The sequence below is a fragment of the Benincasa hispida genome, chromosome 9 (genome assembly GCF_009727055.1).
Source record: "Benincasa hispida cultivar B227 chromosome 9, ASM972705v1, whole genome shotgun sequence".
Classification (NCBI taxonomy): Eukaryota; Viridiplantae; Streptophyta; class Magnoliopsida; order Cucurbitales; family Cucurbitaceae; genus Benincasa; species Benincasa hispida.
Genome location: NC_052357.1, coordinates 1143569 through 1215657, shown reverse-complemented (window position 1 = coordinate 1215657; position 72089 = coordinate 1143569). Strand labels below are relative to the sequence as shown.

The 72089-nt window shown below is 33.8% G+C and overlaps 2 protein-coding genes across 2 annotated transcripts; both read right to left on the bottom strand.

Annotated features, from left to right (window-relative positions):
- Positions 1–17391: 17391 nt before the first annotated feature.
- LOC120086364 (pentatricopeptide repeat-containing protein At1g15510, chloroplastic) lies at positions 17392–20692 on the bottom strand. The gene has a single exon (XM_039042980.1). The coding sequence runs from the start codon at positions 20472–20474 to the stop codon at positions 17838–17840; it is 2637 nt and encodes an 878-aa protein (XP_038898908.1). The 5' UTR covers positions 20475–20692; the 3' UTR covers positions 17392–17837.
- Positions 20693–44120: 23428 nt separating this feature from the next.
- On the bottom strand, positions 44121–48232 carry LOC120085409 (root phototropism protein 3-like). Its single transcript, XM_039041370.1, has 2 exons — positions 47358–48232; positions 44121–44749 (listed from the first exon to the last, which is right to left on the bottom strand). The coding sequence occupies exons 1-2, from the start codon at positions 48117–48119 to the stop codon at positions 44195–44197; spliced, it is 1317 nt and encodes a 438-aa protein (XP_038897298.1). The 5' UTR covers positions 48120–48232; the 3' UTR covers positions 44121–44194.
- Positions 48233–72089: the final 23857 nt, after the last annotated feature.

Genomic DNA, 72089 nt, shown 5'->3' with positions numbered 1-72089 from the left:
ATATTTAATTTTGAGGCATTTCATTTTCAAATATTCAATGTGATTCCATGGTATTGTTCCTTGATGTGAAGTCTACTTCCAATAATATCTAATATTGAACCAAAAAAATATCTAAGATGCCAAATTGAACCTATGACTCTATATCATGTACATTGGGTCCAATTAGATTTTTTTTTTTTTTTTTAATTTATAAACAAGCTTTGGGTTATGAAAATTGTGGTTGTTCTAAGTCATTTAAATTTCTAGCCCAATTTTAAGAATAGAAAAAAAATTCTAAAAAATTACCACATACTTTTATATTTAATGGCCTTTTATACACAAATTTAAAGTTGAGGGATTAAAATTTAAACTCAATTTTATACCCAAAAAAAAAAAAAAGATTTAGACTTTAATTGTTCATAAACAAGTTTATATCATTTGGAGAAAGTTTGACCAGCCTTTGATCTATTTCTAAGTTGGAAAGTTTATGAGATTGACAAGATTTATTTTTCGGTTCACACATATTATCAGAAATGTCATTGTATTAGTGGTCTCTAGTAAAGGAACGTTCTTCGAAAATGCAGATTCTGCAAAAGACTTTCCTTATCGGGGGTTTTCCTTCTGCAACATTATTTGCCAATTCTTATCTTTTTTCAATGTGCGACTACTATGGAAGTTAGGGTTGCTCGTGAAGGAATGTATCAGCAACAGCGGAAGTAATAAGGATCATTAAACACTCTAATTTATTAATTTTGGCAAAATATAAAGCATGCTCTTGCAGAAACAAGTGAGTTTCATGACATACCTTTGTAGAACTTCTTCACAACTCGATCTCCAACTGCAATCTTCTCCGAATCCCGTTGCAAACCACCTCAAGATCTTCCTCACTATTCTCTTAGTGCTCTAGATTGAGTTGTGGGGCTCAAAATAAGCTTGAATAAAGGGATTATTGAGAAGTACTCATAACAACAATTTGGTTGAAGAACACCTTCTTCACCCCGAATTTTCAACTACAATTCTCTTGATTGCATGCCTCAAATTCACTCAAATCTCTTCAATATATTGCAGACCATCATGCAAGGAAGAGAGTTGCATGAGTTGCAACTTATGCTTAGAGTAATTAAAGGCAATGGTGATGGATCTTGTGTGAATAAGTAGAAGATGGATAATGGAAAAACTTGTTTTTCCATTTGTGCATTATACCAATTTTTTAATTTCCATCAAAATCAATTTCAAAATCAATTTTGATTTTAAAACTGAAAATTTTATTAATTTTATAAAATTAATTTCATAAATTAATTTTTAAATAGTACTAATTAATTTAATATCAAATATTAAATAAATTTTTACACATATCCATCTTTATATATTTAAATCATATTTAAATATAAATTCTCTTATTCCATTTAATTCTCAAATTAAACAATTAATTATATCTCATATAATTACTAATTCCCTTGATTCTAATTTGAACGTCTCAAATTAACTTATCACGCTACTCTAGAGCTAATCCAATTACGAGATGGTAGGGGACCTCATGGACCTACAGATCATGGGCTCCAACGATCCGTTAATTAACCCCTACAGATCATGGACCTACAGACCAAATTAACCCCTATTTGTTAATTAATGTGTCATTCCACTAAGGCCCATAGTTGCACTCCTCTCACTATAGATATATTGTGTAACCATAATCAGCAAGTCAACCCTTCACAGGTTGTTCGTAATAACGATTGAGTCAAATATCTGTTTTACCCCTAAGATTATGTCTTGTACCTCAAGTTCCTACTGATTCTCTAATGAACAACTGGTTTGTGATCCAATCACTAAACCAAATTTTCTCAGCCCAGTAAGAGGATGGGGCCCCTTGTTCAAGACCTGATTCAGTACTTGAGAGAACAACCTTTCTCCTATCCCTAAATGGGATAGGCGTAAACTCCGTCTTACACCCTATGTTCCCAGCTATCTATTAGGTCTTACCCCTGAAATTGGAGGCTTATTGAGCTAGTGTTGTTGAGCCAACCCTCATCTATGCAAATCTAAGGATAATCCCGAATAAACAGAAGTTCATAGTTAGCTCAGGATTAAACTCGAGTTACCTAGGTCATCTAAGTGAAATAGTTAGTCTTATATAGTAAACAACGTTATAAAGTAAGAGTGACTTATTTCTTGGTCCGATCTTATGCAAACTCATTGCATAGGACGCCTTCACTCCTCATGTCATAACATGTACGAATTAGGATCACATCGTATATAGCACTTTACAACTCTTTGTAACAGCTATAGAGTAGACTGCATCCAATAGTGTTACCAGAATAAGATACCCAACCATATTCATGTACTATAAATCATTTTGACTATTTACTTGAACCTGATCCACTCTTATGTCTCCACATAAAGTTCAAGTACTCATGTAATAGTCATAGGTCTTAGTTTATTGGATTTAGACTTTCATATATACAATTTATAAAATCAATAATAAGTTTATTGATTATAGAAAATATTTACTATTTTACAAACTGCGAGTTTTAGGACATAAAACCCAACAGCTCGTATGTTTTTCGCTATGTATTTTTATAAGATAATTAGTCCTCTGGTTCTGGTTGGTCATTTTGTCTTTACTAGCGCAACATTGTAAGTGAAAGAGTCAAATAACATGCAACGAAAGTATCAAGGATACATAAGCATTCAAATTCACTAATTTTGGCAAAAACTAAAGCATGCTCTTCTAAAAAATGGGTTTTCAGATCATATCTTTGATGAACTCTCCAAGAAAACATATGTATAGTAGTAGTCTTCACTTGATATCACCGTGAACACCTCAAAGCCTTCTCTACTATCCTCTTGGAGCCTTAGGTAGAGTTATGGGACTTAAGAACAACTTGAAGATGTGAAGAATCAAGAAAAACTCACAGCAGCCGATAAGAGGAACCGTTTCTTCTAAAAGAAGTTTTTTTTCTCTCAAAATTCTGCATTCCATCATCCTCAAATGACTCCAATCTTCTTTATATATAGTAGATGAACATGCAAATAAATGGAGTGCATGGCTTGCAGCTCATGATTGGAGAATCAATGTAGAGAGGATAATGGTCTTTGTGTGAGCATAAAGATGAAGGTAATGAAGAAAATTGAATCTCCATTTTGTGCAACCATGCAAAACCGATTTTCCACTTTCTTTTTAAAAAAAAATGATTTTAAAACCATTTTAATCCAAAAATTATTTTCTTAAATTAATTTAAAATATTAATTAATTTAATATCAAATATTAAATTAATTTTTGCACAATAATGATCTTCATATATTTAAATCATATTTAAATATATATTCTCTTGTTCCGTTTAATTTGAACGTTTTAAATTAATTTCTCAAGCTACACTAAAGTTTATCCATTTACAAGTTAGTAGGGGGACCTCGCGAACGTACAGATCATGGGCTCCAACAATTCGAGATTAATCGGCTAAACTCATTAGTCTGATCTAACCCTCATTCGTTAACTAATGGGACACTCTACTATAGCCCATAGTTGAACTCCCCTTACTATAGATATATTGTGTTCACTTAATAACCATAATCAGTAAGTCAATCCTTCACAGTTGTTCGTAATCACAGGTAGGTCAAAAATACCATTTTACCCCTGTAACTACATCTTGTTCCTTAAGTTTCTACTGATCCTCTAATAAATAATTCTGATTCCTAATCTTTATGAATCAAATCCTTTATCTATCATGAGAAGGTAGGGCCCTGTTTGTTTAAGACCTAGAGTCAGTACTTAAGAGAACAACCTATCTGCTAACCTTAAATAGGGCAGAAGTGAATTCCATCTTACAAAGCTATGTCCCCAACTATTCATCTGTTCTTATCCCCAAAATGGTAAGCTTATTGAGCAGTGTTGTTGGATTACTCTCACCATTTGCAAATCAAAGCATAATCCCGAACAAACAGGAGTTCAAGCTAGCTTAGGATTAAGATCGATTAACCTAGGTTATATAATAAATGAAATAGTCAGTTTTAACAGTAAATAGTCGTTATAAAGAAAAGTGACTATTTTCGTGGTCCGGTCTATATGCAAACTCATTGCATAGGATGCCCCCACTCTCATATCTCAACATGAACGATTTGTGGATCATATCGTTTGTAGCACCTTACAACTTCTTGTGACAACTACCGAGTGGGCCGCATTTAATAATGTTACTAGGATGAGATACCCAATTTCATCCATATACTTATTAGACCATTTAGGCTATATACTATCAACTTGATCCTGTTTATGTCACTACATAAAGTTACAACATTCAGACTATAGCCAAGAATGCTTTTATTAGATTTTCATAATAAGATGCAAAATCAACAAGTCATTATTATTGATAAAATAGAATGTTTAATACAAACTGCGAGTTCTAGGACATTACCAACAGTAAGTGTATCGGTCGTGTAAGAATGAGAGAATTGCATCAATTGGAGACATGCTCCGATCTGTTTACTTCCTGTGTATCATGATTTATCTAAAAAAGGGATTCTCAGAGCTTAGGAGGAGCCTAAGTCATTCGAACAAAGGAAACTTTGCTCTTAGAAGGAAAGATACAATTCAAGTGAGAAGAAGTATCACGACTTGAGGGGAGCTCGAATCTTACAGATGAGAGTCTTGGTCTTAAGGGGAGCTTAAGACATTCTTCACTGATACTACTACTTATGATGAGCCTTAATTTTCGTGATAGAGAGTTTCAAACCTAAGGGGAGCCTAGGTGTACAGTTGAGTGATAAAACTGTTAGAAAGTCACTGTAATTGTGTTATCATCACAAATATGTACTATGTTGTAATTGTTTGTCATTGATATTAGTGAAGTTATCTTTTCTGGACACACTGTCCTCCAGACATAGGTAGTTTACACCGAACTGGGTTACCAATCTCTTCTGTTCATTTCTCTATTGATTATTTCTTAAAATTGTTGTGTGGAATATTGTAGGATTGTAGGTAACATAGTAATCATGCAGTAGTCAACTTCTTTCTTATTTTCAATTGGTATCAGAGCGGGTCATCATTATCTCTAGTGCTACGATCCGGCCTCACTCAAATGGAAGGAGTAAAGGAAGGAGGATTTATTACACTTCCCCTTATACTAGACAAAATGAACTATGCATACTAGAAAGCGAGGATGTCAACCTTTCTAAAATACTTAGACAACAAGTCTTGGAAGTTCATTATTGCTGGCTAGACACATCCTCAAGTGGCTAATAAGAAAGGTGAATTGAAACTCAAGGCTAAATTAGAGTGAACTAAAAAGGAGGATGAAACCTCTCTTGGAAACTCACGAGCCCTAAATGCCATATTCAATGGTGTTGATGAAATATCTTTCGATTGATCAATATGTTTGTTTTTGCTAAAGAAGCCTAGGATATTTTTACTATTGCTCAAGAAAGAACATCCAAATTTAAGATGTCTAGATTGCAACCGTTGACCTCAAAATTTGAACCTCTAAAAATGAAAGAAGAAGAAACTATTGTTGAATTCTACGTCAGATTACTTGACATTGCAGACGAATCTTTTGCCTTGGAAGAAAAGATTTCTGAATAGAAACTTGTCAAGAAAGTTCTAAGATCATTACCTAAGATGTTTGATATGAAAGTCACTACAATAGAAGAAGCCTAGGATATCATCGCAATGAAGGTTGACGATTTATTTGGATTTCTACTTACTTTTCAAATGTCCCTTGGTGACAAACCTAAGAAGAGGAATAAGGGAGTGACTCTGCAATCTTCAATTGAAAAGAACTAATATGGACCAATAAAGAAGACCAAAGAAAAACTTATTCATGCAATCTTCTTACCGTCAAAACCGTTTTCTCGAGTGCTAAAGAAGTTCGAGAGGAAATCTGGTTTTCACTCCCCAATGATGGCCCAACAACTCTGGATTAAATGTTCAACGAACTCAGAGATCAAAGAAGGATTCTGGCAAACTACATGGTAATGACATGAACAAAGATAAATAATTTAGATGTCGTAAATGTGAAGGCTTTGGTCACTAGCAGAAAAAATGTCCAACATTTCTGAAGAGACAAAACAAGAGTTATGTTCTGACTTTGTCTGACGAGGAGTCTGATGGCTGTAGTGATCTGGAAGAAGATATCAAGGTCTTTGTCAGTTGCATTTCATCATATAGTTTAAAAGAGAAGATGCCTATCGATGAATTTGTTGCAATTAGTGGAGATGAGAAATCACATCACTCATCTATTGCAACGTTCTATCATGATCTTTGCAAGCAAAGGTGTGAGGATGCTAAGACCCTTGATGTTCAGAAGGCAAGAATTGAGTCCTTTATTGTTGACAATGCTCGCCTTATGGAAGTTGTTTCAAATTTGAAACTTGAACTAAAAAAAGTCAGATAAGAGAAAGAGTCCATGAGCAAGTCTGTTAGAATGCTAAATTCGTGGAACTGATTGTTTAAAACAAATCTTGCCTAAAGGCAAGCCTTCTAGAGGTATTCATGATATTCGCTTTACTAGTTCCAGTTTTGACAATAGACATCAAAGTTTAGATAAAGAGAAACAAAAAATTGTGTTTGTTAGAGAACAAAAACTATGGAAAAATGTTCAACTAGAATGTCCTACTTCTAGTCAATTTCAAAGAAAGAATCATTTAAGCAGAATGCAATGGATCTGTCACTTCTATGAAGAAATCGGCCACATTAAAAACCCTAATACTGCAATTTGTATGGCTACTGATGCTTTGAACATAACTCACGGTCATCTGATTATCAGTAGCAGAAGATCTCTTCTCCTGTAATAAAGCAAATTCAGAGAGCTAAAAACAATCCAAAACTCTATAATGTTGTAATCATGTCCCTTAGATCTTCAACCAAAGAGGATTGGTTCTTGGATAGTTGTTGTTCTCAACATATGACAGAAGAAAGAAGCTATGTTTCTGATATTAAGAAAGTTGACCAGGACAAGTTACATTTGGTGATGGAGCATTAGGGAAAATCATTGAAAAAGGAACACTCAACTATCTTGGCTTGTCTTTGCTTGAGGATGTAATGCTAGTAGAAGGCCTGACTGCAAACTTGATTAGTAATAACCAGTTATATGATTAAGAGCTGAATGCAAATTTTACAAAAGAAGGGTGTGTTGTTAAGGATACTGCTAAATCTCTTATCATGATTAATAAAAGATCTTCTGATAACTACTATTTATGGACACCTACTAAATTTTCTAAATTTTTCTCTTTTGAAGGCATTCATCATGAGTTCTTTACTCTCATCACCCCTCAGCAGAATGGTGTTGTTGAACAAAAAATTGCACTCTATAGGAGATGGCTCAATCTATGCTTCATGCATATGCTCTACCTTTTAAGTTCTTGACTGAAGCTTTGAGTACTGCGTGTCATATTTACAATAGAATTGCTCTTCGTCCTGGCACTGACTGCACAAATTATAAAATTTGAAGGGGAAGAAAAAATAGGATTCAAAGAGTACTACGTTCATATTTTTCACAGCCCGTGTTACATATTAGCTGATCGTGATCCAAAGAAAAAATAGGATTTGAAGAGTGACGAGGGGATTGTTCTGGGGTATTCAACTCGTGCATACAGGTTTATAATAAACGCACAAAAATATGTCATGGAGTCAATCAATTGTAATGATGTTTTGAAAGATAAATGCTATGTAAATACGATGCAAGAAGAATTAAATCAGTCCAAAAGAAATCAGGTATGGACTCTGGTTCCTCGCCCTGAGTCTGCCAATGTTATTAGATTTTCAAGAACAAGGCTGATGCAAATGGTGTGGTTACAAGAAATAAAGCTAGATTGGTTGCTCAAGGATACTCTCAAGTAGAGGGTATTTACTTTGATGGCACTTTTGCACCAGTGGCTCAACTGGAAGCTATTAGACTTCTTTTGAGTGTTGCATGTCTTCTGAAATTCAATCTCTATTAGATGGATGTTAAAAGTACCTTCTTAAATGGGTACTTAACTGAAGAGGTCTATGTCAAGTAGCCCAAGGGGTTTGTGGATCCTATGTGTCCAAATCATGTTTATAAACTCCAAAAAGTTTTGTATGGATTGAAATAAGCACTTCATGCTTGATATGATCACTTATATAAGTTCCTTCTTAAGCATGGATATTGAGAAGAGGAGTTGACAAAACATTGTTCATGAAGAAAGAAAAAAGGAACCTTGTAGTTGCTCAAGTATATGTGGATGATATTGTGTTCAGAGGAATGTCTTAACATCTAGTAGATTTTTTTGTCAAACAAATGAAAACATAACTTAAAATGAGTTTGGTGTGTGGGATGACATATTTCTTATATTTTCAGATCAAGCAGCTTCAAGATGGAATATTCATTTTTCAAAGCAAATATGCAAAAGACCTAGTCAAAAAATTTGGGTTTGAAAAAGGTCGTGCAAGGCGAACTACTGCTCCTACACATGTTAAAATGTCTAAAGATCCTGATGGGCCTTATGTTGATGAAAGTTTGTACCGGAGCATTATAGGAAGTGTACTCTATCTCATTGCAAATAGGCCTGACATTGTTTTTTCAGTGGGAGTTTATGCCAGATACCAAGCTAAACTTAAATCAAGTCATCTGTTGTGTGCCAAACGAATCATAAAATATATTAATGGTACATATGAGTGCGGTCTTCTAGACTCTTTTGACACTAACAACTTTCTTGTAGGTTATTATGATGCAGATTGGGCTAGAAGTTCAGAAGATCGAAAAAGCACTTCTGGTGGGGGTGATTATTTTTAGGGAACAATCTGGTGTCCTGATTTAACAAGAAGCAGATTTGCATCTCCCTTTCCATAGCTAAAGTTGAAATATTGTTGCGGGAAGCAGTTGTACTCAATTACTCTGGTTGAAGCAATGCTTAAAAAATACGATGTCACGCAGAATGCTATAACAATGTATTGTAACAATTTAAATGTCATCTCTAAGAATCCAATCCAGCATAATAGTACAAAACATATTGACATCAGGCACCACTTCATCTAAGAATTGATTGAGAGTAAACGGATTGTCTGCAAACATGTTCGAACAGACAATTAGATGTTTAACATCTTCAAAAAGACTTTGATGTTAAACAATTTGAAGCATTTTGAGCTACATTTGGTCTTTTTACCATTGAACTATAGCAATTAATCAAGATTTGTTTGTGGACTTCTGTGAGATTAATGCCCATTCTATGTGATCCGTGACGTGGCTCAATTGATGGCTAGGCTTTGTGCATGTTGGTGTCAAATGAAAATTTATTATTTGAATTGACCCTTTTTAACTCATGTCAATCATGTTTTCGTAGGATTATTTTTTTTAATTTTCAATTTGTCATGATCTTTTCAACTTCCACTGTGATCGTGTCTTGGTTGCATACCTGTTTCTCAAAATGGCCAGAACTTGCTGAGGAACTAATACTAATGAACCAAGGATGCTAAGATACAAACAAAACAAATCGACAGAAGTTTGTGGAAATTCATGATGTGAAAGTAATACGATAAACAAGCATAAAGCGAAAACAAACAGAATCATTAAACACTCTAATTATTCTTAATTTGAGTTTTAAAACGTGTGTAAAACATATTTTCATAGAAAGAAGGTTGCTAGATGTATACCTTTGTAGAATTCTTGTTGATTCCTTGCTGAATTCCATGATTTGGATCTCCAAATCCTTAGTAGACCACCAAAAGGAGTTTCTCTACTATTTTCAGCCTTGGAATGGGTGGTGGAAACTCAAAATTGAGATGGATTAGACAAGGGATTGGAGAGGGTTTGAGAGTTACATTGGAAAGTTTTTTTTTTAGAAATTTCTTAAATTTCGGAATGCATCTCTTCAATTCACAAAAATTTGAGGTTTTTATTTAGTTAAGCCATGCAAGCACTATGTATCAGCACATTGACACTTCAAACTCCATTTGAGTTTAATGCGATAGGTGTGAAGAAGTGGAAAAATCCACTAAACAATTCAAAAAATGGATATTTCCACTAACAAAATAAATTTCAAATTTTATTTAAATTAATTAAATTAATTAATTTAAACAAAAAATTCAATTTCTAAAAATAAAATTTTAATTTGAAATTAATTTCATTTAAATAATTAATTAAATAAATTTAATTAATTAATTAAATAATAATAATTTAATATCAAATATTAAATTAATAAAACACCTAATCCTAAACATGAATCCCTATTCATGTAATCCATATTTAAATCAATATTTGAATACATTAAACTCTCCAAACATATTTAATTTCAATAAAATTAAACGTTCATTATATTAATTATCCAAACCTTAAATTGAATTTGAACCTCTCAAATTTAAAACGCTAATTTCGAATTTGAACGCTTCAAATTTGCTCAATATTCTAATCCAAGGTTTAATCTTTTATGAGTTAGTAGAGGAACCTTATGGACCTACAGATCATGAACTCCGATAATTTGAGATTAATTAGCTAAACTCTTTAAACTGGAATAATCAATATTCGTTAACCATCGAGACATACTACTATAGCTCGATGGTTGCACTCTCTTCACTGTAGATATATTTCTATCCATTTGATTTAACCATAATCAATAAGTTGATCCTTCATACGTTGTTCATATTTACAGCTAGGTCAAAGATTACCGTTTTACTCCTATAAATACATCTTGCTTCTTAAGCTCCCACTGATCCTCTATTGAACAATTGGTTTATAGTTCAACTAATAAACCATGTCCCTCTCGGTCATGAGAAGGCGAGACCCCTTTATTCAAGATCAAGAATCAGTTCTTAAGGGACCAACCTATCTACTAACATTAAAATGGGTAGGAGTGAATTCCATCTTGCAGGATTGTCTCCAGCTATCTATTCGGTCTTATCCCCAAAATGGGAGACTTATTAAGCAGTGTTGTTGAATTACTCTTACCTATGTAGATCAAAGGATAATCTCGAATAAACAGAAATTCATAGTCAGCTTAGAATTAAGATCGAGTTACCCTAGGTCATCGAATTGAAATAGTAAATTTTAACATTAAACGGTCATTATAAAGAAAAAATGACTATTTCATGGTCCGATCTTATGTAAAACTCTTTTGCATAGGATGCGCTCACTCGCATGTCTCCACATGAACGATTTTGGGATCACATCATTTGTATCAGTATACAAAGTAAATCACATCCATAGTATCCCTAGGACGAGGTACCCAATCTCATCCATATACTTATAGACCTTTTTGGCTATATACTATAACTTAATTATCTTTTATGTCTCTATATAGTCACAGTATTCATACCATAACCATGGATTCGTTTTATTGGATTTTATAACATAATGCAATTTCGATTTCAATAACACTTTTATTGAATAAATTTTTCAATAATACTTTTATTGGTAAATAAAATATGTTTCCATGATTACGAATTGTGAGTTTTAGGACATTCCCAACAGAAAGTTCCTATTATGGCTGATGAAACGATCTCCAGTAAAGATCTCAAGAGTGCTAAGACTTCTCATGAGAATGTTGTTGCAGAAACCTTGCATGAAAATGTTGCTTCCTCCCTCGTTATCATAAGAAAAAGGGCATTTAGGATTCAAAGAAGAAAAGGGAGAACAAATGTGGTGAATTCGCTCTTGCCCTTACAATGAAAGACCTTATTGATCTAAGAGTCATTATTACATCTTGTTCAAAAAAAGGTGAGTCATCGAATCCATATTCATCTGAACCTATTGTTTCAGAGAATGTTACAGAAAATGTTGAATCTTTGCATGATCAATCTGTCGATGTCTATTAATCTTAGAGAGAGTTTGTGCCGAGAAAGAAATTAGGGTTTCTGTTTTGCCTAAGTCCATGAGTTCTGTTGGTGAAAGTACTGATTTTGTCAATAGTATACTCAACCTTGAAAGGGATCCTTCTATCCCTAGTATTCAAGATTAAGAGAATCGTAATGTTGTAAATTCTAAAAGAAATGATTATTCACTTGATGTTTTATCAAATGTTATTACATCTGAGGTTTTGAATAAGGATGATATTGTTGATAACGGGCTGAAATGCACATTATTACAGCGCAAATTAATAAAACAATGCAGGATTGCAATGATAAAAATATACAATATTGCGTCCAAAAGTATTAAGTTCACAATATTGCGATCGCATGCGTTCATCGAATTAAAACAGCTAACTTATGTATTTTAGTGCAGAAAATGCGTTGACGTAAGGCAGAAATGCGATCCACAGAAATTAACGTCCGAGCGCATTAAGAGATTGCATTGACAAAAGGCTATGTGATCATTTGCGCTTGCTAATATCTGCTCAAGAAGGTTGCCGCATAGAGCCGGTGCATCATGGTGGGCGCATCTGGGTGAAAAGCGTAATAAATCATGATGGGATAGAAAGCTGATGACGGTCGATTCTGAATTAAAGTGACAAGTCGTTAACGATCTACTTTAGCAAGTACACTCAACTTTTCGGTGACAAATATTAGGCGCATCAGACAAAGAATTAATGTCATCCCAGTAGTGCAATCATAAGAGAGAAGAAGCCTTTCACCCCGAAGCTTTATAAATACCAAAGGCCACCTTCAGTAAAGGAGTTCATTAAGTTCGATAATTTTCCCCATAGATAGAAGTAGCCTTGTTCATAGTTTTCATATACTTAGAAGGCGGAGCGAGAAAAGGGGTGAGACGTCGGAAGATCACCGTGGTCAGCTCGAGAGAGAACCCAAGAGGCGTGGAAAAACAGAGAGAGGGTCGACTCTTGCGAGAGTAAGATTATCTTTTGAGCAGAGTAGAGAAGAACAGTGTAAAAGCCTTGGGAAGCAAGAAATTGCTACCAGGCTCTTTATTCTTAGTCCGCATTGTCATTCTTATTTCAATTATATATCTATAAAATGGAACTTGCTTATCTACATCTATTCACTCTCTTTAAAACACGCATGAGTAGCTAAATCTATCGATGGGTTGAGAAGAACTTAGCTAACATGACCTAGGATTTTCATTGCATGCGATCATCTTGTCTTATGTTGCGTCCATCACCCCTTTAGAGCTACTCGAGAGAGGGTCTAAAGAAAGAACCTAAGACTTAAGAGAGCTAGGTTAGAATCTAGACTCAAGAGAGCAAGATTAGATCTGCATAAGCAAGAGATAGAGACTTAGAGTTAAGCTTTGTTTGTCAACATGCATCGCATGCACCCTAGAGATAGGTTATGGTATTATGCGGTCGCCTTGTATGTGTGTGTGTCAATCGTCATCGCATAGACAAGAATAGAGGCTTATGTGTAAGTCCTATAGACATTATCGCATATATCGCATGCGTTCTAAACTAGAAGCCATAGAATTTGCGTTGAGAGATGATTTGCTATTGTATGTGTGTAGCATGATCGCATAACATGAACGCAATCCTAGGAAGTGTTAGCTGAACCCCTTCTCAACTCATTCTCCTGCATATTCATCGTACCTTCCGTAATATTAACTCTTTTCTTAACTCCGCTGCATACATTTTATACTATAAACAACAACCCAACCAACTCTTTGATTTATTGTTACCGCAAAGTGATATAAAAATTACTACCGCATATTGTTTTCCTTAGTCCCTGAGTTCGACCCTGGGCTTACCAGGCAACTCAGTAGGGTTTATACTTGGATCTTACTGAGAAAAATTGCATGCTCAAAGCATTTTCCATCAATGCAACCCCTACCATTATTTCATCGCATAAAATAATGCATCAATTGATCACAGCAAGTCTACCCCTAGTGAGATGGTGTTGCCCTCTGAGCGTGTTCAATATGAAAATTAGACAGAGAATACTCATCCTATCAAGTCTACTGAGGTGACTATTGATGCGATTGAAAAGAAAACCTCTAATTATTCTGATGAAGCACATGAAAGTGAAGAAGTGTCAGATTCTGCTGAGACATATCAGAAGACAACATCCTAATTAACCAATTACGTCAGAAAGGAAAGAAGAAAATGAGTGATGCTGGTCCAAGCTCCTCTAAACCAAGGGATGATGACAAGTGTTCTGATTCTAAGTGAAGTGATGAGCAAAATGAACATCCCGAGTCTGAAAGGCCTTTTGATAGTCTTCCTAAAACTCAAAAGAAGCAACCATCTAACCAGACCAAGAAAAAGTTATCTTCAAAGTCTATTCTTGTTGTTCCCCTTGATGGAATCTTGTTTCACTCTGAGGACAGTGTCAAAATGTGGAAGTTTGTAGTAAACATAAGGATAACTGTTGAACAAGATCTCTCGGAAAAAGCATAAGGATGTCTTGAGATTATGGAGCTCCTAGTGAAAGCAGATATTATTCGTTCAATATTGAATTTGGGACTTTATTATCCTCAGTTAGTTTATGAATTTTATATGAATCTCTCTCGTCAGTTTGATGATTAAGGTATTCTTGATTTCAGAAGGGTTCATGTGAGAAAGCACTGTTTTGTTTTTTCAGCTTATCTCATCAACAAGTTTTTGGATAGAGAAGTTCCAGAAAATGTCATAGAACAAAGATCGTCCATGTCAGCTTTGGTCTTTGAACTTGCAGGGGCCTGGCCTAAAAAGGGACAATTGCCTTATTCTTATCTTAGTGTGAAATATGTGTTACTTCGCAAGAAAGGAATTGAGAACTGGTGTCCATCCTCCCACAAATTCCGGCTCTCTACTACATTGGCAAATCTTTTGTTCCAAATTGGCACAAGGGCTCAGTTCAATTATGAGGTCTTTATCCTCAATCAAATTAAACGTCATATTGGTTCTCAAGCCACTCAAGATCCTTTGTAATTTTCGAGGCTTATCTGTGGTATTCTTTTAGCTTAGAAACATGACCTCCTGATTAACTGAAATACTCCTGAACGTCTTTTCCTGACCTTGTCTTTCAATTATCGCTTGTATCAAAGGAAACATGTCCCTGATTTGGTTCATATTGCAGTGTCTTCTTCTGAAAGTGGTTCAACTAGGGAGTTTCTTTTGACTCCGTGCAGGAAAAAGGTGATGCACGTGTTGAAGAATGAATCAAGAGATTTGGGAGTTTTGCTTCAAAGAATATTTTATCGCAAAGCTAAGGTAGATGACATGTTGAACCTTCTTTGTGGCTCTTTGGATGGTCCTGATCAAGGTGGAAACTTTGGTGCACAGGATGAGGATGTGGATGTTTGATGATTGTTTTTCTGCTTTTTTTATCATTTCATTTCATTTCTTTTTTTTTTTAAAGTGTCACTAAAGGGGGAGAAAGATTATGTTTGGTATGGTGGCTAATGGTTTGGTTTGATGTGGTGGTTTCTATTGTATGGTGGCTACTGGTTTGGTTTGGTGTATTTTGTTTCTGCTGATCTTTGTCAATTTTCGTGTTGGTTTCTGTTTTTCTTGATGTTGTTTTGAAATTGTTTCTCAGACTGTTATGTACTACTTCTATGGCGTTTTGTGACTGGTTGCATTATGTTTTTTTTTCTGTGTTTTTCTCTACTTAAGAAAAGTACTGCCAGGAGGGAAGTTTGTTAGATATTATAAGATTGGTAATATTTGTTTTTAAGTTCACATATATAATCAGAAATGTCATTGCATTGGTGGTCTATGGCAAAAGAATGTTCTTCAGAAATGCAGATTCTACAAAATACTTTTCTTATCGGGTGTTTTTTCATTTGCAACATTATTTGCTAATTCTTTTCCTTTTTCAATGTATGACTGTTATGAAAACTAAGGTTGCTTGTATATGTTTCCACTATGCACTTTTATAGGGCAATTAGTCCTCTGGTTCTGTTTGGTCGTTCTGTCTTTACTAAAGCAACATTGTAAATGTATTGGTCGTATAAAACGGAGGGGGTTGCATCACTTGGAGACATACTCCAATCTGTTTACTTCTTGTGTATCGTGATTCATTTGAGAAGGGATTTTCAAAACTTAGGATGAGCCTAAGCCATTCGAGCGAAGGAGATTTTGTTCTTAGAAAGAAAGATACAATTCAAGTGAGAAGGAGTTTCACAACTTAAAGGGGGCTCAAGTCTTTACAGAGAGGGAGTCTTGGTCTTAGGAGAAGACTAAGACATTCTTCACTAACACTACTACTTAGAGGAAACCTAAGTTTCCGTGAGAGGGAATCTCAAACCTAGGGAACCCTAGGTGTACAGTTGAGATGTTCGGGAGCCACTATAACTGTGTTATCATTACAGATAAGTATTTCGTTGTAATTGCTTATCATTGATATTCGTGAAGGTATCTTTCCTGAGCATACTACCCCCCAAACGTAGTTAGTTTACACTGGACTGAGTTACCAATCTCTTTTGTTCATTTGTCTCTTAATTATTTCTTGTAATTGTTGTGTGGAATGTTGTAATGTTGTAGGTAACATAGTTATAACGCAATAGTCAACTCCTCTCCTATTTTCAGTTTACAAAATTTGACTTGATTTTTTAAACCATTGGTGAAAAATAGATGATAAAAGAAGAATTTTGAAAATAGTAGTGTCTATAAGTTTAATTTAAAACTAAAAACCAAAAGAGAAACTATTACCAAACGGAACCTTAAATTTTTATTATAAACCAAAAAGTACAAAACACTTTTAGAATTTTTGCTATAAAGTGTAAATATTTTTAAAAATTTTCTCTTTATAAGAATTTTCCTATTTTTTAATGTGTTTGGTAGCATACTTAAGCCTCGTTTGATAACCATTTTGTTTTTGAAAATTAAGCTTATGGACATTAATTCTACCTCCAAATTTCTTCTTTTGTTATCTACTTTTCACCAATTGTTTAAAAAACCATACCAAATTTTGGAAACTAAAAAAAAAAAAGTAGCTTTCAAAAAGTTGTTTTTATTTTTAAAATTTGGCTAAAAGTTCAACCTTTATACTTAATAAAAATGCAAATCATTATAAGAAATGTAAATGGAATAGACTTAATTTTCAAAAACAAAAACAAAAAATTAAATAAATACCAAACGGGACCTTAAAAATTAGATTTTAATTTAAAAGGTAGTTAAAATGTATAAGTCAATATAAACATAGAAATATTTGATTGAATATTAACTTTAATTAATTTTAATTTTCATTAAAAAAAAGAACCTTTAACAATTTAGTCACAGATTGCATGTTCTTTACGCCATAATTAATTTATATTGAACTACAATCTTCATTCTCGTTTTTAGTAAGTACAAAAGCCTAAAATTTATTCATCTATCATATTTTAAATTTTTAGTTAAAATATCATTTTGATCTCCCTACTACAAAATTCGTTCAATTTTAATCCTCAATAAATTTTAAATTTAGTTCTTTAAAATTAATTTTTACAGAAATAAATTAAATAATAATAACAATTTTCATGCAAAAAAAAATACAATATATGAATATGTTTTTAAATTTTGTAGTGAAAATGCTATTAAATAACAAACAGATTTTAAAAATCAATCATAAACTAGCATTGGAGATTAAAATTGAGTTTGATTGAAAGTACAGGACTAAGATTGAAGGACGGAAAGTATAAGAAATAAAATTAAACAATTTTCAAAATAGTATTTCGACCTATAATTACAGAAAGGAAAAGCTATGATAATTAATATGAGTATATTCATTCTGTAATTTATCAAGTATTGACATGGATACTTCAATGTGTTACTCTAATGGGGGAATTTCATATATGATTTACCAGAGCTATATGGATTCCATTTGCATATCTCCTTCCGAAAGCTTACCTCAACAAAGTTCCATGGCAGCACCACACATATCTTTTCAGCCATCAGAGACAACCAAACTGGCTTCCTCAAGTTTGGCATGGCAGTTAAGTTGGCATATATCTTGTCGATTCTTGTTTTCGACCTTTCGTACAATCTCCGAGCAACCGGGAAGCGACCTTACACTGTTCAACATTGCCATGGACGATTAAGATTATGTGGAAGTCTGGAAAATTGTTTCATCCTATATCAGGTTTTCCCCAGTATCCCTCATCCCCACATGAGCAGACTCCATCCTTGAAATGGTGATACTCTTCGACGTCCCTTACTGATATTTCTCTACGTACGATCGTCGAGATGAACTTTACCAAGGTGTGACAGCTATGGCACGTGTATAAGTTTTTTGTCACCCAGATAGGCATCCCCGGGGCTGTATTGATCAATGCGAAAGCAATGGCCTGCCTTTCACTATGCCCACAAAAAATGTCAGCTCTAGAAGATTCAATCTCACTCATGAAACTAGTCTTCAAATCACCGAAACCAGTTTCCTTCATCTTGCTATAAAACCCATCCAGAATGCCATTAATTTCCTTCGACTGAGCGTGAAAATTATCGCCGCTGAGGAAAGCGTGAACTTTCCCCTTTATTTCAACCCAACTGCAACCAGGATCTACAGATAGTCCTCTCTCTCTCATCAGTGATCTAACTTTTGAAACCTTGTCCCAGTTACCACATTCAGCATAGAGATTGCAGAGAAGAATGTAATACCCAACGCTTTTATTGTCCTTTTCGAATACACGTGTCGCTGCAAGTTCTCCAAGCTCAACATTTCTGTGGATTCTGCAAGCATTTAGCAAGGCTCCCCAAATGGCTGCATCCGGCCTAATTGGCATGTCCTGTATAAAATCATAAGCATTGTCTAATTGCCCAGCACGGCCAAGTAGATCGACCACACATGCGTAATGTTTCAGGTTAGGAGTCAGACTATACTTGTTTTTCATTATATTGAAGTACTCCAACCCTTCCATAACCATACTTGACCTGCTGCAAGCACATAATAGAGAAATAAAGGTAATCTCATCTGGATTTACCTCTGATTCAAGCATCTTGTTGAATAGCTCAACAGCAAGCTTTCCTTGTCCCTGCTCAGCATAACCAGTAAGAAGTATATTCCACGCCGTCACGTCTTTCTTTTGAGAGTTAAATTGGTTTAGTGCAGGCACCTTCCTCCCACATCTTACATACATGTCTAGAATAGCATTTGGTAAAAAGCCATCAAACCCAACACCTGTACGTAGAGCATGTGCATGAATCTCTTTTCCACGCATTAGAGCTCCTATTCTAGCACATGCTGATAGGACGGAAATCAAAGTTACAGAATTTGGTTTCATTGATTCCTTCATCTGACGGAAGAATAACAGTGCCTCGAAACTTCTATTGTTAATCCGTAGCCCAAGGATAAGTGAAGTCCAAGATACGACATTCTTTCCTGATATATTGCGGAATACTTCCAAGGCATTGTCAACACATTTACACTTTGAGTACATATCAATAAGAGAATTTGAGACTATGACATGTGATATGAGGCCAGTCTTGATGGCAATCTCATGAAGCCTTATACCCAAATCCAAATGGCCTAAACAAGCACAAGCAGATAATACACTAACTAAAGTAATCTCATCCGGCAGTATGCCCTCTAACTCCATCATTTTATAAGTTTCCACAGCCTTAAAAGGCAGCTTATGACTGTCATAGCTTGCTATCATTGTTGTCCACGATACGATGTCTTTTGACTCCATTCGTGAAAAGACTCTCTCTGCTTCCTCCAAATGCGCAAGACTTGAATACATCTGAATCAAAGAATTATTCATCGAAACATCACCTCCAAACTCTGATTTAACTACATATCCATGGATTCCTCTCCCTAATCTCTCGTTATCTAGAAGCTCACATGCAGATGCTACACTAGTCATAGTTATCAAATCTGGATCAACTGAAAGCTCACGCATCATGAAGAACAATCTCAATCCTTCCAATCCCCCACCATTCTCGAAGTAGCCCGAAATCATTGCATTCCACGAAATCCGGTCTCTCTTTGGCATTTTATCAAACAGTATCCTTGCATTACTTATGTCACCACATTTCACGTACATAGTGATTAAAGCATTGCCCACATCTACATCCGACTCAAATCCAAATCTTATGACATGCGCATGAATCTCCTTGCCTCTAGCTATATCAGAAACACAACCACAAGTTCTCAAAACAGAGGGAAAAGTATATACATCAGGCCTAATTTCAGCCCACAACATTCTATGATACAAATTCAAAGCCTCATCGAAACACCCCGCTTTAGCATACCCACCCACCAATACATTCCAAGAAAACACGTCCCTCTCAGACATTTTACCAAACACATACCAGGCATCAATTAAATTACCAAATCTGAGGAACATGCTCAACAAAGCATTACCGAGCCCAACGCCCAAACGAGATTTGGAACTCGAAACAAGTTCGTAGACTCGAGACCCTTCATCGGGCGCCCTTCTCCACTCACACAGCCTCAACAAAGCAATGTAAGCATCTTCTTCCACCTCAATCCGGAGCTCTAACATCGATTCCAGACGTTTCATCGCTTGTTCTAGGTTCCCCTGAAGACATAGTTCTTGTAATTCTAAGTTCTGGGTTTGGTTGATGTTCGAATTAGAGACCGCGGCGCCTAGGACTGAGATTTCTTGAGTTTTTCTTACCGTCGGCTTGTGGGTATGCAGATTTTTGGAGAAAGATAGGGTTTTGGGGCTATGATTATTGGAGATTTGGGGGTTGGAACGGTCAAGATAGGTGAGAAGATGAGAGGATTGAGCAAAAACCGCCATAGCCGGAGATACAGAGCATTGTTCTCGGGGGTTTTGAGAGGGGTTTAAGATTGAAAAAAGAGGGAATTTTGTGCCTTTGTAGTGGATAACGGTACTTCGAATATTGAACCCATTGATGATTAAAGAGAGAAAATGTTGCGGATTTGTTTTCGACTGCCATTGATTATTGCAGCTTAAGCTTTGTTCTAAAATATCTGAACGGAAGAAAATGGAAATTTGATGAAATTGAGAAATATCTTCTCTCACCCTATTTATATAAATTACAAATATCCTTTGTTACTTTTGCTAATCTCCTTTTCTTTTAAGTTGAAATTTGCATTTATTATGAATAATTTATCATCTCTTTACATAGGGTAAAATTACACAACTAATTATCTCCCTATTGTAGTTTTGACCTACTTTATTTTTTGTCATTTGATCCATAAACTTGAGGTTAAATGTAAGTTTAATCCTTAAATCTTTGATTTTGTATCTATTTGGTCCCTAAACTTAAAAAAAAAATGTATCAATAAGTTTTTACATTTATCAATTTTATATTTAATAGATTTCTAAACTTTCAATTATGTGTCTAATAGATCAAAAAATTAAATAGATTTTTAAAAAATGATGTATTAGATATAAATTTGAATTTTAAATTTATAAAGCTCTCAATTTTCAATTTTGTATCTAGTAAATATCTGAGTTTTATAGAGTTGGACTAAATTTAGAATTTTGAATATTCAGAAACCAAATAGATACAAATCTTAAATTTTGAAAATTTATGTGTTAGTGATTTTTTTTTTTTTTGGTAAAGATATTGAATTAAATATGTGGAATGAGGGAAATCGAACTTTAAACCTTGAAAATTGAATTACATGTACTATATCAATTAAGCTGGTTCATTTCGACGATTCTACATATTTAAATAGAGCCAAATCAATGACAAAATAAGAAACATTCTACCTTCAAAACATTCAAATAGCTGCTAATACAAACATATAAACAGCTATTATTTATAGTTCTAGTGGAAAATCTTAAAAAATAATAATAATAATAATAATAATAATCCCAAGTACTAATGTAAAATTAACCACTTGACTAAGATTAACTAAAATATATATACTAGTTATCTATTACATTAATTTATACGTAAAACTTTTTTTTTTCTTTTAACTTATTGCAATTATTTCTTAATACGAGAATTGTGGGGTTTGAAAATCAAACCGCCTATTTTTCTGAAAGTCATTGATATCTTACCATTAAACTATGTATAAATGCAGAAAATATTTGTAATTTATTTGTGTTAGGGTATTTGTTATTGCAACATGATTAACTTATTTTTCATAGGTAAACTTGAACAACATGTTTTTGTAACATGTCCACAACATGTTATGATTCTCTCAGTAACATCTGTAATGTGAAAGATAGCAGATTCTGTAGAAGATTATTTCCTTGTCTGTCAATAGGATTTTTCAAATTTCGTTGTCTACTATATTTTTTCCTTGCAGAGTTGATTTATTCTTTCAAAACATAAATTCTAAAAACTATATATATATATATATATATATTATGTTTTGCTCAATTTTAGGGTTGACCGTTTTGGAGAATATTGGTGTTGTTGTATTGTGTTTGTGCTGAAAATAAGTGTGTCAATCCATGAGATTGTGAAGCTTTTGTCATTGTCGATCTTGAGCGTTTCATTAGATCTTATTGATTTGTTCTTTATCATCTTAAGAAGGAATTCTCAATTTTAGAGGGAGCCTAAGGCATTGCGGTAGAGAAGTGATTCACAGTCTTAGAGGGAATCTAAGACTTCATTCTCAAGAAGGAATTCTCCAGGGAGTATCTAAGATTCGTCAGTGAAAGGAGTTCACTGAGTAAGAGAGAATATAATATAGTTGGAGCGGAGTCTCACACACTGTCTGAAGCCGAAGTGTTAGTATCATACTTAGGAGGAGCCTAAGTTCTTTTGAGAGGCAATCTCCGATCTAAGAGGAGCCTAGGTGATTTGTGAGTTGAGTTCTACATGAGTCGTTGTAATAGTCGATGTATTACAGACAAGTACCACGTTGTAATTGTTTGACACTTTAATATTAGTGGATTATCTTTCATGGGCACACTGCCCCCTAGACGTAGGTAGATTTTTATCGAATTGGGTTTCCAACTTTTGTCTGTCTTTACTTGATCTCTTGTTGTTGGTATTTTGTTGTTATAGTTGTTGTAATTGGTGTCCTAATTCTCTCGGTGGTCTCGTAGTTTGTAAACATTTTGTACACATATTGTTATTAATAAAATAAATGTTATTTTTTAAGCATTTACTTAAATCTAATAAACGAATATTTGTTGTAGCTTAAGCATGTATGTGAGACATACAAGTGGATCATGCCTTAAGTAATAACCTAAATAGTCTGTAGTATAAGGATAAAGGAGGGATGTCTTATCCTTGTGACACTACGGATACAGCCCACTTTGTAGATGTTACAACTATTATAAAGTGCTACAAATGGTCTGACCCTGACCATTCATGTGGAGACATGCGAGTGGGGATATCCTATACAAAGAGTTTGTATGAGACCGGACCATGAGATGATTAGTCTCTTTATATAACGCCGTTGATAATTGAGACTTAAAATTCACTAAAATGACCATAGGTGACATGACTGTAATCCTGAATAAGTTAGAAACTCCTACCTATGAGAGCGGTCCTTTGATTTGTATGGGTGAGAGTTGCCAAATTGCCAACTCAACAAGTCTACCATTTTGGGGTTTTGTTTGATTGGGGAGCTAGGAACTCAGCTATATAAGACGGAATTCACTCCTTCCCCGAAGCAGGGGTAAGTAGATAAATTTCTCCCTTAAGGGTTGATTCCGGGTCATGAACATAGTGGCCACACCCTCTCTTGGGAAGAGAGAACTCGGTCATAGTAAGACTATGACTTATTTTTCATTAGAGGAATCAGTGGTACTTAAGGAGTTAGATGTAACTACATAGGCAAAATGGTAAATTGACCCATGTACTTACGAGCGATTTGTGAAGGGTCATCATCTGCTGATTGGTCATATGGACACAAAAATATATCTGTAGTGCGAAGAATGCAACTGTTAGTCTTTAGAGGAGTGACAACAGTTAAAGGATGGTGGATCTCGTGATTAAAGAGTTTAACCAGTTATTCACGTACCGTTGGAGCTTCAAGCTATAGGTCCATGAGGTCCCCTTGGTAGCTCAATGGGTTCAAGTTGAGAATCAGATTTTGGGTTAATTTGAAGTGTTCAAATTAACAAGGGGAAATTCAATTATATGTGATAAAATTGATTCATTATCATTGGAGGAATTAATATAAATATGATTTATATTAAATACCATAAAATAGAAAAAGAACTATGGTTTATATGTTTCATATGATGAAATATTAAAACTATAGGTTATAAATATAATATGACAAGTTGGTTATTATATTTATTTATAACATCTTAATTATATGATAATTAATTATTTTTTTTCTCTAATAACCGAATTGAGTGGGAGGTTATTGGAAGTTTTATGGTAACTGTGAGATAAAAAGAAAATTATTTTCCAAAATTAGTTGATGATTCATTCGGATTAATCTCACGAAAAACGCTATCAAGTAAAAAGGTTTTACTAAGCGATAGCATAGAGAGCATACATGATCGAGCTCGAGTTTACTATACGATAGTTACTCGCTTAATCGTTGCTACACGATCGAGTAGCAAAGTCTATACGATAGACTTCATCTTTTAAACAATTGAGTATTTTATCTATATGATAGACAGCTTCCTCTCCCACTTACTCGATCATCTACCTCCTGTTTTCCTCAATCCAAGATCATACAGAGCCCACAACTCCTGGATTCTCACACCGAGAATACCAAGATAATCATTGTGGTGGTTTTCCTGTTCAGTTCGAGGATTGAGTTAGACTCGATTGGGATCGAGGTTCATTCAGTCGTTCGTTGAGTTCGAGTTTTGATCATTGTATTCGAGTTTGTGTTGTTGAACCAGTTGTTGAACAATCAAAGGATACTTGAAGAATGGTTCTTCAAAGGTTTGCATACTTTATCCCTTTGTTCTTTATTAAGAAGCATGTTGTAATTTTATAATTATGCATAATCTGTTCGTTTTTGTATAAGACTATAATTATTTATGTTCATTTTGAATGAGATTTGGAACAATCCACTTCCGCTGTTCATGGAGATCTCTGTTTAGATTTCCTTCAATAGCCTTGTCTGTGTTTTCTATTTAACATCTATGTTTGAGAGACAAGTCATCTGATAGCTTTTACAATTGGTTTCAGATAGGGTCACCTATATCTCAGGTATCTCGATCATGGAAGGAATCGAAGAAGGCGACTCCACCACCCGTCCTCTATTCTAGATGGAACAATCCATTCATACTGGAAAGTTCAAATGACTACCTATCTGAAGTCTATTGATCAAACAATTTGGAAAGTTGTGGTAACTAGACGGACTCCTCTTTAGATTATTGTTCCTAATGTTGGGAATGAAGGAACTCGTGGAAGCGCATGAACGTCATGCAATCGTAATTCAATTTGAAAACACTCAAAATATAGATAAGCAAACATACATTCAAAGATACATTTATAGGATAAACATCAATATAAGCATGCTTAGTAGAAATGGAGAACTGATAATGAGGAACTTACCTTTGAAGACTCCTCTTCATGGTGTTTCTTCTCCATGTCATGAACAACACAATCTTCTCCCACGAACTCATACAACAATTCTTCTCCAACGAATGAGACACCACCAAAAGGGGTTCCTTGTTATTCTTTGGCAAGGAATAAAAGATTATGGGATCTTTGGTATTGGGAGAGGGAAGGAAAATACAGAGAATTCTTAAGAGAGGCTTTTTTCTTTTGACAGTTCTTCTGTAACTTTTACATAACTAACCAAACACTTCTTCTACAGGTTTTTTCTTCAACATAAGAGAGATGAAGGAATGTGGAAGGGGAGTAACAACTCCCTTGCTGTTAACGTAGGATGACTTCCTTTAGGTGTTATTATTATTAATTATATATTTAAATTTTCATTTGAATCATATTCAAATGATATCCTCTTACATAATCTATAGTTTTAATCTGAATCTCAATCATATTAATTTTAACCTATAGTATTTATATGAATCACATTCATATAATTAATATTTGAATCATATTCAAATATATTACTCTATTTTATTATATAGTATTAATTATAAATCACACTTATAATTAAATATATATTATAGTGTATCAATATACATTACTTTGAATCTCTTCAAATATTTATTTCTCTTATTAATTATAAATCATATTTATAATTAACTATAATGCATTAGTATACATTATACTAATTTGAATCTTATTCAAATATTTATCTCTCTTAGACATAGTATTAATCATAAATCATATTCATAATGAACTATATAATGTATCAATATACATTACTTTATACGAATCACATTAATATAAAATTTTCCTTGAATAATTTGAACGATTCAAATTATTCCAAAACTATTTGTTCCTTGTTTTATCCTTCGTGAGCTAGCAAAAGACCTAATCCACCTGCAGATTAGAGGCCCAATGATATAAGATTAATTAATTAAACTCTTTAGTTAATTAACCAACATTCATTAATTGTCGGTCACTCTACCAAAGACCGATAGTTGTACTCTTCACACTGTAGATATATTCTTGTTTCTGCAAATATAACCAATCAAAAGTAAGTCGACCCTTCACGAAATGCTCATAACTACATCTTGATCAAATTATTGTCTTATCCCTATAGTTACTGTTGGGATTGATGCCCTAAATCTCATAGGATCCTATAGTTTGTAAACCATGTATGAACAAACTCTTATATGATTTATAATATAGGATATTTTATTCACTTTATCTATGAAATATGTGATATTTTAGTTTCATTAACCACAAACCAATAAACTAATATCCAATATTATCGTTGTAACTTAAACATGTATGTGGAGACATACAGATGGATCATGTTTAAGTGATAACCTAAATGGTCTGTAGTATATGGATAAGGTAAGGTTTGATACCTTATCTTGGTGACATTACGAGTATGGCCTACTTTGTAAGTTACAATTTTTGTAAAGTGTTATAAATGATCTTATCCTGATCATTCATGTATTAGACATGCGAGCGGGGATATTCTATACAAAGGAATTTGCATAAGACTGGACCACGAAATGTTTAGTCTCATTATATAACACTGTTCATAATAGAAACTTTCATTTTACCAGGATGATCATAGGTAACATAACCTTAATCCAGAGTGAGTTGTGAACTTTTGCCTATGAGGGCGGTCCTTTTATTTGTATGGGTGAGAGTGGCCAGATCGCCGACTCAACAAACCTACCATTTCGGGGATTCGTTTAATTGGGGAGTTGGGAACACAACTACACAAGATGGAATTAACTCCTTTCCCGAAGAATGAATAAGTAGATAAATTGCTCCCTTACGGCTGATTCTGGGTCTTGAACAATGTGACGTCACATCCTCTTTTGGCCCGAGAGGGGTTTAGTCATAGTAGGACTATGATCTATTGTTCATTAAAGGGATCAGTGATACTTAAGAAGTTAGATATAACTACATGGATGAAATAGTAATTTGGCCCAACTGTACTTGCGAGCAATTTGTGAAGGATTATCGTACTGTTGATTGGTTATATCCAATGGATACAGAAATATATCTGTAATGCGAAAAATGCAACTGTCAGTCTTTAATGGAGTGTCCGACAGTTAACAGATGGTGGATAATGTAATTAAAGAGTTTAATTAATTATTCATGTATCGTTGGAGCTTCCAGCTACAGGCCCATAAAGTCCCCTTGGTAGCTCAAAAGAATTTAGTTGAAAATCAGTTTTTGGATTAATTTGAAATTGTTCAAATTAATAAGAGGGAATTTAATTATATATGATATAATTAAATTGATTCAATTATATATGATATAATTTTCATAATGTATGTGATACATTATTATTTTATTGGAGGAAATAAATATTTGAATGAGATTCAAATATTTATTAAAATGTAATATAAATATGATTTATATTAAATGCCATAAAATAGAGAAAATGAATTATAGTTTATATTGTATATGATACAATATTAAAATTATAGATTATGTGTTATATTTGATATAATATATAGTTTAATATAAATAAGATATGATAAGTTGGTTATCATATTTATTTATATTAACTTTATTATTTGGATAATTATTCCTTTTTTCTCTCCAACCACCTTAGTGGGTGGTTTAGTAGTTTTTATGGCAAATGGAATGAAAGAATTTTATTTTTGTCTTTTCTTCCTAACACAGACACGCATTTTTTAAAGATATACGATTGAAGTTTGCTAACGATAGAAGAGTTTTGTCTTCTTCAATCTTCTTCCTCCTCCAAACTCAAAACTCTCTCCTTACCAAAATAGTCAGAGCTGACCTCCTGGACTCTCACCCTGAGTATACCGAAGGTTCCTGGTGATTTTGTCCCTTGTTGGTTCGATATTTCTTGAAGAAAGTCTTCAAGATTGCTGAGTTCGAGGTTCATGACAGTTTGAGGGGTATACACAAAGAAACGTTCTTCAAAGGTATAATCTCTTGAGCTCTATTTCTTTTCAAAAGCATGTTTTAACTTATTTAATAATGTGTATCTTGTATGTTTGCTGTAAATTTGTTTTTCAATCAAAATGGGATTTGGACAATCCACTTCCGCTCAAGAACCTCTTTAAAACGAGTTCCTTCAATTGGTATCAAAGTCAGATTTGCATTCTGATTCCAAATTCCATTTCTGTATTGAAATCGTTTACAGTAGAGGTGGGTTTTAAGTTCTGCATTGTGTTTAAATGTTAAATGTATGTGGATGGTTGTTGATGGATGTTTTGGGGTAGTAATCTCTGTTTATGGCTTTTTGTTTGAATTTCAAAAGTTAATTTGTAAGGGCCCCTACGTTTTTGGGCATTAAACTTGCGATCGAGTCTGTATTCGTTTAGTTTTGAGTCGTTCGTGAAGCTTCAAAAGAAAGGTTGCAGTGCGTTTTAATGGAAAAGACAAAACGGTGGCCACATCTGTAGCTAAAGTTAAACAATCGTTTAGATTTTATTATGCGTTCATGTAGAGTTTTCTACACGATCGTGTAGCATCTGTTAAATAATCACATAGCTGATTGTGTAGAGTTTACTATATGATCGTGTTGCGTTGGCTGCATAATTGCATAGGCACTCGATGGGTAGATGATCGCGCGGTATATGATACTCGACGTAAGGCTTGCGTGCCAAACGATCGTGTAAACTATCATGCTCATCGCATAGTCAGTAGCTACATGATTGCATAGTATACGATACTCGACACTCGTTACACGATCGTGTAGACTATCATGCTCATCGCATAGTCAATAGCTACACGATCGCATGGTATGCGATACTCAGTGCACATTGCACAATCGCGTAGACTTTCATGCTCATTGCATAGTCAAAAGCTACGTGATGGCTGATACACGATTGTTTATACTCGATGCCTCGTTACTTGATGATCAGGAATTTGCTACATGATCAAGTTGCAAAGGTTCTTAGTGGATCGGTGATAACGGGCAGAAATGTACGTTATTACAACACAAAGATATAAAACAATGCAGGATTGCGACGATAAAAATATATAAAATCGTGTCCAAAAGCATTAAGTTTAGAACATTACGATCGCATGCGTCCATCGCATTAAAGTGGCTAATTTATGTATTTTGTGCAAGAAAATGCGTTGGCGCAAGGTAGAGTTACGATCCAAGGAATTCAGCGTCCGAACGCATTAAAAGATTGCGATCACAAGGCTATGCGATCGTATGCATTCGTGAAGATCTGCTCAAGAAGGTGACCGCATAAAGCTGGCGCATCAAGGTGAAAGCTTAATAAATCACGATGGGACAGAAACCTGATGATGGTCGAATCCGAATTTAGTTGACGAGCCGCTAACGACATACTGTAGCAAGTACACTCAACTTTTTGGTGACAATTATTCAGCGCATCAGACAGAGAATTAATGACATCCCATCAGTGCAATCATTTGAGAGAAAAAGCTCTTCACCCTAAAATTCTATAAATACCGAAGGCCACCTTCGTTAAAGAAGTTCGGTTCAATATTATTCTAGCTGAGCCATATAGAGAGTTCACCATACAGAAGATAGTTAGCCTTTGTTCATAGTTTTCTTACACTTAGAAGGCGGAGGCGAGAGAAGAGAGAAGACGCCAGAAGATCGTTCCTGGTCAACTCGAGAGAGTGCCGGGAAGTGTTGAGAACGGAGAGAAGGCCAACTCTTGTGAAAGAAAGAATATTCTTTGAGCAGAGTAGATAAAAATAGTGTAAAAGTCTTGGGAAGCAAGAAATTGCTACCAGGCTCCCTATCTTTATTTCCCATTGTCATTCTGTATTTTGATTTCATTTATAAAATGGAACCTGCATCTCTATATTTGTTCACTCTCTTTACATTATGCATGAGTAACTAAACTTCCGGATGGGTTGAAAAGTACTTAGCTAGCATGACCTATGATCTTCACTGCATACGATCATCTTGCCTTATGTATGCGTCCATCACCCCTTTAGAGTTACTCGAGAGAGAGTCTAAAGAAAAAACCTAGACTTGAGAGAGCTAGGTTAGAATCTAGACTTAAGAAAGCAAGATTAGATCTGCATAAGCAAGAGATAGAGACTTAAAGATAAGTTCTGTTTGCTAACATGCATCGCATGCACCCTAGAAATAGGTTATGGTAGTATGCGGTCATCTTGTGTATATATGTGTCATTCATCATCGCATAGACAAGAATAGAGGCTTAGACATAAGTCCTATAGACATCATCATATACATCGCATGCGTTCTAAAACTAGGAGCTATATTATTTGCATTGAGAGATGACTTGTTGTTGTATGTGTGTAGCATGATCGCATGACGTGAATACAATCTTAGGAAGTGTTAGCTAAATCCCTTCTCAACCCGTACCCCTGCATACTCATTGTAACTTTCGTGTTATTAACTCTTTTCTCAAATCCGCTGCATAGAATCTATACCTTTAACAAACATACCAACAAACGCACTGTTTTATTTGTCACCGCAAAGTTGTCAGAAATCACCATCGCATATGGTCTCCATAGTCCCTATGTTCGACCCTAGGCTTACCAAGCAACCTAGTAGAATTTATACTTGGGTTTTGCTAGGAAAACTTGCATGCACAACACATACTCCACCATCGCAATATACATCATTATTTCATCGCATTAACCATGCATCAAGTTTTTGGCGCCATTGTCGGGGACTACGGCAGTACGAGTTGTGCTAATGGTAACTTTTTGATTTTCTTTGCAGCTCTCCATCTCTATGCACTACCTCTCCTTAGGTAAGGGAAAAAGCGACGTCGTATGAGCGAAGGAAAAAATCCTAAGCCCAATTACGACCCAGAGATTGAGAGAACTTTCCGAAAAAGAAGAAGAAACAGCTGCCAACGACAACAAGAGAAAAATCCAAACATGGCAGAGCAACCAGAAGATAGACACCAAATGCAAATAATATCATGGCGAATCCTATCCCCTTGAGGAACGACCGCAATAGGCCCATCCAGAACTATGCGTCGCCCAACCTTTATGATTTTTCACAAGGAATCATAAGGTCAGCTCTTGACGGATCGAGATTGAAGATGAAACCGATGATGCTGCAAATGATTCAAACTGCCGGACAGTTTGGCGGTTAGGACCCGCACGCCCACCTCCGATTTCATTGAAATTTGCCAATACGTTGTTCCTAAACATCTCCGCTGAGAGGTTCGATTAACTCTGTTCCCATTTCGTTTGTGTGACTAAGCATGGAAATGGGCTTATCTCTCGAACCAAGGGAGATTACACATAGGAACAGGTAGTGGAAAAGTTCATGAAGAAATACTTCCCCCGACGAAAAATGCCAGACGGGAAGCTGAAATTACCAATTTTGAACAGGATATCGATGAATCGCTCAGTGATGTCTGGGCGAGGTTTAAAAGGCTAGTAAGAGATTGCTCGCATAATGGCTTACCAGATTGTCTACAGATGGAAATTTTCTACCACGGTTTGAATTCTGCATCGTAGACGGCTGCCAATGTGGCAGCAGCTAGAAGTCTCCTTGACAAAACATACGACGAGGCTAAGAATATACTTGATCGCACTTCGAAAAATCATGAAGACTGGAGAGAAAGCGATCAAAGACTGAGACTTAAAAACAATGACACAAATAATGAGGCCATCGCATCTCTACAAAACCAAATGACTGGGATGATGAATTTAATCCAAGAAATCGCAATCAACAGCCCCAGAACGCATAGGGGCAGGTCAACGCAATCTACCAAACGAGCGCAAGTTATGCTACTTACAATGAAGGCCATCTAATGGAAGAGTGTCTGAGGAACCCACAGTCTGTCTATTTCGTGAAGAATAATCCTTTTTTCAATACTTACAACCATGGGTGCAGAAATCTCCCTAACTTCGCGTGGAAAAATCAACAACAAAATTTTCAACCAATGGCGCAAAAAAAAGGGCTACCAGGATTTTTCTCGTGAACAAACGGTCAAACACAAAATCAAGCTAGTAGTTCGCAGGCACCGCAATCTTCATCATTGGAGAGTTTACTGAAGCAGTATATTGAAAAGAATGAAACAGTACTTCAGAATCAAGCGATGTCTATCTGTAATCTTGAAATTCAGATAGGACAAATTACGGGTGAACTCAAGAGTAGATCGCAAGGGGCACTGCCGAGTTCAACGGAGCTCCCGCGCAACCTAGGGAGTACGGGAAAGGAGCAATGTCAAGTTGTGACGTTGCGAAGCGAAAAGACAATGGCGGAGGAGAAGAAGGAGCCGAGTAGGATTGCTCTAATTGTGATGGAACCACAGACCCCGTTGACTCAAGAAGAAATAGAAGAACAAGAGACGATGGAACCGGAGATTGCGTCCACTTCGAAGTCGAAAGAACAGGGAACCGTGAAAATACAGCTGCCACCATTCCCCCTGAGACTTAAAAATAAGAAAAATGATGAAGTGCAGTATCAACGCTTTATGGACATGTTGAAACAGTTGCCTATCAACATCTCTTTCACTGAAGCGATTGAACATATGTCAAAGCATGCGAAGTTTCTGAAGGACATGGTGACGAAGAAAAGAGGCACTGGCAAGTTCGCCACGGTGGCATTAATGCAAAGAGCAAAAACCATTATTCCACCTAAAATGCACGACTCTAGGAGTTTCACAATACCTTGCTTAATTGGAGGGTTATATATTGGTCAAGCGCTTTGCGATCTCGGGGCCAGCATCAACTTAATGACCCTCTCAATTTTTAAACAGCTGAATGTAGGGCATCTAGCGCCCATGACGGTGACTCTCTAATTAGCTGACAGATCCCTTGTTCATCCAGAAGGGAAGTGAAGGATGTCCTGGTCATTATTGACAAATTATTCTTACAGGCAACTTTATCATCCTGATTATGAAGCGGACAAGGATGTACACATTCATCTTGACGATGATTTTTAATCCACTGGTGCGCGCCTCAGATTTATGTGTACAAAGGAGAGAATCAAAACTGAGCGTGAACGGACAAAAGCTCAGGTTTGATATTATCAGAGCCATGAAATTATCTGAAGAAGAAGACCTTACTTGAGTCCGATTGAGAATCTAGTTTTGAATGAAAAAGAAAGAGTTTGAAGATGAAATGAAGATGAGGATGCGACCGAATCCATATATGCTCTGCATGCGATCACAGAAAACAACAACCATAAGAAGAAAAGTTGACATGAATGAAGAAAGAAAAAACACCAAAACTATCCTTGAATAACCACCGATAGTAGAGTTGAAAACGCCTTCTAAACCACCTGAAGTAGGATTTTCCTAGGGCAGAAATGAAACGCTACAGTAATAATTTCCCTGCACTTCAAGAAGACAAGAGAATGTGTTGTTGAGCCATCCTGAAAAAGTACATAAAAAGAAATTGGTTTGACACTACAGACATTAGAGGAATTAGCACACATATTGCATGCACAGGATTCGTCTCGAAGGAACAATTAAAGGGATCGACCCCCCGATACATCACGCAGACTCAACCACTGCAATGAAGGAAGTCGTGAAGAAAGGAATAATCAAGTGTGACGCAGGGAATTATCTATCGCAATCACCGACAGCACATGGTTTCAGCTTCCATGCAATGTGTATCCGAAGAAAGAAGGGATACGGAGTCCCAAATGCAAATAAGGAACTAATACCGATGAGGACTATTACTGGCTTGCGGATTTGCATGGACTACCACAAACTAAATGCGGCGACAAAGAATGATCATTTTCCTTTGCCTTTTATCGACCAGATGCTAAACCGCCTAGCTAGAAATGATTACTACTGCTTCTTGGATGGATATGTTGGCTATACAAATCATGATTGCTTCTGAAGATCAAGAGAAAACCACATTCACCTGCCCCTATGGAACATTTGCGTTTCGACGCATACCGTTCAGCCTATGCAATGCGCCGAGCAGTTTTCAGATGTGTATGATGGCCATCTTTTCTGAGTATCTTGAAGATTCTGTAGAAATTTTCATGGACGACTTCTCTGTGTATGGCCGAAGATACTGAAGAGATGTGAAGAGACGAACCTTGTGCTAAACTAGGAAAAATGTCAGTTCATGGTGAAGAAAGATATTGTGCTTGAGCACAAAGTCTCCAAAGACGGGCTGGTGGTGGATAAGACAAAGATTGAAGCGATTGAAAAGCTTCCACCTCCAGCAAATGTGAAGGCTATCAGGAGCTTCTTAGGACATGCTAGCTTTTATCGACGTTTTGTGAAAGAATTTTCAAAGATTGCACGACCATTGAGTGCGTTGCTGGAGGCAGAAAGAGCGTTTGACTTTGATGACCAATGCCTCAACGCATTCAGGATACTGAAGAACGCATTAATAATCGCACCTGTGTTGATCGCACAGGACTGGACACAACCTTTTGAACTAATGTGCGACGTAAGCGGTTATGCGATGGGGGTGGTGCTAGCGCAAAAGAAGAAAACAATGCTGCACCCCATCGCATATGCGAGTAAAACATTGAACCCTGCTCAAACAAATTACACGAGCACAGAAAAAGAATTGCTTGCAGTGATATTTACACTGTCAAAATTCAGAGCTTACTTACTGTGAACCAAAGTAATCGTTCACACTGACCACTCGGCGATAAAATACTTAATGACAAAGAAAGATGCAAAGCCGAGATTGATTCGATGGGTTCTCCTTCTCCAAGAATTCAACATAGAAATCATTGATCGCAGGGGGATGGAGAACCAGGTTGCAGACCATTTGTCAAGATTAGAAAATCCAGAAGTCGACCGCAACCAGTCAAAGGTGAACGCAACTTTCCCAGATGAGAAACTATTTAAAATTGAAGAATTACCATGGTATGCGGACATGGTCAATTTTCTGGTTTGTGAACAATTTCCTGAAAACTATACAGCCCACCGAAAAAGGTGGCTCAGACAGAATGCAAATCATATTATTGGGATGAGCCAAATCTTTATAAGAGGGGATCAGACCAGATTTTGTGCCTATGCGTACTAGATGCTGCTCACCAGCGCATACTCTCACAATGCCATGACTTCGCATATGGAGGACACTTTGGAGGCCAACGCACAATAGCAAAGGTGTTACAAAGTGGGTTTTTTTTTGCCAACATTATTCAAGGACACAAGAGACTATGCAATGAAATGTAACCGGTGCCAATGCACGGGAAACATTTCATGGAAGAATGTGATGCCTATGAATATCATCTTGGAATTGGAATTATTCGACATCTGAGGCATAGACTTCATGGGACCATTCCCACCATCGAATGGTCACAAATACATTTTATTAGCCGTCGATACGTTTCCAAATGGGTAGAAGCCATATCATGCATCGCAAGCGATGCGGCGATAGTCTCCAAGTTCTTAAGAAGGAATATTTTCACTCGTTTTGGCACTCCACGTGCCATAATAAGTGATGAAGGCTCTCACTTTGTTAGTCACATCATCAACAAACTGCTGCTCAAGTATAACATCCTTCATAAGGTGGCCACCGCATACCATCCACAAACAAATGATCAAGTTGAAGTGTCCAACAGGGAAATAAAGCTGATATTAGAGAAGGTGGTGAAACCTTCACGCAAAGATTGGGCAATGAAGCTAGATAATGCCTTGTGGGCATACAGGACCACCTATAAGACACCTATAGGCATGTCCTTGTATGCGCTGGTGTTCAGAAAAGCATGTCATTTACCGCTTGAGCTGGAGCATAAAGCACTATAGGTAGTGAAAAAGCTTAATTTTGACTTAAAGGTCGCAGGGGAAGGAAGGAAACATCAGTTGGTTGAGCTTGATGAATGGAGAAATCACGCATACGAGAATGCCAAAATCTACAAAGAGCGCACAAAACGTTGGCATGACAAATAATTATGCGAGAAGAATCTCCAAGTCAGACAAAAGGTCTTATTATTCAATTCGCGGCTACGACTCTTTCCTGGTAAATTAAAGTCACACTGGTCCGAACCCTTTATAATTAGAGAGGTATTCCCGCATGGAGCGGTTGAGTTATCCAATGAGGATGGGACCAACGCATTCAAAGTCAACGGGCAAAGAGTCAAAATATATCACGGAGAAGACTTGCATCGCGAGAACACCTCCGCGTACCTGAGGAAGTCTAACTAAAGAAAAAGTGGGCAGTCCCTTTACAATCATGCGATTCAAATTCATCAGGGATGCAATTTTTGTGAAGTATCCTTTGAAACCTTCGATTCATGAACTTAATTCTACCTTTTTATAGTCATTATCATTTCTTTATCCTTTGCATTTCTCTAAAAAAAAATTAACTCTGTCTTTTATTTGACCCTCTCAATATTTTTTTGCAACTATCATGGTGAACGATTGCAGGGGAGCTACACGATAACCGACAGACGCAACTAGTTTATTCAGCCACCGTAATCGAAGAATCGGCTCGCCGCAAAGAAGGATGCGATCACAAATAATGCGGGCGACAGAGCAAATTTGGGGGTTGTATCTTTCCTTGACTTTGTTTATTCCAAATTTTGCACTCTCGCATTTCATTTTACCTTTGATAATTTTATCATCGCATTCTCTTTAATCGGCACAATCATTAAAAAACATTGATTAATTTAGTAAGTCACCGCATTGTTTTTCTTTGCCAATTATGATTTCAATGATGAAACGCATGCCTCTATTTTTCATCACATGCACTAGAGTCAATTTAATTTTAGGACAGTCAACTCATGAAATATTTCTAGAAGTTAGTGGTCCACAAGTTTTCTTTCAAACTGACTTTTACGAAATCTCCTAAGAGCATCGCATGAATTCTTTTAATCTTCCATTGCTGCGTTTAAATTCGGGGGTGCGATATTTATTTTCAACCTTACTATTTTTAAACATCTAAAAAAATAATATCATAATGTTGTGGTCGGATCCTACTCGTAGTTGGATGTCCGTATGACACCCGTGAGGACAAGCTAAAACGAAGGTAGGAATCGTGATCAATGCATAAATAAAATGATCGCAACTCCGCTGCCAAATGGGCATGAGTTTAGTCTGAGAAAAAGCACCTTGCTCGTAGTTGGATGCTTGCATAACACCCGTGGGGGCAAGCCAAAACGAAGGCTAGACACTTGGATCAGCGCAAGGTCATAGAAAGAATATNCATAACACCCGTGGGGGCAAGCCAAAACGAAGGCTAGACACTTGGATCAGCGCAAGGTCATAGAAAGAATATCTAAACTACGCAAGGATAAAATCATTTGAAAACACCCAGCTGAAAAAGTTTTATGAAATAAATCATGTGATGCTCTGGAGACAAGTAAATTCTTTTTAAAGGTTAAATTTGCGGTCCCTAAATTTTAGAAATATTTTAAGAAAAGACTTGTATAGGAATTAAGGAGATTTTGGTACATAGGATTTGAATAAGGCACCTCGAGAAATCTAAGGGAAAAAAAAAATGTGGCTGACTTTCTAGAGAAAATCTTTAGTTTATGCTTGAGGACAAGCATTGTTTTAAATTTGGGGATGTGATAACGGATAGAAATGCACGTTATTACAACACAAAGATATAAAACAATGCAGGATTGTGACAGTAAAAATATATAAAATCGTGTCCAAAAGCATTAAGTTTAGAATATTGCAATCGCATGCGTCCATCGCATTAAAGAAGCTAATTTATGTATTTTGTGCAGGAAAATGCGTTGGCGCAAAGCAGATCTGTGATCCAAGGAATTCAGCGTCTGAACGCATTAAAAGATTACGATCGCAAGACTATGCGATTGTATGCGTTCGCGAATATTTGCTCGAGAAGGTGACTGCATAGAGCTGGCGCATCAAGGTTAAAGCTTAATAAATCACGATGGGACAGAAACCTGATGACGGTCGAATCCGAATTTAGTTAACAAGCTGTTAACGACACACTGTAGCAAGTACACTCAAATTTTCGTGACAATTATTCGACATATCAGATAGAGAATTAATGACATCCCATCAGTGCAATCATTTGAGAGAAAAAACTCTTCACCATGAAGCTCTATAAATACCAAAGGCCACCTTCGTTAAAGAAGTTCGGTTCAGTACTATTCCAGCTGAGCCATATAGAGAGTTCACCATACAGAAGATAGTTAGCCTTTGTTCATAGTTTTCTTACACTTAGAAGACGGAGGCGAGAGAAGAGAGAAGACGCTGGAAGATCATTCCTGGTCAGCTCGAGAGAGTGCCGGGAAGCGTTGAGAACAGAGAGAGGGACGACTTTTGCGAAAGCAAGAATATTCTTTGAGGAGAGTAGAGAAACAGTGTAAAAACCTTGGGAAACAAGAAATTGCTACCAGGCTCCCTATCTTTATTTCCCATTGTCATTCTGTATTTTTATTTCATTTATAGAATGGAACCTGCATCTCTATATCTGTTCACTCCCTTTACATTACGCATGAGTAACTAAACTTCCGGATGGGTTGAGAAGTACTTAGTTAGCATGACATAAGATCTTAACTGCATGCGATCATCTTGCCTTATGTATGCGTCCATCACTCTTTTAGAGCTACTCGAAAGAGAGTTTAAAGAAAGAACCTAGACTTGAGAGAACTAGGTTAGAAACTAGACTTGAGAAAGCAAGATTAGATCCGCATAAGCAAGAGATAGAGACTTAGAGATAAGTTCTGTTTTCTAACATGCATCGCATGCACCTTAGAAATAGGTTATGGTAGTATGTGGTCCCCTTGTGTATGTGTGTGTCATTCATCGTCGCATAGACAAGAATAGAGGCTTAGACATAAGTCCTATAGACATCATCGCATACATCGCATGCGATCTAAAACTAAGAGCTATAGCATTTGCATTGAGAGATGTCTTGTTGTTGTATGTGTGTATCATGATCGCATAACGTAAATACAATCTTAGGAAGTGTTAGCTAAATCCCTTCTCAACCCGTTCCCCTACCTACTCATTGTAACTTTCGTTTTATTAACTCTTTTCTCAAATCCGCCGCATAGAATCTATACCTTAAACAAACATACAAACAAACGCATTGTTTTATTCGTCACCGCAAAGTTTTCAGAAATCACCATTGCATATTGTCTCCATAGTCCCTGTGTTCAACCCTGGGCTTACCAGACAACCTAGTAGAATTTATACTTGGGTTTTGCTAGGAAAACTTGCATGCACAACGCATACTCCACCATCGCAATATACACCATTATTTCATCGCATTAACCACGCATCAAGCAGTTCGAGGCAAGTGGTTCAAGACCCGGTTCACTTGTTTCGAACCGGTGGGCTCTTCTTTTGTAATAGTTTAGCCATTTAATTTTTTATTTTTGAGATTATCTATCCCGGTCCATCAAATTTAGTTAAATATACATGTGATGTATATTTATTATATATGCCATAATGTATGTCATATAGTTTTAAAACCCACCATAGGTTATGGATTTATTTTCATGCATCATTTTATATTATAAGTGTCATAATATATTAGTATGTATGATTTAAATTACATAAAGCATGCTCAAGCATCATATAATATAAGAGTTATAATATATGTATGCCTGCATTATAGTATTACCATGCATCATTTATATTATAAATATTATAATATAAGGTTGAATGTTTGTATGGAATGTATGCTATAGCTTAGTTCATTACTTGATTATATAAAAGTTATATATTAGTAATGAATGAACATTGCATGAAGTATGACACTACGTTAGGTTAATTTAAAATTGTTATAAATAACTTTTGTATGTCTAGCTTGCAATGTTGGTTGATTTTAATTGTTTCATTTCTTATAAGTGTTATAATAAATGAAACTAGAATTAAAATCAATAATAAAGAGTTGCATACAAACCTTAGGCTTTAATCATTTGATAAAGTGTTTTAAAATTTGATTGAGGTGGACCTAAGATCACATTTCTAATAAGATTAGAAATCTAAGTTTAATCTTTTAAATTGATTTAATAGGATTAAATTGATTCTTAATAAAAGATTAAATATGTAACAAATATATCTATAAGGGGCCTTTTATCTAAGGTTGGTTCTGGCTAGGCTAGGATACTTAAGTCAATGAAAACGTCGCACCTCTACCTAGGAACCTACCTAGAAGATGAATTAGATAGATTTATTATATGCATGCAAATTTGATAAAAGTATGTTAAAGAGTTTAATAAGACTTGAATCAAAGTTTTTTTAATCATCAAAATCAAGTGTTGTTTTTTAGAAAATTAAACAAATCACTTAGTTAAAATTAGTAATCGGATTTTCTAAGTTAATGAACCCTAGGTAGAACACTTAGTGGGAGGAAAATGGAGTATATGATACTTCACTTTAACCTCTACATGTATCTCCCTAAAAGTTCACACCGTGAGATCTATCCTCAACCTCGAGCACCATGGGTGTCCCCTTACGGATGGCATTTGGGTAGGTTAATACCAAGGTGAATGGAGAGAATGTGCATAATAAGTGGGAGCAGGACGTGTGACAACATATTCCTCGATCTCTCTCATTAGGTTGGATAAAGTTTTGTGCATCGCTTTGTGGCATCGTGGATATCTCCCTAAAGGATGGAAGTTTTGCATAACTCTTTATTTAATCTCCAGAAATGGATAAGGTTGCTTTAGTCTCTTGTCCTAATCGACTTTTTCCTAAGGTTGGCTCATTAGGGCGGGATTCTAGGATCTAAAATGAGAGGGTTACACTTATACAGAATTTTTAAGGATGTTAACAAATTCTAGACCGAATAATGGTGACTATTAGATTCAACTACAAGGAGTTGTTTCTGTCTAATGGTTGAGAATGTCTCATTTCAATGAAAGGGAACTTGATCCCCTATGATGAATTATGTCTTGTCTCACTAAAGCATCATTGCAAAATATATGTAACTTAGGGTACACTAGACTATTTTGCTAAAACTTGATTGGTTTTCTAGAAGTGATTTAATGCAAGTAGACTTAATTAAGTTTGTTCTGTTTCAGCAATTTTATTATGGCTACTGCAACTCTAAGCTTACTTTCCACCGATAAACTAACTAGCGAGAACTACGCTAGTTGGAAAAATACAATTAACATGATTTTAATCATCAATGATCTCCGATTCGTCCGGATGGAGGAGTGTCCTCCCATTCCAGCTTCTAGTACTCCTTGAAATGTTTGGGAAGCATATGAGCGATGGAATAGGGCGAACGAGAAGGCCCGAGCGTACATCTTGGCCAGCCTTAACGAAGTCTTGGCCAAGAAGCATGAGTCCATGGTCATTACACGTGAGATCATGGAGTCCCTGCGGGGAATGTTCGGACAACCGTCCACACAGATTAGACTCGACACTCTCAAGTATATCTTCAATTCATAGATGCAAGATGGGTCATCTTTTCGGGAACACATTCTCAACATGATGATCCACTTCAACGTGGCTAAAATGAACGGGTTGAGCATCAATGAGGCCAGCCAGGTTAGCATAATTCTAGAATCTTTACCAGATAGTTTCCTTCATTTTCGTAGCAATGCTGTTCTAAACAGGATTGACTACAACCTTACTATTCTGCTCAACGAGCTGAAGAATTTTCAATCCTTGTTGAAAGGCAAGGAGAAGAAGGGTAAAGCAAATGTTGTTTCATCATCTAAAAAGTTCCACAAAGGTTCGATCTCTGGAACTAAGTCTGCACCTTCTTCCCCTGGCACAGTAAATGGAAGAAGAAAAAGGGTGGTAAGAGGAATGCACCTGCTAACCCACAAACTACCCCTCCAAGGAGAAGACAACCAGTGAGAGTTGACAAGGGAAAATGTATCCATTGCAACCAGGACGGTCACTGGAAGAGTAACTACTTATGAGCAGTTTTGTCATTTAAAATAATTCCCCTTTTCAATATGTATATATAAATATTTTTTGAATTTTAAATTTTAAATTTTGCAATATGCATTTTTATTTTTATTTTTTAAATTTATATATATGTGTGTGTGTTATTTTTTTTTTTTTACATACGAAACCAATTATAATTTTACAATGATATAAAATTTGTTTACTAAGACATTCATTTAGGTTCATTTTAATATTTTTACAACCACGATATTTACATAATAATATAATTGAGTTAGATTTGAGTCTACATCATTTAGAATTTAAAACAAATGACTTAGTGAGAAATAATATTGTAAATCAAATTTTAGCAACATACGAATGATAGAAACAATTGTATTATTGATATTAATTTTACATCGGGATTTATGTGTATTCAATATTTTAAATATTTAATAATTATTTTTTATATTTTAATGCATGCTATATATTATTTTATTTTATATAATTATATTATATTTAAACTATAAAATATGAAAAAATGTAAGGGAAAAGAAATACAAGAAACGAGAAACAAGAAAAAATTATCAAACAAGCTTTTATTCTTGTTTCTTTTTTTCAAGAAACAAGAAAAATGAATAGTTATCAAACATATTCCTATCACTACAAGAAAAAGGGACTTTCCCGACGCCTAAAACAACCGTCAAAACATCGGTCGTCGAGAGAGAGCCCATCTTCCAACGAAGTAAGAAGGGCGTCAGGAGTTTGAAAAAACTCCCGACGATTAATATAGGGCGTCGGGAGTTCTACTTCCGACGAACTTCTCCCAACCCTACTCCCGACGACTGGTACGTCGTCGGAAGTGGATCTTCCGACATGTTTTCTACCATTTCCTAGCGATTTTAGGCATCGAAAAAGAGGTAATTTCTTGTAATGTGTTTCTTGTTCTCAAAAAAGAGGAAACAATAAACAGGAAACTAAAAACAGGAATTTTATCAAACAGACCCATAATGTCTACATTAAATCTTATTTGGTTTCTAATTAAAATTTCTCGAAATTTTAAAATCTTTCTAATTAGGAGCTCTCAAATTTTTTTAAATATTTTCAAATCTTTTTAAGTCATTTAAATTTTTTTCTTTAAATTACATTTTTCGGGTACTTTTAAATATTTAAAAATTAATCTATTATTTCAAAAGATTTCCTAATCAATTTTTCTCTAATAACTCGTTTTTAAGACCGTTTTTCTTTAAAAAATTTCTATGATAGAGTCTAGAAAATTTAGGAGTCTAATTCCCTAGAATTCTTGAACTAAGGGAACACATCTTTAGGAGTCCAAGATTTGATCTCAAGAAAAAATGAATTTAATTAATGTTTTAAAAAAATCCTTTATTAAAAGGCTATTCCTATGGTGAATTTTGAGAAATCGTAATAATTTCTTATATTCTTGTGGTGAGGAATGTTTTCCTCAATTCTAATATAGTCTAACCAATGGAATCTATCCACTTATTTTATTTGATCATTATTTCAAACATTGGGAGTAGGGAAAATAAGACATTTGTTTTAAAACTTTTTTTCCGAAATAAATTTTTTAAAAACATAATTTTCGTTCAATATTTAAAATTTGGTCACCGTTTTTTAAATCGATATTGTGGGGTGCTAACACCTTCCCCATACTCAAACGACTCTCGAACTCTAGTTTCCGTAGACCATTTTTATTGTTTTTTTAATTAAAATTTATTTATTTTACTTCGGTGTCCAATCACGCCATTAAGAGTTGGTGGTGACTTTTTTATTTTCTTTTAAAATCATCTTTTTTCAAGGACGTTGGCCATGACACTCATACTTTGAAGTTGTTCGATTTTAGTCATTGTACTTTCCATTGTCCAATTTTAGTCCTTATGCGTTCAATAAATCTTAAATTTAGTCCATCCAAGTTAATTTTTAACGAAATTGATTAAACAATAATTTTCATGCAAGGAAATAGAATATGTTAATATGTTTTTAAAATTTGTGGGAAAATGCTATATTAAATAACAACTTTTTTTTAAAGAAATCGACAAGAAACTAGCATTGGAACTAAATTGAAGAGTTAACTAAAATTGGATAATTAAAAGTACATGAACTAAAGTTAAACAATTTTCAAAATACAAAGAGCAAAATGATATTTTAATCAGAAAAGAAAAATCTAATCCATTAAAATTTCCAAAAATGAAATGAGAGAAAGGAGAAACCTTCCAATTTTTTTATAAAAAAAAAAAAACATATTTTTTTAAATTAAACACTTAAAAAAATGTATTTCAAACAAACCTAAAGTTAGATTAGAAATAATCATTAGAAACATATAATTAAAAAAGGAATTAAAAACATTTTCAAGACACAGATTTCCTCCATGTCTTAGTAGGAGTCCTACGTTTGACCAACTTAGTTTTAATGTCCACCGGTGTCTGCCTCCCTAACCCCTCCGCCTCCACTTCTTCGCCGCCGCCATCAAGCTTCTCCAAGTCCCCAACATTATTCTTAAACCCAAATTTCCTCCACTTAAAAAAACTCCCCCTCTTCTTTTCGGACAGCCTCTCCATTTGAGCCTGCATTAAATTGCATTGGTTTTGGAGCCTCACAACGGTGTCCTTCAGCCTCTTGATTTCCATTTGTTGGGCCGTGATTTCTCTCTTGGACTGGCACCTGGTTGGTAGGTGGTCGAGGGCGGCGGAGGGGCTTCGTCCTCCTCCACCACCCATCGAACCACTCCATTCGAGGTGACGGTAGTTGAGTTTGGTCTGCTCCGAGAAAAGGACTTGGATAACAGCTCGGACCGGGAGACGCTCGTTTTGGGCTGCGTGGAGTGAGGCTTCTGTTGATAGCTTTCGGCTGTCCATTAGTTTGCATATACTCTTTCTTTCTTGCTTTGATACATTCGGATGTGCCTATAAACCCACCCCCATAATATATATTATTATTCATTACTTTATTAATTAACATATATATCAAACCTAATTACTTACTCTTAACCAAAAATCAATCATTTAAGACCCAATTTTACAATTTGTTTGTGTATATGTAGACTTCTCTTCTTTTAATCTAAACCCTAATCTTATTTTCATGCTTTATTGAATTCTTTAAGTGCAACAAATCTAGGGTGAGGTTTTGAATTTTGCAACTTAAAAGAAATAAAAAGATAAATTTGTTAACCATTTAACTAATGCTGAAAAATAATTATTTTGCTTGTGTTGTAAGGAGAGATTATTAATATCTTAGACACTCAAAATGTGAGAAAAAGTAATAGATAAATTTTTTAACCATTTAACTAAGTCTTACCAAGAAAAAAGAAAAAAAAAATACTGTTAGCAAGTTATAGCCTAAGGAGAGATTATTAATCTCTTGACACTCAAAATGTGAGAAAAAGTAATAGATTGTTGAGAATGACTTGTCATAAAAAATAATAATAATAAATAAATATCTTTTGCTTTTTTCTTACATTGAAAAATTTGTAAGTATTTAATTCTCCAGATTTAAAAATGCATTTTTAGTTTAATTTAGATTTGAAAATGTTTTTTGAATTTAATTTTGGATCTAAAAACGTTTTCTTTTATTTAATTTCAGTTCTAAAAACATTTTTTTTAAAAATATAGATCTAAAAAATTGGTTCTTTTGGATTATTTAAAACCAGTCTCATGTGCTTATTGAATAGTTTTTGTTTTCATTTATCTTTATCCTTTTTTTTAACGAGCAAAGTTTTCACTTGATTTCATATATTATCCGATGAATGTGCCTTTAAAACCGGTGTTATGTTAACTTTGAAGAGCAATCAACAAGAAACAATTTAGCATCGAGATCATGTCAAATTACTTTCAAGATAGAGGTAATTCCACGTCACAAAAATCAATTTGTTCGACACAACGATTGTTCATAAATTTTATTGTCCACTAGAATATGTTTTTCAAACTTGAATATTTCATTTAATCATAGATTATGGAATTTTTTTTTTGAAAAAGAAAATAGACACCATAGGCTTTTTCTTTTTAATTTGTTGAAGATGAAGATTAAAGTTTTGAATGTTTTGGTAAGTGATATAATGTGTAAAGTAGTTGAATGAAATATATTGGTAGAATCATAAGTTGGAAATGGTTATTTGGAATCTTAGGGCACATGAGCCTGAGGAAAAAAAAAAACAAAAAAAAGAAAAAAGAAAATAAGGATGGTACTTTTTAAATTTTCTGTTTCTGCCCACAGTGGTGAGTAATATTGAGACCAATGATTAATGAGACAAAGAGATATTGTAAGTGTGTGGAACCCACGTCCTCTCTCTTCACCTCCTCAACTTTCTATTTAGATAACACTTTTTTTTTCTTTTTCTTTTTCTTTTTCTTTTTCTTTTTCTACCACTTCTATTTTAAAAACCTATTTTTTCTTTTTTACACAAAACTATATTTTTGGTTCTTAGATATTTATTTAATATTTAGGTTTCAAAATATAATATTTTAACCCTAAATTTTAAGTTTATTTCTATCTAGTTCTTTTAACTTTTTTTTTTTTTAAAAAAAAAAAGCCTTTAAAATGATATAGTTTTAAGTTTGACTGTTGTGTTTTGTTTTTATTTTGTCTTTAAATTTTAGTATTTTACATTTTTATCCTTATCCCACTTTCATTTTTACATTAACTTTCAATTAATTAATTTAAATTAATAGTAAAAACTAATTAATTTTAATTAATATTGTTTGATTGAATATGAATATTTAGTAAAAAATAAAAGTTAAAAATAATGAAATCTTGAAATCTAAACAAAAAAAAATTGAAACAAAATTCAAAACTCAAAAATTAAAAATGTAATATTTTAAAAACTTAGGAATCAAATTGAAATTGAAATTTAAAAACACAAGAATATATTAAATATTTTTAAACTTAAGAACCAAATAGAAACTACAACTAAAATTCACAAACCAGATATTTTTTCTATTTTTATCTTTTTATTTATTTTAGTTAAATTACAAATTTAGATTTTAGACTTTGAATTTTTTATTCATTTTATTTTTGAATTTTTAAAATTAAAATTTGTTTCGTACTTTCAAATTTTTTTTAAAAAAATTACGTATCTAATTACACATGAATAAAAGTATTGAGATGCTATTACACGTAAAACTTAGACTCATACTTAATAAATCAACTAATTTTTTATTAAACATAAAATTCAAATGGTTTAGAGGTAAATGTTTTTAAAATCTTTAGATGACCATGTTTGAAATAAAAGGGTTTTATTCGTTTTTCAAAAAAAAAAATGTTACTAGGAAACTATCAATTTTGGATAAATTTATTTCCTATAAACTTCTATTTTAGTACGCATGTACCTTATTTAAGAAAATTATTAATTAATACCTTATGAACATATTTCAGTACAAAACTACCCTAATATTTCAATAAAATTATTTAGCGTAATATTGTGATTTAAAAAGGATTAAAAAGAAAAGGAAAAAAACAAAGGGACCACATTGCAAAAATGAAAAAAGCATGCAAAAAGGGAGGAGAAAGAATCCTTACTTTGAGATACGTATCAATGGCTCGGTACAATCCATCATCGGAGGCTCGAGCATGGGTCGGTAACGCACCCGCGAGATCCATAAACTCCGGCAATCCCAAATTGGAATCCATCGCCGCCTCCGCAAGGTAACAATCCACCAATTTCGCCACCTTAACCAGGGCGGCGCCGCTCCTAACGCCGTCTTCCAAACTCACAAACCTCTTAACAAGCCTAATCACCAACTCCACATCCAAAACCGTGCCACACGTGTGACTAAACGACGGAATCATCACCTCTTTCAATGACGCTTGATCCAATTGCCACGTAATCCTCTTCTCCAACTCCGCCTTATACGGCTGCTCCACTCCCACCATATTCGCCGTCCGAAGTAACCTCAACAGAAAATTACACGGAATCAAATCCCTCTCCGGCGGCAAAACTCCAACCAACGTCTCAACGAAGAATCTCTTCTTCATCCATGAATTCGTTACACTCTCTGGCGATTCCTGAAAATTAGTCAAATTCGTCGAATTCGAGTGCTTCTGTTGATGATCATGGAGAGTTTCGTCGGAGAGATCTGGAAGCCATTTGGAAGCGTAATGCGTAATGACAGAGCCGATTAAATCGCTTCGAACGCCTTTGGCTTTGATTCCGGCTAGGGTTTTGACGAAGTAATCGATGTCGAGAATGGTGGAGTCGTCGAACCAGTAAGATTGATCGGAATCCCCAAATTGAGGGGAAAGTTTGCCGGAATTGTGCGGCGGAGATTGGTGGTTCTTCATAACTGGAATGAGAATGTGGAGAATTTTGGTGGTGCAGGGTATTATGGAAAAAGCAGAGCAAGAGAAGACAAAAATTATAAATGCAAAAAATGGTTTGATTCAATTTGACAGATAATGGCCTTCAAATTTATACCTTTACTTTGTGTAGCCAAATGTTGTATTATTACACTGTACCACCACTTGAAAAAGACTACGAATGGGTTTCATTTTTAGTTTTGTCTTCTTTTTTAAAAAAAAAAAAATCCTTTTTAATTTTATTTATTTTTTAATTTTCTATATGCTTCACCTGTGATTTTTTTTTTTTTTTTTTTGTATGATTTGGAGTTGGTTGTTGAAGGGAATATTTGATGTGGATTTGTGTGACTTTGAAGTGTGTTGTTGTGCTTCTTTCTTTATCTACAAACTTATTGTTTTGTTATCACAATTCTCAAATTCAAAACTTTAAATTTGGGCTCGCGTAATCTTATTTTACGGTCTAAAGTCTCGTGAAATGATTTTCAACTTTTGATTTTTTACTTTTAAAAAGTAAGTGTTTCTACCGTTGAGTTGCCTGATTTGTCTTTTTGCAAATTGTATTGCAACATGTCTCCACTCTTGTCAAAGATATCACGGTCATCTAATCTATTTATATCTGGAAAATATTTTTTCCTTATTTGTTGAAGATTTCCATGTTAGCATAATTACTTTAATATCTATATTGAATAGATAAATCCTAGGATCGTTCATGCCAAATTGTCAATAATATATATATATCGGATTCCATTGAAAGATTGATGATGACTCTGAAGTGACTATTGTCTTCCTCAACCAAAACACTTAAGGCCCTTAGTGGGATATCTCTCTAGATGAGATTCATGAAAGACTGAGTGCATTGTGTTTGGTCTATTGGGGACCATAGCCCTAAGGTCTTCAATTAGGGTTCCCATTAAACCCTAATTAACTAGAAATTGGCTTCTACCCATTAAGTCCATACTCAATTAGGAATTTAGGGTCTTAATTAATTAGATCACATAATATGGTCTAATCTAATAAAATAACTCATTGTGATAAATTATTAATCCATATACATAGCACATATTTTAATTAAACATATTATTATTTAAATACGTCTAACATTCTCACACTTGAAAACGTCCAAAGATTGAGACTTCTCATAAATTAAATATAGGTACCCATATCTTGAATAGTCATCTATGAACGTAATAAAATATTGTTGTCCATTATACGAAGACATAAGGATTGGACCACAAATGTCTGTATGTATTAGTTCGAAGACGTTTGAGCATCTATTGGCACCTAATTTTCTTATGTTTGTCTGTTTTCCTTTAATACATTCCAAACAAGCGTCGAAATTACTTAAATCAAGGGAATCAAGAATTTCATCTGATACAAGTCTCTGAATTCTCTATATAGAGATGTGACCTAAATGCTTGCCATAACATAGCGGAATTCTCATTTAATTTATGCTTTGTAGCACATGAATTAGATAACAGGATCTGTTAAATGAAGCATAAGAATCAAGCATATATAGATTATCAATTAAAGAACCGGTACCAATGAGCTTGGAATCTTGAAAAAGACTAACTTTATTATATCCAAGAGAATAAGAACAACCAAATTTATCCAAACTGGAAACAGAAACTAAATTTCGTCTAAATGATGGTACAATAAAAGTCTCATTCAAATCAAAATAACAACTAGTTTTTAAACATAATCTAAAATTCTCAATAGCTTCAACTTAAATTGCTTTGTCATCGTCCACATAGATGAATCTTTCAGCATCAATTGGTGGCCAGCTCCACAGGCAACCCTGCATTGATATACTTATGTGAGTAGTAGCACCATAATCTACCCACCAAGTATCTGTAGGTACAGAAGCTTAATTAACTTCAGAACAAACCAAAGTAAGAAGTTTACCCTTCTTTACACATCAGTTGGCGTACTTGGGACAATCTTTCTTGAAGCAACTTTCCTTTTTACAGAAAAAAACAAGATTTTCAGCAACCTATTTCTTTATCTTATTCTGTTGGGATGTCCCTTCTGCAACACCCATAGATTTCCTTTTCTTCTTATCACGAGAGTTAGTTGTCAAATGAGCACTTTCTGTCCTTTCTTTTTTAATCATCTCTTCTTCTTGCACACATTGTGTGATAAGCTCATTAATATTCTATTTATCCTTTTGAATATTATACCCCATCTTAAATGAGTGAATTGTGTAGAAAGAGAGTTAAGTACAAGATGTACTAAATTTTCAATTATCTCGATATCAAGTATTATTAATTTACGTGTAAGATTGGACATTTCCATAATGTACTCTCTTATGTTCCTATTGCCCTTATATCCCATGGATGTTAAAGAAGTCAAAAGACCACTTGCTTCCTCCTTTTCATTTTTAGCAAAATTTCTCAATTTAAACAATGAGTTTATTGGTATTTTCACTTTTCTTGATAGAGGCTTGAAAGGACTCCATAATGGAGTGCTTAATGATCATCAGACATAAAAAAACAATAATGTTATTAAACGGGTCCCAAATATGTAGAATATTCCAGTTTTTTGTTTTTAAATAAAATAAAATTTCAAAGTGTTTATTTTACTTCATTGGGTTTTTAGTTTATTCATATTAAAGTACTAAACTTTCAAAAGACCTATTTTAATGTCATTTGGTTGAAAGATAATCAATACGCTTGGCGAGCACAATAAAAGCTCATTAATAGTATATATATATATAAAAGAAAAAAAAGAGTAATTGTGTGACCTAAAGGAACAAACATGTGATCGTGTGTGACGCGAGGATACAGAAATGGATATACGGTGATGTAATCGTGCGGTTGAGAAGCCACCTACCTGGATAAATGGTCCGTGATATTTTATTCCCAACAGATGAGGCAAATCAAGAGCAATCAGAGCCGTTAATCGTTGGCAGAGCGAAGGGGATTTGGTGGGAATGAAGCAGGTGATAAAATCCTGAGCATCGTACGATTACCAACATGTGAACTGAAGCACAGGATTTTTACTTTTAGCCAAAAATGAAAGGTCGGTATCAACCTCGGCTTTTGCTATTTTGCCATTTCGTGCATATATGAGGTTGCATTTGCAACTTGCAAGAATGTTTTTTTTTTTTTTTTTTTTTTTTTTTTTTTTTTTTTTTTTTGGTAATTTATTATGTTATTTTAATTTATTAACAATTTTGTCTTTATTTTTTTAAAAAAATCTCATCATAGATTTTATAATTTATTAATAAATTTGATTTCTTGATCATTTTATTCTACTATATGTGTGAGAAATTCTAATAATTTTCATAATATGGATTAAATCAAACTATGGAAACTTAATTGTTACTTATAAAAATTCAATAACTAAGGTCTCATTTGATAACCATTTCATTTTTTGTTTTTTTGTTTTTGCAAATTAAGCTTGTGTACACTATTTCCATCTCCAAAATTATTAGTTTGTTATCAATCTTTTACCAATGGGTTAAAATAACAAACCAAAAATTGAAAGATAAAAAAAGTAGTTTTTAAAAATTTTCTTTTTAAAAAACTTTTGGTTAAGAATTCAACTATTGTACTTCGGAAAGATGCAAATCATGGTAAGAAACATGGACGAAATGGGCTTAATTTTCAAAAACGAAATTCTTACCAAATGGGGCCTAAATTGTTTCAAATTTGAAAATAGATGAACTCAATCGTTATCAATTAAAATTTAATGACTAAATTGTTACTTTCACAAAAGTTTCGAAACCAAAAGTATTTTCTAACCTAAACTTAATTCATCTAAGGTAATTGATTGATGTCCATTGTTTCTTTTTAAAGTATTAATATTGGTTCCTGTACTTTAAGTTTCATCTTATTTTAGTTTATGTACATTCAATAAATCTTAAATTTAATTTTCACACTTAATTCTCCACACTTTCCATCTATTTTAAATTTAGTATTGAAGGAAATCAATCACGAGGATTTTCATGAGCAGCAGAAGGGAATGTTCCAAATTCTATTCGAATTGAACACAAAACAATTACAGTCTAAGCCAAAACTAACAGGTCAGGCATTTACAAAAATTACAGCATGCTAAACGATGATACAAGGGATAGAGGATGCATACCTTCGAACAACCATTCTTCACGAATCCCTCGATTAATCTCCCAATGTGTCCAAAGACAGCACTCGAACGCAACGAATAGAAACTCCAACAACACGACTACGAACACAACGAACGACCAACAGCTCCTCGAACCCACTCGAGTCCAACTTGATTCACGAACTGAGTGAGGACTGTTGATGTCATAATTCTTCTGGAGTCTCGTTGTTTGTAATTATACACATTGTTTTATGAATAAAATAAACGTTATTGTTGGATTTTATGTCCTAAAACTCGTAGTTTGTAAATTAATAAATATATTCTGTTTTATTTTTCGATAAAGTTGTTATTGAAATTGTAATCTTGAATCCAATAAACTAAGGTTCCGAGGCTATTTAATGTAATTTGAACTTTATGTAGTGACATAAATGTGAATCAAGTTCAAATATATAGCCAAAATGGTCTATAGTATATAAATAAGGTTGGGCGCCTTATTCTGGGAACACTATGGATGCGGCCCACTTGTAGATAGTACAAACGATGTGATCCTGAATCGTTCATATAGAGATATGTGAGTGGGGGTATTCTATGTAAAGAGTTTACATAAGACTGAACCATGAATAGTCATTTTTTACGTTCTAAATGCCGTTTTATGTATAAAACTGACTATTTCGTTAATTGATGACCCAGGTAACTTAATCTTAATCCTGAGCTAACTATAAACTCTTGTTCACTCGAAATTATTCTTAGATCTGCATAGGTGAGGGCAGCTCAATATCGCTGGGAACATAGGGTGCAAGACGGAATTCATTCCTACCCGTTATAGGGATAGTAGATAGATTGTTCCCTTTAGTACTGAATCCAGGTCTTGAACAAGGGGCCCCACCCTCTCCTTGGCCCGAGAGGGATTCGGTTTATAGGTTGGACCTTAAACCAATTGTTCATTAGAGGATCAGTGGAACTTAAGGAACAAGATGTAGTCTTGAGGGTAAAACAGTTTTTATGACCCAGCCGAGATTACGAAAAATCTGTGAAGGATTAACTTACTCATCATGGTTATATCAAATGGACATAAATATATCTATAGTGAGAAGAGTGCAACTACAGGACTTTAGTGGAATGACCCGTTAGTTAACGAATGTTGATTAGCTTCGTCTAAAGAGTTTAGCTAGCTAATCTTGAATCGTTGGAGCCCATGATCTATAGGTCCATTAGGTTCCCCTACTAGCTCATATGGAATAAACTTAGAACAGTATGATAGAATAATTTGAATTGTTCGAATTAGGTAGAGAGAGAGAAATCGACAAGTATATGTGATATAGTGGTCGGGTCTTTTTTAGCTTAGAGATACAGCTTTAATATTTAAATGTGATTTAAATATCAAGAATATGAATACGTTCATATTCGGAAGCTCGAAAATGATGGAAATGGTCAAAGTTATAAAAAGTCAAAGAGTTGACTTTTGACTTTGAAAAGTCTAAACTTTGACCGACCTTATATTTAAATATGATTTGAATTTCGAGAAAATGAATGCGGATTCATGCTAGGGAGGTCAAAATTAGTCAACACGAAAAAAATCATTAAAAGTCAAAATGTTGACTTTTTGGTCAAAGTTTGACTTTGACCAAATGACTATTTTGCCCTTTGACTATAGTTAGCGGGAAAAACCAAACTTTTGTTGGATAATTCCACTAACAAAATAGTGGGCTAGATGTTGGCTTATAGTTGAGACATTAAGCCCACTAAGTGAGTGGATTCTAGGTGTTGGGTTTTTGTGAAGATTTTTCATGCAATTGTATGCGCCTTTTTTCTATAAATTGGGCTCTTCAATTTAGTTAAAAGACTTTTGCCATTTTGAAAATTACTTTTCTGATATTTGGGCTGGAAAATTACAACTTTGTGAAGAAAAGAAAAGGAAACACTCAAACCTACTCAAAATTCCATTCCTTATTTTCATCTCTTTTCTCTCTCTCGGTTCTCTTCATCCATGGGGTCCCACAACTCGGTTATGAGTCCAGAGAATAGTAGGTCAACTCTAGTGGTGGTCCAAAAGAGTTTGGATCAAGATTCAACAAGGAGAAGCGGCTTACGGGAGCTTCAAAGGTAGCATCTCTACACTTTTAATTCAATGTTTTTTCCTTCATGATGCATACTTATTTTCTTTAATTTAAGAGCAATTAGAGTGTAATTACGTCCTATTTTCGCTCGTATATCTCGTGTTCCATCAGTTATTTCATTCTGGCATTTACTCATATCCAATAAACAAAGTTCCAGGGTTATCTAATGTAAACTTAAGCATGTATATGTGATATACAAGTGGATTATGCCTTAAGTAATAACCTAAATAGGTCTATAGTATAAGGATTAAGATAGGATACCTGATCCTGGTGACACTACGGATATGGTCTGCTTTGTAGAGGTTTGCAAGTGTTGTAAACTACTATAGATGGTAGATCCTAACCATCCATGTGGAGACATGCGAGTGGGGGTGTCCTATACCAAAAGTTTGTATAAGACCAGACCACAAGATGACTAGACTCTGTATATAACGTCGTTGATACTGGAGATCTACATCTCACTTAAACGACCATAGGTGACATGACCTCAATCCTGAGTGTTTTGGGAACTCCTGTCTTTTAGGGCGGTTCTTTGATTAGTATGGGTGAGTTGGCCAGATTACTAACTCAACATGTTTACCTTTTTGGAGACTTTTCTGATTTGGGAGTTGGAAACTCAATACGCAATATGGAATTCACTCATTCCCCCGAAGCAGGGGTAAGTAGAGAGATTGCTCTCTTAAGGGCTGATTCTAGGGCTTGAACATAGTGGCCACAACTTCTCTTTGGAAGAGAGGACTCAGTCATAGTAGGACTATGACTTATGTTCATTAGAGGGATCAGTGGTACTTAAGAAGTTAAATGTAACTACAGGGGTAACGATTATTGGCCGAGTTGTACTTACGAGCGATTTGTGAAGGGTTGTCGCACTGTTGATTTGTTAAGATTGACACATAATATATCTGTCGTAAGGAGAGTTCAGCTGTCGTTCTTTAGTGGAGTGTCTGACAGTTAACGGATGGTGGATTCTATGACTAAAGAGTTTAGTTAGTTATTCACGTACCGTTGGAGCTTCAAGCTACAGGTCCATAAGGTCCTCTTGATAACTCAATAGATTCAAGTTGAGGATCAGTTTTTGGTGTTGATTTGAAATGTTCAAATTGACAAGAGGTAATTTGATTATATAAGATATGATCGGTATGGTGTATGAGATACATCAAGTGGAAGATTAATGGAAATGAGATTTATATTAAGTATCATGGAATAGAAAAAGAGCTATGGTTTGTATGTTTCATGAGATGAAATATTAAAATTATGGATTATAAATATATTATGGTAAGTTAGTTATCATTTATATTTATAATAATATTAATAATTGGATAATTATCCCTTTTTCTGTAGTAACCAATTGAGTGGGAGGTTATTGGTAGTTTCATGATAATCATGAGATAAAAAGGAAAAATGTTTTCTTAATTTTAATAATGTTGATTAATGTGATTTGAGATTTCCAATCTCGAAAAATTCTCACAGATAGTTGTCAAGTAAATTAGATTTACTAAGCGACAGCTTGAAGTTAGCTAAACGATCGTGGAGTGTTCTTAGGCGATAGACACTCAGCTAAGCGATGAGCTAAACGATCGCATAGCTTTTGCTAGACGATCGCCTAGCTTTTCCTAAACAATTGGGCATCGACCTATACGATAGGTTGTTCCATCTCCCACTTGCTCAATGGTTTACACAATTGTGGTTTCTCCGTTTTTCTGCCTTAAACCAAGTTCACACAAAGCCCACCCTCTGCATTCTCACACCAAAAATACCAAGGTAACCTTCTTGGTGGTGTCATATTCAAATCGACACTGTCGAGGTTCTGTGGAGGTCGTTCGTGGTGTTCGGGGTGTTCCTAACCTTGGCAATTTCTTAGTTCGAGTGCACGGTATTCGTGCAGTGTAGCAGTCGTGTTGGACGAACGTTTATGTGTTGTTGTGTTGCTGTGATCGAGCGTTTGTGATCAAGGATCTTAAAGATGAGTCTACAAAAGTGTGTTGCCCTTGTCCTTGATCTTTTGTATAACATGTTGTAATTTCTGTATTTTGCATAACCGTATGTTTCTGTTTATGATTGTAATTTTAATGTTCATATACGATTGAAATTTAGAAAGATCATTCCGCTGCTCATGGAAATCCTCGTGTTCGATTTCCTTCAAGGACACCACCACAATGGTTACCTTGGTATTCTAGGTGTGAGAATCTAGGAGTTGTGGGCTCCGTCTGATCTTGGCTTGAGGGAGAGACTGGAGGTCTACAATCGAGTAGACGATCGAGCAAGTGGGAGATAATACACTGTCTATCGTATAGATGATGTGCTCGATCGTTTAGTAAACGGCAGCCTATCGTATAGACTTAGCCACTCGATCTTGTAGCTACAATCAGCTGAGTGACTATCGTATAGTCAACTCTATACAATCGTTTAGTCTCTGAACGCTATCGCTTAGTGAAACTCTTTCACTTGATAGCTTGTTCGTGAGTCCTTTCCGAATGAAGTAACTTCTAAATTTAGAAAAATAATTTTTCTTTTATCTCACGATCACCATAAAATTATCAATAACCTCCCACTCAATCGATTATTAAAGAAAAAGAAATTAATTATCATATAATTATTATATTATAAATAAATGATCGCAGATCGCTCGTAAGTACAGTTGGGCTAATTTACCATTTTACCCCTATAGTTACATCTAACTCCTTAAGTACCACTGATTCCTCTAATGAACAATAAGTCATAGTCCTACTATGACTGGGTCCTCTCTTCCAAAGAGAGGGTGTGGCCACTATGTTAAAGACCTGGAATCAGCCCTTAAAGGAGCAATCTATCTACTTACCCTTGCTTCGGGGAAAGAGTGGATTTCATCTTGTGTAACTGAGTTCTCAGCTCTCCAATCAGACAAATCCCCAAAAAGGTAGGCTTGTTGAGTTGGCAATCTAGCCACTCTCACCCATACTAATCAAAGGACCACCCTCATAGGCAGAAGTTCCCAAAACACTCAGGATTAAGGTCATGTCACCTATGGTCGTTTTAGTGAGATGTAAGTCTCAATTATCAACGGCTTTATATAAAGAGACGAATCATCTCGTGGTCCGGTCTTATACAAACTCTTTGTATAGGACACCTCTGCTCGCATGTCTCCACATGAATGGTCAGGATCAGACTATCTGTAGTAGTTCATAACACTTGTAAACCTCTACAAAGCGAGCCGTATCCGTAGTGTCACCAGGATAAGGTATCCCTCCTTTATCCTTATACTACAGACCATTTAGGTTATTACTTAAGGCATGATCCACTTATATATCTCATATACATGCTTAAGTTTACATACAATAACCACGGATCTTAGTTTATTGGATATGAGTAGATCCAAATAAAATAACTTTTATTTTATTAATAACAACATGTACAAAGTTTACAAACTACGAGACTCCGGGAGAATTAGGACACCAATCCCAACAAGTATTTCAAAATAATAATAATAATTTTTATGTATATGAAGGCATTATACATATTCCAAAATTTAAAGTGAATGCTAGTAAAGATTTCATTTTATTTTAATTTTTGAAAAAATAATCATCAACAAACTAACTACATTGACTAAAAATGGACATTTGAAAGTAGACAGGCCAAAATAGTATTTTACTTTTTTTTTTTTTCCAATGAATCTATAATTAATTTATGTACCTCCTTATAGAGATGTTCACGGAGCAAGGCAAGGAATAGGAAGCCTTCTCCGTCCCCGCTCCCTATTTCAATCCCCACCCCTTGAAATCTTCCAAGGGGATCGGGGCGGAGATTGGATTCCCCGCGGGAAGAATTTTCCCATTTTTATTTTTAAATTTATTTATTTTGTAAAATTTTACTCTCAACCTTATAAACTTTTATATATTAAATGGGTAATTTTCAATACACTTTTTTACTAAAATAAATACTATAAAATTTCTTAATAAAACAATAATATTTGATTTGCAAAAATATAATTAAAATATCTAATCCTATAATTTTAGAAAAATAAAAATTTTAATATTATAAGTTTAAACTTTCCACTTATATATTACAACGTAGACTCATTGTGAACTAATCAAATGTGAGTTTACATATATATATATATATATAAGAAAATAATATATATGTATATATACCTGTCTCTTATACACATCTAGATGTTTCCACTTATATATTACAACGTAGACTCATTGTGAACTAATCAAATGTGAGTTTACATATATATATATATATATAAGAAAATAATATATATGTATATATACTATATATGATATATATCTTTCTCTCGTGGACGGTAGGAAATCGAGGTGGGGTCGGGGTCAGGGACGGGGAATGTATTCCCCGTCTCCGTCACCATTTAGTCAACAGGGAGAAAATTCTCTTTACTCCCTCCCCCATTCCCCGTCCAATCAAGAATTTTTCGCCTTTTTTGGGTGTCCCCACGGGACCCAGCGTCCAGGAGACAAATGAACATCTGTACCTCCATAGTACTCATATATGAGTATGTTTAAAAATATAAAAATTAAGATAAATATTTTAAAACTACATAGATCAAAATGTCAATATTTTTTGAAAGTATAAAAATTAATTTTAGTCATATGAAATTTACATTTAAAAATATTAAATTGATTTTAAATTATTAAAACCACGTGATTGCAAACATGTCATAAATGATTGATAAAATTATTATTTTATCTATTTTTGTAATATCCACTATTTTTGGGCTTTAATACTGATGAGAAATGGTAAGAAAAAACTATTGAAAAATGGGCACACATGAGATGATAATGAACACTTCATTCCAATATCTTTCCAACTTTGCCCCTACATATTGATTCCTACTCCCTCTCATTGTTATGTAAATAGTGTATCTAAACACCCATCTTCCTAAATCTCTCGTATATCCAAATCCTAAAATTTGTTAGAAAGTCTTTCCTATTATGAAAAATCTTTCAAATTTTTTGTGTTATATAAAGATTTGAATTGCTATCCTTTCAATATATATATATATATATATTATTTTATTTTATTTTGAATTTATATCTAAATTTATTAGCCCTTTTATCTTTTATATTCTTAAATAGGAATTATCTAAAGGTTTTTTTTTTTTTTTTTAACCTTTTAGGTTTTCTTCTCAAATTTTAAATCTAAATCTACATTTTTATTTGGACACGGTTTCATTACAAAACTATAAGAGGTACTAAAAGTATCATTTTTTCCCAAAAATTTCTCCTAAAATTATTTCTCAAATGCTCTCGTTTGAGGGTTCAAGATTTTGATAACATTATGGAATGCGATAATTGATCAACTCATTTATCCATTATTGATTGAATTCTGAGAAGAATTCTATGCTTCTACAAAATTAAAGTTTGAAATCGATCTTAAATACAACTCTCGGCTATATCTATGTAAATGACCGAGTTCATCTTGGAAAATCTTTCTTTGCGCATTCGTCCTAAAATGCAACTTTGAACGTTTGCTATAAAGTATTTGCAATTTGATCTAGAATTTAAATCTTAGATATTAGTACGTGGTAGATACTTTTACTGGCTCATGGAGACAAATATTTTAGTTGTATTTAATATTTGTATAACTCTATTTAACAAGTATTTTAGTTATTACAAGATATTTGTATAGTTTAGTATTACGAAGAAACAAGCCATTTCGATTTCAATGACCTTAGTTATTATAAGGTATTTTGTGTTGTTAAGATTTAATTACTAGGTTTTAATACAAGGTATTTATGTGGTGAAAATTTAATCAATTTTTATCTACTTTTTAGTACAAGATATTTGTAAGACTTAGTCTAACAAAGAGTTTATATATAATGAGTCCCCATAGTGATTTAAATATTATGTAGGATGTTTCTCCAAAGATGGAGTAAAGAAATTTGGAATAAAGAACACTGGAAGAAGAGAGGTAAGAACACAAATACCTCTTTATAATGTAGAAACTATGTTAAAAAAAATAAATAAAAAAAAAAAGAGATGGTTTAATGAATAAATGAGCGGGGTGGGTGGGTTGTGCTTTGACTGCTTTCTCATTTTTGGTGTACCCTAGTAAATACATCGAGATGTTTGTTTGTAGAATCTGATGTAATTTTTCAAATACACTATTTTTCAGGCATCAAATGTATAATTTTGGTGTTATATTATATGTAGATGTCTTCCTATACATATTTTAATTTCAATTTCACTAGTCCATATCTTAATTTTTCATATACATGGTATTTTTTAGAGACTGAAGATATAAATTTGTTGTTATTAGATGTATATGCCTATTGTTCATGTTTATTTAAACTTCATTGGTTAATTTCAAATTATACCTTTATACAAATTTAAAATTTAGCAAAATATAAGTCTGTTTTTATCCATACTTAAAATGTTTTTTTTTTTTATTTAAAGATACTCATCACATACTTAAAAATTTGAAGTCATTTAGCAAACTAATTTTTGTTCGAATTTAGGAGGTTTGAATAAGGGTATCTTAGTCCTTTATTTTCCGTAAAAACATCTTAAATTTAGTATTTGGCTATTTATACAATAAAAGGCATCTATGGCCTTCTTTTTTTTTTCAAATGGGTTTCTAATAAAAGGCCTTAAAAATAGGTCACGTTAATTTCTTAACATTTTGTTTTTCTAAAAAAAATCTATTGGTCTCCCTATTTTTAGTTCATATTAGTGGTTATTTACAATTTAGCTCTCGCTTACATTATATATATATATATATATATATATTATTCTTTCTCTCTCCCCCATGCATATATTCTCTTCCCATGTTTCAAGGTCATTTCTTCCTCCTCCCTCTCTTTTCTTCTTTCCCTTCCTCTTTTTTCTCATTTTGGCGGTGTGAATTGCAGGCAGAAGATGGACGACGTAGGGCGATCTAGCGATGAGGTGAGCATCGGACGCCATGAACGGTGTGGGGTGAATCAATGCGTGAACGACATGGGCAGACGAGCGACAATGGCTGACTCGGAGCGGACAAACAACAATGATGGACTCAAAGCAAAAGAACGACGACGATGAACCGCGGACCTGATTCAACATTTAGTTTTATTTTTTTCATATATATATGTTCTTTCTTATAGAAAATTTGACATATACTGTAATATATGTATTCATTTATTTGATATAAGAGAGAGTTTTTTCTTTTTTTATTTAGACTTCCTGTATTATGATATATACAGATCTTGATTGTAGTTACTTCTGACTACTTGATATATATACTATAATGTAAATGAAATTTATGAAGATTTATCTATCGTGATATATTTCACACATTGGTTTATACTGTGATTTATTTCAAGCATTGAATCAATCTCTAATTTATTAACTATAGTGTATTTCATTTTGATTAGAATATTTCCAAATACCTAACAAAATGTTCTAAGGTATATTTAAAATAACTATGAATCTGTAAAAAAAAAAAAAAAAAACAATAAGTTGATACCTGAAAACCAACGTAAATAGAAAACAATATTTCATTAAATGCATTCCCTCTCTAAATTAGAAAATTAAAAAATTACAATAAATACATTTTCTCTCTCCAATTGAAAAATGAGAAAAAAATTATATCAAATATATTTTCTCTCCCATCATTAAGATAACTTCGTAAATAGGGAAATATATATAAAATCGGATGTAAATAAATGAAGAAGGTAAAACGGAGGTTTTTTTTTTTTTAATATTGTGATTAGGAAAACAATTTAGGGAAATATAGTGATTCTGAAACTATTTACAAATCTATGGTTGTTTTGGAGTTTTCAAGGACGGGGATTTTGTGTAAAATATTTTATCGAGGGTTCATCTCTTGACCTGTCGAAAATTAAAGAAGATATCGAGGGTTTGACACTCGGCCTAAAGAAAATTGAAGAAGACGATAAAAGTTGAAGAAGAACCCTTGACCTGTCGAAAATGAAAGAAGATGTCGAGGGTTAAATTAAAGAAAGACGATAAAATTTGAAGAAGAGATCGAGGGTTCAACCCTCTGTCAAAAATTAAAAAAGAGGTCGAGGGTTTGACCCTCGACCTAAAGGAAATTAAAGAATCGTTTAGATATACGATCACACACAATTGTTTAGTAAATTACAATGTGATCGTTTAGTAATTATACACAATCACACACAATCGTTTAGTAAATTACTATGCGATCATTTAGTAATTCTTTATTAACATAACAATAGGTGCAAACTTCCAGAAAGAACAAGTGAACGATAAACAACTTCTTTATTAGACGATAGGAATCAAACAAGATTAATCGATCGCTTACGAGATGCTAAATGATCGTTTACAATCTCTCCATGATCGCTCAGTATGACTAAACAATCGCTTACTAAATTCTCTGTGATCGCCCACAAACTCCTACACGATTGCTTAACTATTACTATTACACAATCGCCTTCTCAAAACTTATACGATTGCATACCTTTTACTATACGATCGTATACCAAGTGCTACACGATTGTTGAGCTTTAGTACATGATCACCTAGTGGAAGTAGACGATGAGTGAAACGCTGCGATGGTTATCCACGATAGCATTTGTCGAACTCCCACTCTCGAGAGCTTTCTTTCCTTACTACACGATCGCCCACAAACTCCCACACGATTACTTAACTATTACTATTAGATGATCGCCTTCTCAGAACCTATACGATCGCCTACCTTTTACTATACGATCGTCTATCAAGTGTTACACGATCGCTGAACTTTACTACACGATCGCCTAGTGGAAGTAAACGATGAGCGGCATGCGACGATGGCTTCTCCACAACAGCGTCTTCCGAACTCCCACTCTTGATAGTTCTCTTTCCTCACTACACGATCTCCAACAAGCTCCTACACGATCACTTAGCTACTACAATTAGACGATCGCCTTCTCAAAACCTATACGATCGCCTACCTTTTACTATACGATTGTCTACCAAATGCTACACGATCGCTAAGCTTTACTACATGATCGCCTAGTGGAAGTACACGATGAGGGCACGCTGCGATGACCTCTCCACGACAACGTCTTCCGAACTCTTACTCTCGAGAGCTCTCTTTCCTCACTATACGATCGCCCACAAACTCCTACACGATCGCTTATACGATGACTAAACGATCGCTTATTAAATCNCTCTCGAGAGCTCTCTTTCCTCACTATACGATCGCCCACAAACTCCTACACGATCGCTTATACGATGACTAAACGATCGCTTATTAAATCCTCTGTGATCGCCCACAAACTCCTACACGATCGCTTAACTATTACTATTACACGATCACCTTCTCAAAACCTATATGATCGCCTACCTTTTACTATACGATGGTCTACCAAGTGCTACACGATCGCCTAGTGGAAGTAGACGATGAGCGGCACACTGCGATGGCTTATCCACGACAGCGTCTCTGAACTCCCACTCTCGAGAGCTCTCTTTCCTTACTATACGATCGCCCATAAACTCCTACGATATTGCTTAGCTATTACTATTAGACAATCGCCTTCTCAAAACCTATATGATCGCCCACAAACTCATACACGATCGCTTAACTATTAAATCGGTCATGCGCGCGTCAAAGTGATTTGAACCCTCGACCTCCTTTAAAACGAATTCAAATCTCTGCAGCATGTCAGCGTCTCGTCCCGTCCCATCCATTTAATTTTCCCAACGCCGAATGTTCGTGGGTCAAGTTTTCAAAACTCGACCTTTAAACTTGTAACCACCCTCCTCTCCTCTCATTTTCTTACATTTTCTCATTGTCTTCGTTCTCTCATTCTCACTGCCTTCAGCCTCTCATTTTCTCACATTTTGTCACTGCCTTCATTCTCTCATTCTCATTGCCTTCAGCCTTCGTTCTCTCATTCTGCCTTCTTCAAACCTAATTAAAACTCTTACAAATTTGTTTCTGCCTTCTTCATTTCTTCATTGGTAATCTTCTTCTTCTCCCACATTCGTCTATTAAATTGTGAGATTTGTACCTTTGCTATACAGAATTTCATTTTTTTTAAAGAACTATAAATTTTGTTCCTATTCTCATACTATTATATTTTTTTTTTATAGTTTTTGTTCTTGTTTGGAAAACAAAGAATAAAAAAGGTAACGTTAACAAAAAAAAAAAAAAATCATATATTCTCATAATATTTTGTTTTTTTTCATTGTTTTTATTGTAGTTCCATATTCTCATAATATTTTATTTTTTTCATAGTTTTTGTTGCCGGATAATGGAGAAAAGAGAGATCATTGTCACTTTGGGGGAAAAAAGTAAAACTACTATTAAATTTGTGAGTTTACTATTTATTTATTACTAGTTTTATTATATTTAGTAGATCTATCATGTTAATTTTTTAGTAGTTGTTAAATTCAATAATATTTACATATTGATGTTAGTAGTTCTTTCTCTATTAATGCTAATCTTAGTAGTTGTTATTAGTATTAATCTTATTTATATTATGTTATATCAACATGTTAATCTTATTATATTTTGTTTGTTTTTGTTTGTATTTAAGTATAATTTATTGTTATGTTTAAGAAGTTGATGTGTATGCTTTAATATTTTTAGTTTAATACAAAATTATTATGATTTTTTGAAATATATTTCTTATGATATTTGATTTTTTTAGTATTAACTTTGAAAATATAGTTTAAAATAGTTTGAAAAGTTTAATTTTTTGTTATGTTTATAATTTAAAAAGTTTAATATTTTTAACAGTTAAAAAATATGGTGATTTTTTTAATATATTTCTTATGATATTTTATTTATTTTATTTATATTAAATTTGAAAAAAAATAGTTTAAAAGTTAACTCATTGTAATGTTTAAAAAGTTGATGTTATAGTTAAAAGCTTTTAATTATTTTTATTTAATACAAAATATTTGTGATTTTTTTGAATATAAATATTCTTATGATATTTGAAAAGTTAATTTATTATTATATAAATAATAAAAGCAATTATTGTATGTTAAAAATAGTTTTAAAAATTTATTATTTGATTTTTAGTAATTTCTTATATTCTTATATATATTTTTTATTGTGCTTTGTTTTGTTTAAGTTTATAATTAGTAGAACAATTAGTAAAGTATGTTTTCTTTTTTTTTTTTTTTTTTTTTTAGAAAAGTAGATAAATGATTGGGATTTATGTTGTTACAAAATGGTAACATGTATTGATGTGTATTGATGGAGTTGACTATGACCAACCACGAAATGGGGTTTTAAGATAAATTGAACAGTGGAATTGTTTTGAACAATTCATTAAAATGGTTGGATGTCACTATATATAGTGTAGTATATGGAAACAAATCAGTTAAAAATAATATATAAACATCCTGACCTAGAACGTCAGGATCAATAAGGTTTATTCATTCCTATTTTTGAATGCACAAGCTATAGAACTTGATGTTTCAATGCGCACTTGCGAGACTTAGCATTTGATATAAGAGGTCATAGGTAATATTATATATCACAGATAGATGCATGTAACCGACTGGGCACTCATTGTAGATTTGAGTTATTTACGTGAAGATCCATACTTAATGAGATATTTGATATACCTCAAAGAATGCTGAGTAATCACACCCTGTAGAAATATTTAGTAGGAAGAACGACATCTCCACGCACTACCTTGGTAGCGTTTCGGCAATCACACCTACTCGCAAGTACCACTACACGCTCCACAATACTACAGTCGGCATCCAGATGGATATCCAGATATACATCACACCGCTCATGCATGTTACGAACGTACATTGCGAGTTCCGCCAATGTTGGGATTTATTCAGTTGGACTGGCATCTGATCACAGCCTTCGTCGAGAGATGGAGGCCTGAGACGCATATATTTCATATGTCTGTTAAAGAGTGCACTATCACTCTACAAGACATAAAAGTGTTGTTGGAGTTACCTGTTGACGGTGAGTCGGTCACCGGAATGATGTACGATGACTGGTCACAAGTTTGTCAACTATACCTCGGTGTGACCCCACCTGTCGACAAAATTAAATGATCGAGGTTAAGTTTGATATGGTTAAGAACATAATTCCGTGAGCTCGCAGATGATGCAGACGAGAAAACCGTCATAGGATATGCGCGAGCATATATACTACAAATGATGGGTGAAAGTTTGTTTTTCGACAAATCAAGTCATTTTGTTTACTTGATGTTCCTGCCACTATTAGCTAACCTCTATGATGTGGGGCGGTATTTGTGGGGTGGAGCATGCTTGGCATGGTTGTATAGACAACTATGTAAAGCAACAATACCTGAGGTTCGTGAGATAGTTGGGCTTCTCATACTTTTGCAACTATGGGCTTGGGAGCGATTTCCAACAACGGCTCCACAAATACAACATGTCAATGACGCTCAATTAGCTGGACGAGCCTACGGTTCTCGATTGTTATTTTAATTCAATTTAATTTTTATATCACTGATCTAGTTAATTTAGAATCTAAATTATCAATTTAAAAATTTAGGAGGAGAGACAAATTTTGTGTGACTAGGATAGTCATACATGTAGTCAGCCAGTACATATACATGTTTGATCTGCTTCAACCTGATCAGGTACATTAACACTGAACCAAATCGATTATTTTATACACATTTTTATTGTATTTGTCTTTAATGTTCTCCAATATAATACTTTGTGTTTCAAGTTATTTGGGAGCTGTACCAAATTATTATGCATACTTTGCTCAATTTCTGTACGAATGGTTGAAACATATGGCGGACGATGAGTCCTCTCATATGTTTTCACATTGGTGAGTGACATCTTCCTGACAGGGTGATGAGACAATTCAGTTTTCAGCAAGATGTCCCATCGCCTTGTAATACTGAACCCCTACTGCATGATATCGACTTAAGGACTGTAAATTGATCCAAAAAAGTTGCACATTTTGTAGTGCACTATCATGGAAGGTTTATTGCAGTGAGGGTTTCTATTGAACATTTGACAGGGATGTCACTTAAGACTACATTCATTGGTATAATAATATCACAAGGCGCTACGTCACTCGTTTGGGAGCAACTGTGGATCATCTGGTAAATGATTGAATATTGTCTAATTTTTTTAATTTAAATTTATTTTAAATATTATCTAATTGTTTTATAATTCACAGAGATCGAACAACAGTAGACTCCGTGATGTTGCGAATGATCCGAACCAGGTTCTTGCTATATGTAGTAACAACTAAAACTATATGGAGGAGATACATTATATGTACGATATACCTATTGTTCCTCCACCAGCTCCTAGACGTAGAGGACCTGTTCGGGAAGAGGATGAGTTTGATGAGGTTGCCCATAATGTAGAAGAGTTGTCCCATGTGATGCAGATGCAGAGTTAAACTGATTATGTTAATCCGATGATGATGATGCCAACATTTGATTCAGGACATTATGACTCGGAGGCTGGTCCTTTGTCTTCATACGTGCATGGACATGGTCGGGGTCATAGAGAGTATAATGAATATTTATATTATGAAGCGCCTGCAGAGGTACCATAGCAACATCAAGAAGAACTAGAGTAACCTCAAGTTCGAAGTCGATGACGATAACCAGCTCAAAATCGACGACATCCGCTTTGTGGGACACATTGATTTTTGTAATTATTTTTATATAAATGAAGCATTTTAATTTACATTTTTTTTATTTTTATGAGATTTTTTTAAAAATTTTTCTTTTTAGAGTTAAGTTAAATAAAATAATAAAATATTTTTAGAAATTATTTTTATAAAATAGAAAATAAAAGAAAAAGAAAAAGAAAAAAAGAGTGAGGGTCGAATCTTCAAAATTCGACCTAAGTTGGTCAAATTTTGAAGACTCGACACATCAGCCATATTTATAAAATAGAAAACTAAAAAAAAAAGGTGAGGTCGAATATTCGACCTAGGTTGGTCTTTCAACACTTGACATATTAAAAAAAAACAAAAACAAAAACAAAAAACAACCATATTTTTGTAAATAGTTTCAAAACAACAATATTTTTATAAATTGTTTTTAAAACTACAATATTATTTTAATTTTTTCAAGAAGGGTAAAACTGTCTAAAGAATACTAAAAGATACTTTTGAAAAAAAATCAAATTTAAAGACATTTATGAAAATGTAGGGCGGAAGATGGTTTTTATGTAAAAATCCCTAATTGAAAATGCATGTTTTATTTTGGTCATGCTTGCGGTTGTCCCATTAACACAGCTTTAAAGCCCACTTCAAGATGGGCCCTATTGGATCAGCTGAGCCCAACCTCCAACCATCTCTTTGACTTGTTACTACAAATCAGAAAACATATTGTTGAAATATTCAAACAAATAATAATAATTTTTCTTAAAAAAAAAAAAAAAAAAAAAACATTTTTCTTTAATCAACATAGTCAAACCCATTATTAAGGAAGTTGATTAGTACCAATAATGCATTTAATTACCATTGAGGAATTTAAATGGTATTATTTTAACAATTTCGTAATTTCTCAGTTTGGTATAACAATATAATATTATTTCCTATGTAGACAATTCAGCAAACTACTATTTTATTGAATTTTAGTTATCTCACGCATGGAAATAAATAATTTTTTTCTTCGAAGAAATTCAAATGAAATGTTATTAATAAAATATTTTTAATTAAAATGTAATTGGTCTGGGGTGTATCATGCCCATTTGCTTAATTCAGAAAGTTCAACTATTCTCAAAGAGTAATACACCTATCGTACTAATTTAATCACATGACCTTAAATCTATCTGTTCTTATATCATCTTAAATTATCGATTGACTTAAAAATTTATAGGTGAAGATAAATTTAAACTTATATCATCTAACACTCCCCATACTTGTAGGCTTGAAATATGAAAAAGTCCAAACAAGTAGAAATCGATATTAATTTGGGAGGAAATAACAATGTTAGGGCTCGAACACAGGACGTCTCTGAACCATATTCTTTGATACCATCCTCGATTTTGTTAATATTTAAAGTTTAAATATATATATATTTTGAAGGGATGAAAAAATGGCATATATATTCATGTAATTGATATTGAGTCTACTAATGAAAGACTTGTCTTATGAGAAATTATTAATCCCAACTAGGCAACTTGGCACAAGAGATGACATTAAAATTGGTCAATGCATTCTTCATTATGAGGTTTTTTTTTCTTCTTTTTCTTTCTTGGGGAGAAATCTTATCATTCAAAATTGATTTAATGAATGCACTATGATTTTTGCATTAATGGGTTACCATCACTTCAAAGTTGAAACTAATTCTATTAAATTTTTTCAAAACTTCAAATAAATTCATTTACAATCGTCATGATCATAGTTCAATTAATTAAAATAAAATAAAAATTGTAATTGGTTGGAGTATCTTTTTTAAGCTTTTACAAATATACCAAATTATATAATTTTGTAAATTCTGGTAAATTATAATTTCAATTCTCTTTTTGCCCTTATTTAAAAGAAATCCATTTATAATTTTATTCAATGATACAAGTTTATATATATTAGACATTAATAGATTTTCATACAACTATAATTGAACTTAACTATCAATACCAGAAATTTACCATAATATAATTAGATACAAATAGAATTCTCTCAACAATATAAGTCAATTAGTGATAGGCTTCTACCACTAATAAATTTCTAATGTGGCGGTTTATCAACGATAGGCTTCAATCATTTTGACAAGTGTTTTTTCTATGGGATGATGGATTTTTTAGACTTTTTACATATTGGATCGATTTAGATTTTGTTTATTTACAAATAGTTTTAGGTCTAATTGTTTTTGTTATTAGTTTGGTCGATTTTGCTATATATGCAACCTACCTTAAGGGTATATATACTCAACTAAAAGTCCAAATGTTTGAAACTCAACTATCTCTGGACGTGGAATTCCAATTAAAAAGAAACTATCATTATTTATATCCTTGCACATTTGCATATATAAATAATAAAAAATTAATTCAACTTGTATTTACTTAAATGCCTTAGACTACCTATATATCGATTAACGTTGAACTATATTTATATTGTTATTGATAACTTTTTTTTGAGGTGGAAAGTAGTAACACATATATATATTATTACTCAAATTTTCCTCATCTGGTTGTTTTATTCATTTGTTCATGTTTAGTTTTTCCTCTCTAAATAATTTGATTGTGATTGGACTCTCATTTAATTTCAGCCACTCTTTGTGCAAATGACTATTGTAAGTCTTTACCCACCCAAATAATCTCATTTCATTCACTTTCCAAAGATATATTAGAATTTTGTGTACTCATATTTAAACATCTGTCCATAAAATTAAAGACTTATTTGGTAATTAATTTGTTTTTTTGTTTTTGTCTTTGAAAATTAAGTCTATGGACACTGCTTCTACTTTCAAATTTTTTCTTTTGTTATCTACTTTTCATTAATAATTTAAAAAACCGAGCTAAATTTTGAGAAATAAAAAAAGGTAGTTTTCAAAAAGTTGTTTTTGTTTTTAGAATTTGGCTAAGAATTCAACCATTGTAGTTAAAAAAGATGCAAATCATTATAAGAAATGTGAATGAAATAGACCTCATTTTCAAAAACCAAAACCAGAAAACTAAATTGTTATCGATCGGGGTCTACAAGATTGAAAAAGATAAAATTAATGGAGAAATAGTTTTTTTCAATAGCATTTTTTATTGAATATTGCTGGTAAAATCATCCCCTTTCATCTCATTTTCAACCATTTTAGATATACTTTTTTAGAGTTAAACTATTTAGGAGTAGAAGGTTCAAACCTTTAAATCTTAATTGAACATATATCACTACTTGAGCTTAGCTCGTGTTGGTTAAGATAGTTTAATAGTGAAGACATTCCTTGACTCGTTTTATGGTTGAGTTTTTCTCTTTTATGCTATGCTGAACTACTTTTTTATCTGAAAATAATGATCATATTAATTAAAATATCTTTTTTGTTTTGTATACACAAAAAATGTAAAGAACTAAAAGATAGATTAAAACTAAATGAAATAAAAAATTTAAATAAGAATGGATTGAACTTTGAGTCGATCTAAACCTTTATTGATATAAATAAAAAAAAAAAAAATCAATTATCATATTAAAAGTCGATAGTTTATTTCGTTTAGAAAATGAAATTTGAAAATCACATCACTTTTTTTTTTTTTTCTTTTCAATTTTCATTTGGAGGGAAGAGGAAATCTTGAAATAAATTAAAATATAATTGTGGTAGGTGGGGTTCGCATTTGGAAAATACAAATTTCAAGATTTAACGGCTAAATAGCCAAAATTGACCTATCTTCAATTCAAATATTACATTTAGTTTATTAAATGTTTAAACATATTTAAGACCCCCTTAATTCACACGTTTTAATTTTAAATTTTAACAAATGTTTATAACTTCCATTCAAATCTAGAAAAATGAATGAAAATAATTACAAACATTGAAATTATTTCACTGTCTATCATTATGATATTTTATTATTATTTATAAATATTTTTAATAGTTTTGTTATTTAAAGTAATTTTTTTATTTAATAAACTATTTTAATATTAAATTTCATTAATGTTTTTTTCTTTAGTTCAGAACTAATATGAGAATTTTGTTTCCTAATTAATATTTAGTTAGTTTTTATGAACCATGTTTGTTTATGGACTATATTCTCTCTCTTTCTCTCCCAAGTCCCACCTATATCACATTACTTTCATGATATTTCTCTCTTTTTTTTTTTTGTTTGACTATAATTTTAAAAATTGTCCTTAAGAAATTTATTTGATTAAAATCATTAAACTATTAAATTAAAAGAAATTTATTAGAAATAAATATGATCTT

Bases quoted from the DNA above. Each gene is read 5' to 3' on its own strand.
- LOC120086364 (XM_039042980.1), bottom strand. From the start codon at position 20,474: ATGGCGGTTTTTGCTCAATCCTCTCATCTTCTCACCTATCTTGACCGT.
- LOC120085409 (XM_039041370.1), bottom strand. From the start codon at position 48,119: ATGAAGAACCACCAATCTCCGCCGCACAATTCCGGCAAACTTTCCCCT. The intron at 44,750-47,357 runs GTAAGGATTCTT...GTGGGTTTATAG, and splicing joins CCATTGATACGTATCTCAAA to GCACATCCGAATGTATCAAA.